The 72,089-nt window shown below is 40.2% G+C and overlaps 2 protein-coding genes across 3 annotated transcripts; one reads left to right on the top strand and one right to left on the bottom strand.

Annotated features, from left to right (window-relative positions):
• The first annotated feature begins 36,231 nt into the window (after nucleotides 1-36,231).
• On the top strand, nucleotides 36,232-40,682 carry LOC110941676 (serine/threonine protein phosphatase 2A 55 kDa regulatory subunit B beta isoform). 2 transcript variants are annotated; one of them, XM_022183346.2, is made up of 14 exons: nucleotides 36,232-36,558; nucleotides 37,001-37,104; nucleotides 37,232-37,288; nucleotides 37,386-37,505; nucleotides 37,729-37,893; nucleotides 38,000-38,094; nucleotides 38,182-38,300; nucleotides 38,393-38,516; nucleotides 39,213-39,336; nucleotides 39,434-39,502; nucleotides 39,591-39,682; nucleotides 39,977-40,054; nucleotides 40,160-40,236; nucleotides 40,325-40,682. In XM_022183346.2, exons 1-14 carry the CDS (start codon nucleotides 36,480-36,482, stop codon nucleotides 40,459-40,461), a joined length of 1,440 nt encoding a protein of 479 aa, XP_022039038.1. In that variant the 5' UTR covers nucleotides 36,232-36,479; the 3' UTR covers nucleotides 40,462-40,682. The 2 variants fall into 2 exon arrangements, 1 of the variants encoding a protein (XP_022039038.1); XR_002594280.2 differs by having other exon boundaries at nucleotides 36,284-36,558; nucleotides 39,941-40,054; nucleotides 40,325-40,651.
• Nucleotides 40,683-41,682: 1,000 nt separating this feature from the next.
• LOC110941675 lies at nucleotides 41,683-46,322 on the bottom strand. The gene is made up of 5 exons (XM_022183345.2): nucleotides 46,110-46,322; nucleotides 45,773-45,851; nucleotides 44,747-44,871; nucleotides 44,224-44,682; nucleotides 41,683-42,283 (listed from the first exon to the last, which is right to left on the bottom strand). Exons 2-5 carry the CDS (start codon nucleotides 45,800-45,802, stop codon nucleotides 41,893-41,895), a joined length of 1,005 nt encoding a protein of 334 aa, XP_022039037.1. The 5' UTR covers nucleotides 45,803-45,851; nucleotides 46,110-46,322; the 3' UTR covers nucleotides 41,683-41,892.
• Between the last annotated feature and the right edge of the window lie 25,767 nt (nucleotides 46,323-72,089).

The following is a 72,089-nucleotide window of genomic DNA, read 5'->3' as shown; positions in this document are numbered from 1 at the left end:
GTTGTATGAAAAGAAAAAGATCCGTCTTCAGAGAAAAACTGAGAAAGCTTCTCGGAAGTTCCAGCAGATTTCTGGCAAAGAATAGATCTCCTCTTGCATAATGCTTCAGCTTCAGCCAAGAGCTCATCAACCTCCAAATCTAAAGCATCACTTGATAAATCACCAGCATCAAGTGATTCCCCATCCATGCTTCCACTATAACCCGAACTATCTTCATCTTCTGAAGATTCACCAGCAGACACGGGTTCCACTACCTTCTCAACCACTTTAGCATAACATGCTGTTCCACCATTTCCTCCTTCTCCAAGCTGAAGATTCCAGTTGCATATTTCATCAGCTTGAACAACTAATCCTCTGTGGGGATTAGTGTTTGTGGAACCAGATGTATTTCCTCCAACGGGAACTATTGACCTGTCAGAATTGTTGTTCTGTTGTTGTTGTGGCTGTCTTTGATTCCTGAAGGGATTCTGATTGCCTTGCTTAGGTGGCTTCTGACACTCCCGCTTGAAATGACCCTTTTCACCACAATTGAAGCAAGTGACAGCATTCTTATCAAAACCATACTTGGTGTTGTTGTTGCTTTCCAAGTTGGTTCTCCCCGTCCTTTCCATAAACTCCTTTGCTCTTCGAATTGCACTAGCAAGAGCCCATTTGATATCCATCATCTCAAACTCTTCTTTATCCACTTGCTGATAATCTTCATTGGTTAGATTGATATTCCCAATCTGACCTGCAACTAATCCACAATAAGCACTAACCAAGGTATTCAAAATCTCCATATGCTCCTTGGCTATTTCGACAGTGACTTTGGAAAAGTTGGAAGTGTCTAATCTGACTGTGTTCGGATTGGAAGTGGCTTGAAAGTTTGAAGAGTTTCCATAAAACCCTTGCTGTTGCGGTTGTTGCTGCTGAGCTCTGCTTGGGTCTAAGAAAGGCGGTGGTGTAAATTGCTGAGCTGTTTGTTGTTGTTGAGAAGAAGAATCTGGTCTTGAATACATCATCGTGTATGCTGAAGGATCAAACTGATTTGTTGTGGAAGGCCCGGTGTTAGAGATGAAAGCAGTTTGAAGCTTCGCATGTTGAGAGGCTGGTTTTTCTCCACTAATACCACCTGCAATCCCATAGTACATCTCTGGATTCTGAGGAGTTATTGTTCTTTTTGCCTTTAGCTTTTCTTGTACATCTTTGTTCTCCAATTTTTGAATTAACTCATAAACGGTGATTGTGTCCAGAACACCATTTTCCTTGAGAATTTCAAGATAACCACTCCATTTTGCTGGTAAGCTATCAGCAAATCTCTTCACCATTTCTTGTGGAGTGGCAGTGACTCTAAAAGCAAACATTTCACTCAACAGATGATGGAACCTTGTAGACAACTCTGCCAAACCCTCGTTCTCCATACACGTGAAACCTTCAAACTCTTTCTTCAGCAATTCTTGCTTGATCTTCCTAGACTGAGCATTTCCTTCACATCGTAATGTGAGCATATCCCACAAGCTTTTAGTAGTCGTGCAGTAAACAAACTGGTGGTATATGTCTCTGTGAAGAGCTTGCGTGAGAATCATGAATGCTTTCTTTTCCAACTCAAATTTCTTCTTATCATCATCAGACATAGTGCTGTAAGTTTCTGGATTAGATCCTGCAACTTCCAACTCATTTTCAAATGGAGTGAAGAAACACATCCATAGATCTTGACCTTGCCCCTGAACATAAGTTCTCAGCCTTTCTTTCCACCATCCCCAATCATTGATGTGATTTAGTTTTGGCGGTTTTGTGCTTGTACCAGTTTCACTGTCGTTCTGCATCATGGCTTGAATGCTGCTGCTTTGATTTGTGACCAATGCCCATTGATTTGCAGTTATCATTGCAGCTTGAGGTGGGGCAATAGCCTGCATCCATGCAGTTTTGTTGAACTCTGACGCAGATTGCGTGGCTGATGATTGCGTAGCTGATGATTGTGGAGTCAAAGTTGTTGTAGTCCACGCAGATGGATCCCACTGACCGTTTGTTCCCATTTTATAAAAATTAATATATTAAGTGAAAATTGATTTAAAAATTTGAAAAACAAGTTTTTCCTATTTGAAAATTCAATGTTCACAAACTATGTTAATATGTTGAAAATGAACAAACAGCCGAAGGATACTGGATCGAAAGACCTGAAAATCACAACTGTTAACTTAAACAGATAAGAATCGAAAGATAACACCTGTTCGAAGGATCAACAGTGTTCGAAAGATCACTGTTGAATTTCGAACAATGACTTCGAAAGATTCTCCAAGACGAAGGATCCTTATCTTTCGAAAAGAAACAGTAGCTCGAACGATATATCCTTCGAAAAGATTCCTTGGCTCGAAAGATAACTCACAGACTTCGAAAGATGTTCGAAGGATGGGTATCTGTCGAACCTCCTTGATTGAAAGATGATCTTTCGACTTCGAAGGATATCTTTCGATGAGCTCTGACACACTGACACAGAGTTGCCAGGTTGGTGAAAAAGGTGATGGGTTGGTGCACAACTTTCGGCAGAAGGTATGTTCAGACCCAACTTTTCACCAACTCAGATTTGACTTTTGAAATATTGCCCAAAAAGGAAGCTTCTTATCCAGAAACCGGTACCGGAGTTAACCGGAATTTTGGCCGGAAATTACCAAACCTTTTTAGAACAAGATTTTAAGTTACCCAAACCTTCCCTTAACACACCCGGTTAGTTTAGAACACGTTTTTAAGGCTAAAAATGCAAGAAACACACTAAAAACGGGTGCTAAACCAAGTGAGTTTTGTCCAAACACTTCCAAAGTCTTGTACAAACCCGGTTTTTAACAAGGAAAAGAGCCACGGCTCTGATACCACTTGTAGGTCCCTCGGAGGTTGAGGTTAAACCTTATCCTTGTTATGTTTAACACTCTAGCAAGTGCGGAATCCAAGCTAGAATGCAAACCGATAGTTTAGATGAAAGCACAAGTTACAAAGAGAAAGAGTAGACACGCAATATATCAAAGTTTTCTCTTGTATTTCAGTGGACACGGTTACAGCCCTTGACCAAACTGAAATGCTCTCTACAAGACTTGGTTCACTCACATGCACTATCCAAAGACTAACTGTGAAGTGAAACCATACATGGGATATATATACCCATAACAGATTGCATGTGTCGAGGGATCAGAATGTCTGTCGAAGGATCATCTATCGACCAGAAACTCTCCGAAGGATTCCGAAGGATCCATACATACCTCGAAGGATGATATATCCTTCGAGGTCCATCTGTATCCATTGAAGGTTATCCTTCGAGGTCATCGAAGGATGTAAACTATCCTTCGATGACATCCTTCGAACACTAACAAACTTATACACTAAGTGTTGACTGTTTGGCCAAGTCAAACCAGGAGGATGGTTGACTTGGTCAAACTTACAGTCAAACACATATACAAACCAAACACAAGACGTAAACAAGACTAACAAAAGACATCGTTTTATAACATTACAAAATACAGACAAAGTACAGACACAAGTGCACCAACAGAAGTTATTGGCTTCAACATTCGGTGCATTGATAGCGGCGCCTAGGTTACCTACGGTAGGTCGTAGATAATCCATGAGGGTACGTCGGTCCGCCATTTGAGGTGGATTCCCCGAAACTTTCTCTTGATTTTTAGCTTTTAGTCTTTTTCTGAGAAAGCGTTCGGGTTCTTCTAGAGGTTCCTTTATGTCCTTATTAGAACTGGAGCTCATACACTATGTAAGATGGCGTCTGGTTCCAAGTCCTGCAATAAAAACAGAAAAGAATGCTGGTCAGAAGGTTCACCACGACCCCGTGCTCAGCGAACACGGCCCGTGGTCGGAGTTACAGTGATTGTTTTCCAGATCCCAGTTACTGGAAAGTTGGACACGACCCCGTGTTGCACCGACACGGCCCCGTGGTCAGCCTTCTGTAACTTGCAAAACTAAAAACTGCCAGTAACGATGCTGGGCACGGCCCGTGTCCGACCAGGCACGATCCGTGCTGAGCTCTGCAGAAGCTGAAAAACTAGAAAAATCTAAAAAAAATAAAAAGAAAGATAAAAATATGATTAGGCCGTTGATTCCTAACTTTCTTAAAATCCTTGTCTCCCCGGCAGCGGCGCCAAAAACTTGATGTGCGTGAAGTGTGTTATATTTTAGATGTATATTTAAGCCCTTTTTACACTTTTAGCCAAGTTTTAAATTTATAAAACACGATATTTACTAACACTAAACACACATATGGGCAAGTGCACCCATCGTGGACGTAGTATAGTGTTGGTAAGATACCGAGGTCGTCCAAGGACACAATAGCTTTTAGTACCGGTTTATCCTCAACGTCTAATCAAATCAAAAAGAAGTTATAAAAGATTTTTTTAAACTAAGAAAATAAAAACTAACTAAATGCTGAAAATTAAAATAAAAATAAAAAACAGATAGACAAGATGAATCACTTGGATCCGACTCGTGTATTAGTATAACCTTTTATTATTTTCGCACTTTTGCACTTGTTTAAGAGATTATCTTAGTTATTGTAGTAGGCCCCTCTTTTGAAGGCGACGTTACCCTCAACCCAGTAGTTTGAGTCAGCAAGGATACAATCCTAAAGGGTTGGATTATTGGAAGATAATGAATTAAGTTATTAATGCAAATTATGGTAGGCCCCGCTTTTGGCGGTGACGTTACCCTCGGCTAAGTAGTCTGAGTCAGCAGGGATACAGTCCTAAATAGCCGGATTATAGTATTAATAGTAGTTAACTTATGAGGGGGTCAAAGAGTTTGGATCCCCGCCATCCAATACCTATGGGCATTGAAGGAGATCCTACTAAATTTGACCCAGGTCCCTTGCAGGACCTCTAAACGCTGAACAAGGGCAAGACCCTTACCAAACCGTTCCCTTAACCCCCGACCAGGTAGCCAACATACATCCATATAGACCGTGGAGATATGAATGATGAAAATCTTTTATTTTATATAGACAGTAAAATAATACCAAGACACCACGGACAAACGATAAGGAAAGATCACCTTCAACATAAGTAACTAGTTATTAAAGTCATTAATACAAAACCAAATAAAAAGTGCAAAAGATTAAAAATAAAAAGTATTATACTAAACACTTGTCTTCACCAAGTGATGTAAGAGACTTAGGCAAACATGGCCTTGATTGTCAAGAACTCTTACGATCAATCTTGGATCCCGAGACGACTCACACACTCTATGATGGACAATGGATGATGGTGGTGGATGATGGTGTTGTGATGGTGGTGGGTGGTGGATGAAGTGTGAGAGAGGTGGTGTGCCAAGGGATGAGTTGAAATGAAACCAAGCACTCCTATTTATAGGCTGAACAGAAGGCTGGGCACAGCCCCGTGTCCGCTGGACACGCCCCCGTGCCTGTCTGACACTCTCTCTCTCTTCATTAATTGTAATTCGCAATTACAATTAATGCGCCTGCTGTACTTTCGCCACGCCCCCGTGCTCGCTGGACACGGCCCCATGGTGAGCAATAGAAGCTTCGATAGGTTTGTCTTTTCTGCTGCTTCTTGGGCACGGCCCCGTGCTGGCTGAGCACGGGGCGTGTTCAGTCTTCTACCTTCTCTATTTTGCTTGGGAAGATGCCGTTGAGGGGTCGGGCAATCCACTTTTGTTCCTTTTCTTGTATTTATGTTAGATTTAGCTGTCTTTTTGCTTCTTTTGTGAATTTGAGCTCATTTAATCCTGAAAATACAAAAGGAAGACAAAAACACTCTTTTTCCAACATTAGTACTTAAAAAGGGTTAGTTTTATGCCTCAATTGATGTAATTTATATGTTGCATTTTACACACATCAGTGTTACTTGTGCATGTTTACATTATGTTATGGGTGGTAATCAATCGAATCAATCGGAACTCGAATCGAAACTCGAAACTCAAAGCGAATGCAATCGAAATCGAATTGTGACGAATGGTAATGTAAGGATAGTGTGAATATAGATGATTGTATGTTAGATATAGTGATTGGGACTGAAAGTAATTTGAATAGGATACTCTATCGTACTCGTATCGTCTTCAATCGAAATCGAAATGTCGAAAATCGTCGCACCAAACACTCGAACCAGGCTGTGGATCGATCAGGCTGTCAGCCAATCGAACAGCACAGCCGATCGGACGGACGGTCCGATCGAGCAGGCTGTCCGATCGGGATGCCTGGCCGATCGGCCAGCCCTTTCCTCTTTTGGAGCCTATAAATAGGGCTGTCATTGTCATTCTTTCCACTTTTGGAAACTCTCTGACCGACCAGCTCGTGCTCCTCACCTTTTCTCAGATTCCTTCCGATTCCGGCTAACCCTACTCTCAAGCGCTCCCTTTAATCCATCAACCAATCGCTGTGAGTATACTCGAACCCTTTTTGCTTTAGCACTTTTGGGTGTTACATACGTTACTTATCTAAATCACTATCGAACACACTACTCAATTATTTAAACGCTAACCGTTCTGCATGTATTACGTGACTAAATGAATGCTTGTTGTTATGTTTACACGTGGAATGTTGTCTACCTGCCTTAACGACGTAGTACTATAGTTTGGACTGAGCACACGTTCGCACGGGGGTTGTTAAGGACAATTACTTGCATGGATTACGGTGGTAATCATGTATTGCGAACTGTCTCGGACAGTCAACCCGTAGTCATTGGTATCGATAGTTCCATGTCAATAATTAACATGCTTCGTTTTCCTCTGTGTACGTGCTGGTTATGCGTAAACTATTTCGAACTCTATATACTATATCAAACTTGTATGCTCACCTTTACATTATATGTATTGATTTTATTTTAACGTATGTGACAGATGCTTAAGATGTTTGCTTGCTAAGGAAAGCGAGGCTAGAATAAAGCTCTAGAGGCCCCCAACAAATAGTTGTCTATCAGGAACAAGTGTCTAAAGAATAGTTGTCTGTAGATCTTGTCCGACTGGGTCTTTAGGAGCATTTGAACAATATTTATTCGTTTTTAATTAAATCTGAGTTGTCGGAACAGAATTACTTGACTAGTTGTTATCTGTAATAATATATTGTATTATTTGGGATACGGTATGGGACGTATCATTTAACTGAATAGTATTAATAGATGTTGTGGAAACTTCTGGACAATCTGTTTCGCTCAGTGCCATGCCCCGATGATTCCGCCATCGGTTGGGGTGTGACACCTAAGGATGCTAACAAGACCGTTTTCAGTTTCAAACAGTTCTAGGCATGCGGACCAAAAGAGTTTACCAAAGAAAATGGCCCTACCGCCATGTTTCAATGGATTGATTCAGTTGAAGTCACTCTGCGCCAAAGCGGCTGTCATGAAAATCTCCGAACCCTAAACGCGACCGGTGTCTTCCAGTCCCGAGCTCTAGACTGGTGGACGGCCGAATGAAACAAACGCGGGAATGATGCAGCTTATGAGCTGACTTGGGAAGAGCTGAAGGCCATCATGATGGACGAATTTTGCCCTCCCCATGAACGCCAAAAGCTGGAGGAAGAGTTTTGGAACATCAAGCAGAAGGACGGAGACAACGCTGCTTTAACTGCTCGCTTCAAGCAGCTTAGCATTATATGTCCCGATCAAGTCAAGAGGCCAGACATGGCCATCAAGAAGTATATTCGAGCTCTACCTGATTGTGTTGCCGACTTTGTTCATGCCGCCAAGACATCATCAATTGAGGAGACTTACTTGCTTGCCGCCGAGATCAATGATAAGCGAGTAAAAGCTGGTTTCTGGGATAAGCCATCCAAGTCTCTGCATCAAGCTACAACTGCACCAACCGCCGACGCCTCCACTGCTCAACCATCCAAGTCATCACGCCGAAAGAAGAAGCACAACAACAGCAGCTCCAGCAACAAGAACTGTGTTGTCACAACAACTGCTGCCCCACTGCAAGCCGTACCGGCTCAGCAGTAGTCTCATCACCGACCAGCTCCAGTGACCAATGCACCGCCAGCAAAGCGTGCTTACACAGGTCCCCACCCGCTCTGCCCGACATACTCATATCATCATCCGGAGGGAATCGCCTGTCGTTTCTGCGCTCACTGCAATCTCAACGGTCATTTCACTGCGAACTGTCGCTATGGTCCCCGTAACACCGCAGTTCAAGCCGTCGCTCATCAAGCTCTACTCCCAGCCCCTCAAGGCCAACCCGCAGCTCCAGCACCCGCGGTCAATGCTCGAGTCTGCTTTGCATGTGGTGACCCTAACCACTTTGCAAACATGTGCCCGAACATGGTGGTGAAACAAGAGCCTCAGCAGCAGCAGCAGCAGCAGCAACAAGCAGCCCGTGCCAGAACCTTCAACATCAATGCTCGTCAGGCCCAGGCTGACACCAACGTGGTTAATGGTACGTTCCTTGTGAATGGTATTTATGCATCGTGTTTGTTTGATACTGGAGCCGATAACTACTTTGTGTCGTTTGAATTCGAGAAGCTCCTTAGTCGTAAGCGCTCTTATCTCCCCTCGTCATTCGAAGTCGAAGTTGCTACTTGAAGAACTGTCGCCGTTAATTCTGTTCTCTGTGATTGTACCCTCGAGCTCAACAATCACATCTTTCCAATCGACCTTATTCCGATGCAGCTCGGAAGCTTCGACATCATAGTAGGAATGGACTTTCTTTACGAAAACCATGCTGAAGTTGTGTGTTTTGATAAAATGATTCGATTCTCGCTCACGAATGGTGATCTATTATGTGGTAGTTGGAACAAATACCTACCGTTAGTCGAATTCTCGTACAACAACAGCTATCATGCCAGCATACAAATGGCACCATTCGAGGCTTTATATGGAAGAAGATGTCGTTCGCCTATTGTGTGGCACGAGATCGGTCACTAGAAATTAACCGGTCCCGAGTTACTACAAGAAACGACTGACAAAATCCTCCAGATTCGAGACAACTTGTTGAAAGCCAGGGACAGACAGAAAAGTTATGCCGATAGAAGACGCAAGCCCCTTGAATTTGACGTTGGCGACTACGTACTCCTAAAGGTGTCACCTTGGAAGGGTGTGGTCAGATTCGGCAAGAAAGGGAAACTAGCGCCTCGATATGTTGGACCTTTTAAGATTCTGGAAAGGATCAGAAAAGTCGCCTACAGACTCGAACTACCGGAGGAACTTAGTAACGTCCACCCAACTTTCCATGTGTCGAACCTCCGAAAGTGTCTAGCTGATCATGATCTGATTGTACCGCTCGACGACCTTCAAGTAAACGAAACGCTACACTTCGTGGAAAAGCCTGTCGAAATCATGGATCACCAAACCAAGCAACTCAGGCGCTCACGCATCCTTATCATGAAAGTCCGATGGGAAGGCAAACGAGGCGCAAAGTTCACTTGGGAACTCGAAAGCGACATGAAGGCCAAGTACCCGCAGTTGTTCAACTGAAGATCTGAAGCGAGAAGTTGGTAAAATCATTCACGGTGATGTGCAGCTTCGAGCCTAATTTCGGGACGAAATTCCCTAAACAAGGGGAGGCTATAACACCCCGTGTTTTCGAATGTCAAAGCCAAAGTCAAAGTCCAAGTCAACCTTGACTTCTTTGACTATAATTAGTCTATTTTATGTCTTATTTGTATTATGTGGAGTAAGTGTTGTTAATCAGAATTAATCGAAGTAAACAAATGTTTAATCGACGCAAACCAATTTACGACTGTGAATAGTAGGAAGTAACAATGCGATAACGTTAACTAATCAGTAATCAAACCGATCTAACCATCATCGAACTCGAATCTCGAATTACGCCAACTTTGGTTGTTGTTATACGTGTGTGTGTGTGCCTTATGTGTTACTTGTGCATGTTTACTTTATGTTATGGGTGGTAATCAATCGAATCAATCGAAACTCGAAACTCAAAGCGAATTCAATCGAAATCGAATTGTGACGAATGGTAATGTAAGGATAGTGTGAATATAGATGATTGTATGTTAGATATAGTGATTGGGATTGAAAGTAATTTGAATAGGAAACTCTATCGTACTCGTATCGTCTTCAATCGAAATTGAAATATTGAAAATCGTCGCACCAAACACGCGAACCAGGCTGTGGATCGATCAGGCTGTCAGCCGATCGAACAGCCCAGCCGATCGAACGGACGGTCCGATCGAGCAGGCTGTCCGATCGGGATGCCTAGCCGATCGGCCAGCCCTTTCCTCTTTTGGAGCCTATAAATAGGGCTGTCATTGTCATTCTTTCCACTTTTGGAAACTCTCTGACCGACCAGCTCGTGCTCCTCACCTTTTCTCAGATTCCTTCCGATTCCGGCTAACTCTACTCTCAAGCGCTCCCTTCCATCCATCAAATGGCACCATTCGAGGCTTTATATGGAAGAAGATGTCGTTTGCCTATTGTGTGGCACGAGATCGGTCACTTGCAATTAACCGGTCCCGAGTTACTACAAGAAACGACTGACAAAATCCTCCAGATTCGAGACAACTTGTTGAAAGCCAGGGATAGACAGAAAAGTTACGCCGATAGAAGACGCAAGCCCATTGAATTTGACGTTGGCGACTACGTACTCCTGAAGGTGTCACCTTGGAAGGGTGTGGTCAGATTCGGCAAGAAAGGGAAACTAGCGCCTCGATATGTTGGACCTTTTAAGATTCTGGAAAGGATCGGAAAAGTCACCTACAGACTCGAACTACCGGAGGAACTTAGTAACGTCCACCCAACTTTCCATGTGTCGAATCTCCGAAAGTGTCTAGCTGATCATGATCTGATTGTACCGCTCGACGACCTTCAAGTAAACGAAACGCTACACTTCGTGGAAAAGCCTGTCGAAATCATGGATCACCAAACCAAGCAACTCAGGCGCTCACGCATCCTTATCGTGAAAGTCCAATGGGAAGGCAAACGAGGCGCAGAGTTCACTTGGGAACTCGAAAGCGACATGAAGGCCAAGTACCCGCAGTTGTTCAACTGAAGATCTGAAGCGAGAAGTTGGTAAAATCATTCACGGTGATGTGCAGCTTCGAGCCTAATTTCGGGACGAAATTCCCTAAACAAGGGGAGGCTGTAACACCCCGTGTTTTCGAATGTCAAAGCCAAAGTCAAAGTCCAAGTCAACCTTGACTTCTTTGACTATAAGTAGTCTATTTTATGTCTTATTTGTATTATGTGGAGTAAGTGTTGTTAATCAGAATTAATCGAAGTAAACGAATGTTAAATCGACGCAAACCGATTTACGACTGTGAATAGTAGGAAGTAACAATGCGATAAAGTTAACTAATCAGTAATCAAACCGATCTAACCATCATCGAACTCGAATCTCGAATTACGCCAACTTTGGTTGTTGTTATACGTGTGTGTGTGTGTGTGTGCCTTATGTGTTACTTGTGCATGTTTACTTTATGTTATGGGTGGTAATCAATCGAATCAATCGAAACTCGAAACTCAAAGCGAATGCAATCGAAATCGAATTGTGACGAATGGTAATGTAAGGATAGTGTGAATATAGATGATTGTATGTTAGATATAGTGATTGGGACTGAAAGTAATTTGAATAGGAAACTCTATCGTACTCGTATCGTCTTCAATCGAAATTGAAATATCGAAAATCGTCGCACCAAACACTCGAACCAGGCTGTGGATCGATCAGGCTGTCAGCCGATCGAACAGCCCAGCCGATCGAACGGACGGTCCGATCGAGCAGGCTGTCCGATCGGGATGCCTAGCCGATCGGCCAGCCCTTTCCTCTTTTGGAGCCTATAAATAGGGCTGTCATTGTCATTCTTTCCACTTTTGGAAACTCTCTGACCGACCAGCTCGTGCTCCTCACCTTTTCTCAGATTCCTTCCGATTCCGGCTAACCCTACTCTCAAGCGCTCCCTTCAATCCATCAAATGGCACCATTCGAGGCTTTATATGGAAGAAGATGTCGTTCGCCTATTGTGTGGCACGAGATCGATCACTCGCAATTAACCGGTCCCGAGTTACTACAAGAAACGACTGACAAAATCCTCCAGATTCGAGACAACTTGTTGAAAGCCAGGGATAGACAGAAAAGTTACGCCGATAGAAGACGCAAGCCCCTTGAATTTGACGTTGGCGACTACGTACTCCTCAAGGTGTCACCTTGGAAGGGTGTGGTCAGATTCGGCAAGAAAGGGAAACTAGCGCCTCGATATGTTGGACCTTTTAAGATTCTGGAAAGGATCGGAAAAGTCGCCTACAGACTCGAACTACCGGAGGAACTTAGTAACGTCCACCCAACTTTCCATGTGTCGAACCTCCGAAAGTGTCTAGCTGATCATGATCTGATTGTACCGCTCGACGACCTTCAAGTAAACGAAACGCTACACTTCGTGGAAAAGCCTGTCAAAATCATGGATCACCAAACCAAGCAACTCAGGCGCTCACGCATCCTTATCGTGAAAGTCCGATGGGAAGGCAAACGAGGCGCAGAGTTCACTTGGGAACTCGAAAGCGACATGAAGGCCAAGTACCCGCAGTTGTTCAACTGAAGATCTGAAGCGAGAAGTTGGTAAAATCATTCACGGTGATGTGCAGCTTCGAGCCTAATTTCGGGACGAAATTCCCTAAACAAGGGGAGGCTGTAACACCCCGTGTTTTCGAATGTCAAAGCCAAAGTCAAAGTCCAAGTCAACCTTGACTTCTTTGACTATAATTAGTCTATTTTATGTCTTATTTGTATTATGTGGAGTAAGTGTTGTTAATCAGAATTAATCGAAGTAAACAAATGTTTAATCGACGCAAACCGATTTACGACTGTGAATAGTAGGAAGTAACAATGCGATAAAGTTAACTAATCAGTAATCAAACCGATCTAACCATCATCGAACTCGAATCTCGAATTACGCCAACTTTGGTTGTTGTTATACGTGTGTGTGTGTGCCTTATGTGTTACTTGTGCATGTTTACTTTATGTTATGGGTGGTAATCAATCGAATCAATCGAAACTCAAAGCGAATGCAATCGAAATCGAATTGTGACGAATGGTAATGTAAGGATAGTGTGAATATAGATGATTGTATGTTAGATATAGTGATTGGGACTGAAAGTAATTTGAATAGGAAACTCTATCGTACTCGTATCGTCTTCAATCGAAATCGAAATGTCGAAAATCGTCGCACCAAACACTCGAACCAGGCTGTGGATCGATCAGGCTGTCAGCCGATCGAACAGCCCAGCCGATCGAACGGACGGTCCGATCGAGCAGGCTGCCTGATCGGGATGCCTGGCCGATCGGCCAGCCCTTTCCTCTTTTGGAGCCTATAAATAGGGCTGTCATTGTCATTCTTTCCACTTTTGGAAACTCTCTGACCGACCAGCTCGTGCTCCTCACCTTTTCTCAGATTCCTTCCGATTCCGGCTAACCCTACTCTCAAGCACTCCCTTCAATCCATCAACCAATCGCTGTGAGTATATACTCGAACCCTTTTTGCTTTAGCACTTTTGGGTGTTACATACGTTACTTATCTAAATCACTATCGAACACACTACTCAATTATTTAAACGCTAACCGTTCTGCATGTATTACGTGAATTAATGAATGCTTGTTGTTATGTTTACACGTGGAATGCTGTCTACCTGCCTTAACGACGTAGTACTATAGTTTGGACTCAGCACCCGTTCGCACGGGGGTTGTTATGGATAATTACTTGCATGGATTACGGTGGTAATCATGTATTGCGAACTGTCTCGGACAGTCAACCCGTAGTCTTTGGTATCGATAGACCCTGTTGGAACATGAAGGTTTATACATGTAGGTTTACATAGTTTAAGGGTTGTTTATGTCTTTGTTTAGTTTACATGTATGGGCCGATGTGTATGGTTTGGGTTGGTTCATTATATGTCGCAATAGGGCCTAGGGTTTAGCCCAGTCATTATGTATTTAAACAAACCTCTACCTTATGGTTGAGGTTGTTCGTTAGTTTTGTGGTTGCGACACAAGGGAGCCGATTCCATCAAGAGTCTTGTATCAGTCATTGTTTAACTTTGAATGCATGATCTCTGGTTTGTGTTTTAGTCATATAATTGTTTACCTATTGTTATTTGTTCTTGAATCAACTTGTGATTGTTTTCCGCACCTTCACGAGTTAAGATCGATATCATTGAAGGATCCTAAACGGGTTTTACAATTGGTATCAGAGCCAAGAAACCATTCTTGGTTCGGTTTTGATATCAATCGGATTCAGGAACATTAGTTGCTACTAATTCGGTTTTGGTGTTTGTTTTGCAGTGAAAATTGTTAAACATTCAAACTGTTCTTCGTGTAAATCATTGAAAGATATTGCTGATTGTGGTTTGTGTGATTTCAGAATATTGTTAGCTGATTTCTCGGGAGTTGGTGATCAAAGGAAATTCAAAGATTGCGATATCTTTGAATTTTTTAAAAGTGCTGAAAGTCCGGGATTACGAGTCAACAGTGTTTATCTCATATCTGTTTTGTAGGTTTCGACTCGCAACCATCGGCAGTCTCGGCTTGTACTGTTCCAGTCTCGACTCGCAACCATCGTTGTCTCGGCTTGTACTGTTCCAGTCTCGACTCGCAACCATCGTTGTCTCGACTTGTCCTGCTCCAGTCTCGACTCGCAATCATCAACAGTCTCAATTTGTTTTTGCTCCGATCTCGACTCGCAACCATCGTCGTCTCGACTTGTGTGGATTTGGTCTCGACTCGCAACCAACTAGGTCTCGAGTTGTTTGATTCTTAGTCTCGACTCGCAATTGTGGTCTCGACTCGCAACGTTACTTGGACCTGGACTTTTGAACTATTTGGAGTTTTGAACCTAAAAATAATTAATTAATCACCTAATTAATTAATTACTTTTAAGAAAACATGTCTTCTGGTAATCAAGTTAATGACTTAGCTGTCACAAATGCTCAGCAAGAATTGGACTCCAAAATCGGAACTAGTTCTCGCATTCCAAGGTTGTTGGATGCAAATGATTTTCCAGAATGGAAGTGGCGTTTTGAGCAGCATGTGACGTTTAAGGAACCTAAACTTTGGAGGTGTATTGAAAGAGGCCCTAGGGAAATTATGTATGAGAAGGAAACAAAACCTGGAGTCAAAGTCAAGAAACCTCGTGCTGAATATACTGATGAAGACTATGCTATTGAAGAGGAAGATAATCGGGCAACATCATACTTGACCATGGGACTAGGGTCAGACATTGCTATGGGATTTCGCACTTGCAAATCAGCCAAAGAAATGTGGGAAGCACTGATTGATGTTTACGAAGGGAATGAAGACATGAGGGAAAGGAGAAGGAATTTGTTGAGGCAGAACTTTAATAATTTCAATTACATCTATGGAGAAACTATTGAGAATCAGATTCAGCGTTTCTAAAAAATTGTCACTCAAATGGATCTAGAAGAAATCCTTCCTTCTAAAGCTGCGCAGAATCGACAACTTCTAAATGCTTTGCCAAAGAGTTGGGATAATCACGTTGCAATGATTAAGCGGACCAAAGATCTTGCAAGATGTACCTTGACTGAAATGATTTCTCACATCAAGGCATGTGAGCTGGATGACAAGCAAAGAGAAAATAATCATAAGTCTAGTATGCTGGCAGCAGGTATTTCTGTATCTTCTACAAATTCGAGCAACGACAACGCTGCACTGATTTCTCAAAATGGATCGAAAAAGACCTCTTCTGGTTCTACAACAACTGTGCATTACTCTAGCTCAAGTCCTTTGTCGACTGCAACAAAAATTGCCACATCTCCTTCAGCAAAAGCCGAGCTGATTGCGTTCTTTACTCAGCAATCCAAAGAAAATCCGGAGATCGTCGCTTCCGTTGTCAATTGTTTAAATGCTTTTGTCGCAGGTAAAATACAACCCCCTAGCTGGTCGTTGAATGATCTATACCAGTATCATCCTGATGATGTGGAGGAGATGGATATCACATGGCAAATGGCAATGGCAGCGTTCAAAGCACAAAAATTTGCTAATAAGACTGGCAGAAATCGATGGGGTTCTCCTTATTCAAACTCTGCAACTGTTCCGCTTAAACTACGCTGCTACAATTGTCATGAACCAGGACATTTGGCACGGAACTGTACTAAGCCGAATAACAACAAAGATCAAACACCTGCGCAACCTGCTCCTCCAAATCCTGAAAGGGCTCTTGTAACTACAAATGATTCTTCAACTGTTGCTGGTGAAGGCACTCAGAGTTCAGCCCTTGTCGTTCAACAAAGTGCAGAGTTTAACTGGGATGATGAAATTCAACGCTTGAACATCTCTCCACCTAAAATTAAGAGTGTCACCGAAAACATAGCTTTCATGACTTCAGATAACAAAGATTCTTCGCCTGATGTTGAGCCTCCAGCTGAGAATTTGGCCTTTATGACCAAAATCTTGTCAGCTCCTGTTCATGGACTTACTTCTGAAGAGGTGCGTTCTATTTTCTGTACTACTGAATGCAGAGAAAGAGTTGAGGCTTATAGGGTACATAATGCTGAACTTATTCAAGATTACAAAGATATTAAAAATAAAAACTTCACTTTGGTCAAAAATGAAAAACTTTACAAAGAAAAAATTGAGGCCCAAAGAAAAGATATTGCTCAATTAAAAGAAGACCTCAGTGCCAAAAATTGTAATTTTTTAGATGCTCTAGCAACTATCAGTGATCTGACCAAAGAACTAGAAGATTTAAAGGTCAAATATCAGGTAAATGAAATAAACATTAAAAAATTTGATACTTCTAGTAATTTGGTCAGGAACATATGTGATATACAACTAGAGTACAAAGAAAAGAAAGGGGTTGGTTTGGGATACACAAAAGCTCCTCCTCCTTACAATCACAACTATACTTATTTGCATTTCACGGAGGAGGAGCTAATTAATGAGGGTAAAATGACTTATGGACCAAAAACTGATAAGTCATCTGTCAAAAATGGTTCTGCTGGCAATCAACAGTCAGCCCCGTCAATGAATTTTGTTTCTAAAGGAAATGTTGATCCTAACCAATCGTTTACATGTGCAGAAAAAGTTGACTTGAAATGTGAAGATACTCTTGGGGGAGAACAAGTTTTAAATTCTGATTTACAAAAACCTTGTTTTGATGAAAATAATCCTGATCTTGTTTTGGGACAAAATATTTTTAGCATGTTTCTTTCTTTAGCTTCTAATGGGCCTGATGTTTTGGGCAAGACTGATAATGGTTGTGTTGAATCTGTGAACATTAATTCTGGTGATGAATTTTCTTCAGTTAATAATTGTGAATGTGATGGATCTAATTTGTCGGATGATGATAGTGTTGCAGGTGAGGTCCCTCAGGATACATTCAGTGAAACCACTGAAACTACTTCTCAAGAAAATCAAGAATATCCTGATTCCTCTTCTGAATCGGTCTCAGTGGGAGTCCCTAATGTTGAATCTAGTGGGACCCCATTGGAAACCGTTGATACACATGTTGAAGAAACATGTGTTAGTGAAATTTCAACTTCTTCTGAAATTGAAACCGAATCAAAATCCATTGACAAAGAATCGAATGTTGAAATAAATATAAAGTCATCAACAGATGTTTTACCAAATAAAACTGAACTCAAATCATCAGCTTTTCAAAATAATGATGATCACGGTAAAAAGGCTAAGTCTCAAGCTCAACCTACATCACATGCTTGTACACATTCTAATCAGCTAAATCCAGGTTGCTCAAAACGAAAGCCAGCTAAATCTGCTAAACTCGTAAAGCAAATCAGGAACGATGTTAAGAAAACCCCGAGTCCCCAGACACTGAAACGACAAACATGTTTCAATTGTGGGATTGCAGGACACATCGCACGAAACTGTGTCCATCTCCCAAGAATGTCATCTGAGCATAAGAGTTTTAACAATCAGAAGGCTACGTCTAATCGAACATGTTGTTCAAAGCCAGTGAAAGTTACAAAGACTGAGGCAACGAAGAATAACAATCGTAAGACCAAGCCCTCTGATTTTGACTGGAATGCAGCCAAACAAAGAAACCAACAATATCACAGAAATTTTCAAAGACACCAACATAATGTTTTTGATAATTATAATTTCAAGTGGTCAAAACAACATTGGAAACCAAAAAATAAGGCTGCTCAGTCAAAGATGTGTGCGAACTCCTTTGTCAACAAAGACAATTCGAGATTTCTGAATAAAGACAATCTAATTTGGCAAAAAGTAACGTACATTGATGCACAAGGAAAACCCAGATCCACCATGGGCTGGGTTCCCAAATCTAACTAATCTCGCAAATCGTGCAGGAACAGCTATGGAGGACTACCGTGCGCCTCTGGTACATGGATAGTGGCTGTTCCAGGCATATGACGGGAGACTTGTCTCAGCTGGTCAATGTAAAAGAATTTGACGGGGGATATGTCTCTTTTGCGGGAGGAGAATCTGGAAGAATCACATTGAAGGGAACAGTGAAAAACGGCATTTTAAGCTTCGAAAATGTGAATTATGTTCCTGAACTGAAACACAATTTGTTGAGCATTTCACAAATTTGTGACCGAGGAAATTCAGTGCATTTTACAAAGAAAGGATGCTATGTATTGAAGCCAGGGATCGTCATTCCTGAAGATTGGTTTTTAATGACTGCTGAGAGACGAGGAAACGCCTATGTCATTGATATGAACAAGAAGCCATGTGAAGAGATTACTTGTCTATTTTCGAAGATATCCAAACATGATGGTCTATTGTGGCATCGTCGTCTTGGACATGTGAATATGAAAAATTTAAATCGTCTTGCCAAAGGTCAACTGGTCCGTGATCTGCCAATCAAAGACTTTATGTTGGTAGAAAAATGCATTGCTTGTGCTAAAGGAAAAGCTCATCGGAAGCCCCATAAATCCAAGCCTGCACCCTCAACCAAAGCTATGCTTGAATTACTTCATATGGATCTATTTGGTCCCGTGAATGTGTTAAGTATTGGCAAGAAGGCGTACTGTCTTGTGATAGTCGATGACTACTCACGTTATACCTGGGTGTACTTTCTAAGTCACAAGAGTGAGGCTGCAGGTTTGATCAAACAATTTATCACGTTGGTGGAAAATCAAGCTAGTACGAAAGTGAAGGCTATTCGATCAGATAATGGGACGGAGTTCAAAAATGTTACCATGAATACTTTCTGTGCAGAAAAGGGAATAGATCAACAGTACAGTGCACCACGAACTCCACAACAAAATGGAGTAGCTGAAAGGCGAAATCGTACTCTTATAGAGGCTGCGCGTACTATGCTGGCTGACTCAAGGCTTCCTAGTTTCTTCTGGGCTGAAGCTGTTAGCACGGCCTGTTATGTCCAGAATCATGCTTTAGTTAATAAACGTCATATGAAAACTCCTTATGAGATTCTGGAAGGACATAAACCTTCGGTTTCACACTTTCGTATCTTTGGTTGCCCATGTGTGTTACTGCTAATGGACACCAATGGAAAGTTTGAAGTCAAAGGAGACGACTGTTACTTTTTTGGATTGGATACGCTAAAGGCTCAGCGTATAGAGTATACAACAAAGTAACTAAAAAGGTCGTTGAGTCGTGCAACATTGAATGGCTAGAAGAAAATACTACTGATGCTAGAGTTGGACCAGATTGGTTATATGATTATGCCACATTGTTTAAATCATTTAACATGTTATCAAGTGTCCCTACAGTTACAGGTATGTCTACTCCACAACAACCGCTGTCATTTGGTTACTCTGATGAAGAGGAACAAGCTGAAGGAAGATCAAGAAGTCATACCATTGACCCCCCGGGAATGGTTTTCACTCTACATTCTTCGCCTCAGCAGATGTCCCATCGATCCCCTGAAGGTGCTTCAACTAGTGATGCTGCACCTAATGGTTCAGGATCTTCATTTTTTCCTGAATCCATTCCTGAGGATTGCACTGTCGTCACTCCATTCGTTCATCATACTGCAGCATCTAATGAGGGGGAGACTAGCAACACCATTGCTGATAATCAAGATGTTGCTCCTGAAGACGAGACTGTACCAGACATGGCAATACCTACAAGTGTCCAACGAAATCACCCTATAGAGAATGTGATTGGTCCTGTGAATGCAGGAATTTTGACCAGGAGTCAATCAGGAACCATCAATACTTGCTTGTATTCTTGCTATCTTTCTCAAATCGAACCTAAAACTATTGATATGGCTTTGCAGGAACCAGGCTGGGTAGATGCTATGCACGAAGAGCTAAACCAGTTTGAGAAGCTTGGAGTATGGAAACTTGTCAAGTTGCCAACGGGAAAGCGTAAACTTGGAACTAGATGGGTATTTCGAAACAAGCAAGATTCTGCAGGGGTTATTGTTCGAAATAAAGCGAGGCTGGTGGTTCAGGGATTTCGACAAATTGAAGGTCTGGATTATGATGAAATATATGCTCCGGTTGACCGACTTGAAGCCATCCGGATCTTCTTAGCTTATGCGTCGTACATGGGGTTCACTGTATATCAGATGGACGTCAAGACCGCGTTTCTATATGGAGATGTGAAGGAAGAAATCTTTGTTGAGCAGCCACCAGGATTTGTGCATCCAGACCATCCAGAATATGCCTACAAGCTAGACAAGGCATTGTATGGATTACACCAAGCTCCACGGGCTTGGTATGCCACATTAACTGAACATCTTTTGGCTCATGGGTACACACATGGCACGATAGACCAGACTCTGTTTATCAAGAAAGTGGGCAAGGATCAAATCTTAGTTCAGATCTATGTCGATGATATTATTTTCGGGTCTACAAGTGAGGATCTTTGCAAGGAGTTTGAGAGAGTTATGAAGAAGAAATTTGAAATGAGTGCTCTTGGGGAAATGACATTGTTTCTGGGTCTACAAGTCAAGCAGAATTCTCAGGGGATTCTTATCCATCAAGGGAAGTATGTGGATGACGTGCTAGCAAAATTCAAGTTTACGGACGCAAAGCCTGCTGAAACACCAATGGCAGAGAGACCGTTATTGACTGAAGATAAAGAAGGATCTTCTGTTGATCAACGTCAGTATAGGTCTATGATCGGGTCGTTGATGTATCTGACAGCTAGCCGTCCGGATATCATGTTTGCTGTCTGCAACTGTGCACGATATCAGGCTAATCCTAAAACTTCTCATCTTATTGCTGTTAAAAGAATCTTTCGGTACCTTAAAGGCCGACCTCGGTTTGGTCTGTGGTATCCGAGGGATTCCAATTTTGACTTGTTTGCATTCTCTGACAGCAACTTTGGAGGTACTGATAGTGACAGGAAATCTACATCTGCGGGATGTCAATTTTTGGGCGATAGGCTCATTTCTTGGCAATGCAAGAAACAACAAACGGTGGCGATCTCTACAGCAGAAGCAGAGTATGTTGCTGCTTCTGCATCTTGCTCTCAAGTGGTGTGGATGCAACATCAATTGCAGGACTATGGTTTGACTTATCTCAACACTACTATTTACTGCGATAATGATGCTGCAATTCAAATTGTTCGAAATCCTGTTTTTCACTCCAAAACCAAGCACATTGACATAAAAGTTCATTTCATTCGAGACTGCTTCGACAGAGGTCTTATTACCCTTAAACAAATCGACACAGATGCAAATGCTGCCGATTTGTTCACCAAACCTGTCAGCAACTCCAAATTCAAAGTGCTTGTAGATTTTCTGAAAATGATATGTTTCACTGACTAAGCATGTTTTTGTTCGTAGGTAAATTTGTTCATAAAGTTTTCTATTCTTAGGTAGTTTTTATTTATGCACAAATTTAGGGGGAGAAAAAAAATGTTTTGAAACATACAAAAACATTAAAAAAAATAGACAAATACAAAAAGAGGCGTTGCATGACTGGGAAATGAAATGAATCTTCACATTATGGTCAAGGGCTGACTCATGTAAGACCAGTATCGAAACAGTATGACTCTAGTATTGATGTGTTGGTAGGCTCTACTCTTTACTGGAAAACATTGGCTGTTTCTGTTTAGAACTTAAATAGTACATGACCCCAGGAAAGAAAATCACTTGGATTTAGCTCATGTCTATTTGAATGTCTGTATGTTGTCCCGATACACACAATTTTGATCTGACTCTGAAATCTTCTCTGAAAAAGTCGTGTACCTCCTCTGCTGCATCCAGATACATGCTGACCTGGAGGTGCTAGGCAACGACAGCTTCTGCTGCATCCAGATACATGCTGACCTAGCTGTACGTTGTCGCGCTGTAGATCTAATACACCCGAAAGAGGCCCTCTAGTGCCCAAAAGAAACCCCAAAGCAACCTATATCAAATTGAGAAAAACTCATTTGATCTGTATATTATATCATCTCTGCAAAAGATCTATTCTGTTCTCTTCTCAACCTACTCCCAGTTAAGCTTTCAGAGATCTGGATTGGACTTGTGAAATATGTGGTAGGGAAGCTACATACATGATAGAGTGTGTTGTTTATATTTCCGGGATTTGATTAGTATTTGCCTGGGTATTCATTGTTAAGAAATCAAAACATGATAAAATATGTTACAGACAGTTGTATGGAACAGGTCTGGGAAGATGAGTTTAGGTAAAAAAAATATACTGGCAATCGTCTAGATCATTCGGTAGTAGATCAGTGTTGATAGGTGAAGTCAAGCCCGAAACCTCGTGATTTGATCCCTGAGTAATCTCCGTTGTTTTCCTAATTTATTTTTGTAAATAATAATTTTTATTATTATTTATTTTTGTTTTTTAGGTTTTTGCAAATCATGCTCGGAAAGTCTAATGGGTTTTAATTGTTAACTGCTTGCTTAATGGATTTGATTAAAATTATTATAAAAGATTTTTCAAAGAAAATCCAACTCTTATAAGCCCAAACAGTGTCCGGCCCAAGCCCACTTGGTTGGGTTTAGGTATAAGTTCAGGGTCTCGAGTCGAGACCTCATTTTTCACTCGAGACCTTCAAGAAATTCTCTCAAAAATTCCGGCGAAAGTTCTGTTCTTCGTATTTCCGACTTATTTCGACTTAAATCTCCGGTTTCGAGTCATTGATCTTGGTGTTTCCGGTCTCGATTAACTATTGATTCAAGGTATGATGATGTTTGTGCTTGAAGTTTTGCAGATTGTTTGAAGGTTTGATGATGATTGGATGATGTTTTGAAGATGGCCAAGAACCCTAATTTCATATATTTTGGTCTTCAACTGGATCAGAGGATGTTTTAGGATTTTGATCCAAACAGTGAAAGGATTATGTTGTTTGTGGAAGTCTCGACTCAGATGTCATCAGGACTCGAGACCAGTGATTGCGAGTCGCAACCTCATGATTGTTACTCGAGATCTCTTGGTCTCGACCCAAGGTCTCGACTCGAGATATCAGTTGTGATTCCTGATTGCGACTCGAGAACCTATGGTCTCGACTCATGGTCTCGAGTCAAGCTTAGAAAATTCTGAGTTGTTGAAGTCAAAAATGTTGATTTTGAAATTAAATTCTTGTGAAAATATTAGTGTAAATGTTTGTAATGCACTTTTGTTTTATGCAGATCATGGATTTGAAGTTCATTGCAACACACAATCAGGCTGGATATTTAGCACCTCCTCCAGAGAAGCACAGAAGATTGTATACTTCATTAATGAAGGGTCTCAACAGCTGCCGCATTGTTCACGCATTACGAGATAATCCAGTTATCTATGAAAGTGTTATTCAAGAGTTCTGGAAGAATGCGAAAATTGAAGTAATTGAAGGAAAGGGAGTTATTGTCTCTGAAGTTCAAAAGAAGACGGTTACTGTGTCAGAGCAGATGATTCGAGAAGTGTTGCAGTTCAATGATCAAGAATCAGATTCGATAGAGGTTCCAGCTGGCACAGTTGAAGCTATATTGCCTAGACTGAGTTATGAAGGAAGATATCCACCTCTGGTTAAGAAATTTGTGCATCCTTATTGGAGACTTCTGCTGCACATGTTTCTCTTGTGTATATCCGAGAACAGAGGGGGTACAGATCAGCTGAACAGTACACAGGCTGCTGCTATGGTCTGTGTGATAACTAATGAACCGTTCAACTATTCGAAATACGTTTTGGAAGCTATGAAAAGGAATGTGCTAGGAGTCAGGAAAGACAAATTTCTCATGTATCCAAGGTTTTTACAAATGATTTTCAATGCGCGTTATCCAGAGTTGGTGAAATCTGGAAATACTTTGGAGTTGAAGCCGATGGGTCCTGCTTGTTTTGGTGCTCTTACTCCAAAGAAGGGTACTGAAAAGAAGTTTGAAGGATTAATTCCGTTGGAGAAGTTTGGTCAATTCTCAGAGACTGAAGATGTTGCTGCTGGTCCTGTGATAGCTCAACCTGTTCAAGAAAATGTTGGGCCTGCAAATGCTATTGTCGCTGAAGAACATGATATTCAGAGAGGTGTTGAAGATGAGCCTGAGACTGAGTTTGTGACAATTGACTCTGAAGATGAAGGCGTTGAAATTATGTGTGATTCTGATGAAGATGAAGAGCTTCCACCTGAAGCTGAAGTTGCTGCTGCTGTTACAACTGTTCCACCTGTGATTTCTGCTGATAGTTTGGCTCTGTTATTAAAGTCTGTAACTGAAAAGATGGGAAATCCTCCTTCTGTTCTTCCGGTTCCTAATGAAGAGTCCAGTGAGAACCCAAAGGATCCTGATTCCCTACCCTTGAAGCGGAAAAGGAGGGATCCTCGGCTCGGAATGTATATTAAGCAAAGCAAAGATCAACCCGTGATTACTGATGAAGACGATGAAGGTCTTTATGACTTTGATTTTGAAAAGAATGTCACTGATACCACCACCTCTACTGCAGACATCTTTGAGTTTGATGCTGATACTCAGAGAACTGATATGGATACCACCACTGTTGATGTTCAAGTTACAAGTGTTGTTACTGAGACTGTCGATGTTATGTCACTTGGTGCCTCTGACTCTGCAGGTCTATCTAACGTTGTTCATGACATGCCTAGCAGTTCAAGTGGTAAGAGGCCTGAAGAACCAGTGAGGATGCCCTTTGATGATGACTCAAGTGATGATGATGAGTTTGTTAGTATGAGAGAGATGAAGAAAAGACTAATTGTGGTTGAGCAAGATTCGATTTATAAAGAAGCCAAGATTATTCAACTTGAAGACATCATAGTGCAAAAGAATCAACAAATTGAACAACTTCAAGGAGATGTCAGTTTGCTGTTTTCTATGGTCTATGATTTACGTGGAAAGCTGGAAAAGAAATTCGGACAGGAATTTTCCGATCCGACTGATGTTGAGAACAGAAGGAAAGCTTTTGAAAGGGATGATGCTGAGAAAAATGCTGCAATGGAACAATACTTCAATAAAGTTACTGATCCAGTGGCAGACAGAGAAAAGGCTGAAAGAATCAAGAAGAAAAGAGAGTTGGTGATTTTGAAAAACAAGAATTTGAACCCAGATGATGATGATGCTCAGGCAACTCACCATTTGATGGATGTTGGTGAAACTCTATATGATCAAGTTGGTAATCGTTCTGGAGTGGTTAGCTGGGGTTTTGACCATGATCGAAAAAGGTGGTGGATTAAGAGGAAAGTAGGTCCTGTTGAATGGTATAAACAACCAGGTCAGTTTCAGTCTTTTACAAAGGTTGATCTGACAGAGTTGTCCAAGGCACCATATGTAGATGACAAACCTGGAGGTCCTGGACATGTGTTCTTCGAGAGATTGAAGAGGGAAGTTCTGCATAACTTTCCGTCGATGCGTACTGCAGAATCATTTGTTAAACCTGTTAAAGGAGTTAGGGATCCATTTACAAAGAAACGGATGAAGATAGTGCAATGGCATGTGACTGACAAGGAAAAGATAATTCCGTTGGTTAAAAAGATTCCAAAAGGTGCTTTGAAGTCTCTACATTTCTGGGCTTATGATGAGCGTCTTGGCCAGGCGGTGTTTGTTTGTGATGGTGATGTAAGCTTTCGCTTAGTGGATCAAGTGGATGTGCTCAATATTGCACTTGAGGATTTGGTAGTATTGGCTCAAAATCAGATTAGGGCTACTGAGAAATATGAAGAAATTGCCAAGGGATGGACTGCAGCTGTTGCTTCAGCCATTCATATTCGCAAAAAGGGCTTCGGTGGTCTGAAATATCGTTTGGGTGGTGATCGTGATAATTGAAGCATCAAGAACCTGCATGCATAAACCTAGGGGGGAGATTGTTGGAACATGAAGGTTTATACATGTAGGTTTACATAGTTTAAGGGTTGTTTATGTCTTTGTTTAGTTTACATGTATGGGCCGATGTGTATGGTTTGGGTTGGTTCATTATATGTCGCAATAGGGCCTAGGGTTTAGCCCAGTCATTAGTCATTATGTATTTAAACAAACCTCTACCTTATGGTTGAGGTTGTTCGTGAGTTTTGTGGTTGCGACACAAGGGAGCCGATTCCATCAAGAGTCTTGTATCAGTCATTGTTAACTTTGAATGCAAGATCTCTGGTTTGTGTTTTAGTCATATAATTGTTTACTTATTGTTATTTGTTCTTGAATCAACTTGTGATTGTTTTCCGCACCTTCACGAGTTAAGATCGATATCATTGAAGGATCCTAAACGGGTTTTACAGACCCATGTCGATAATTAACATGCTTCGTTTTCCTCTGTGTACGTGCTGGTTATGCGTAAACTATTTCGAACTCTATATACTATATCAAAATTGTATGCTCACCTTTACATTATATGTATTGATTTTATTTTAACGTATGTGACAGGTGCTTAAGAAGTTTGCTTGCTAGGAAAGCGAGGCTAAAATAAAGCTCTAGAGGCCCCCAACAAATAGTTGTCTGTCAGGAACAAGCGTCTAAAGAATAGTTGTCTGTAGATCTTGTCCGACTGGGTCTTTAGGAGCATTTGAACAATATTTATTCGTTTTTAATTAAATCTGAGTTGTCGGAACAGAATTACTTGACTAGTTGTTATCTGTAATAATATATTGTATTATTTGGGATACGGTATGGGACGTATCATTTAACTGAATAGTATTAATAGATGTTGTGGAAACTTCTGGACAATCTGTTTCGCTCAGTGCCATGCCCCGATGATTCCGCCATCGGTTGGGGTGTGACACCTAAGGACGCTAACAAGACCGTTTTCAGTTTCAAACAGTTCAAGGCATGCGGACCAAAAGAGTTTACCGGAGAAAATGGCCCTACCGCCATGTTTCAGTGGTTTGATTCGGTTGAAGTCACTCTGCGCCAAAGCGGCTGTCCTGAAAATCTCCGTACCCTAAATGCGACCGGTGTCTTCCAGTCCCGAGCTCTGGACTGGTGGACGGCCGAATGAAACAAACGCGGGAATGATGCAGCTTATGAGCTGACTTGGGAAGAGCTGAAGGCCATCATGATGGACGAATTCTGCCCTCCCCATGAACGGCAAAAGCTGGAGGAAGAGTTTTGGAACATCAAGCAGAAGGACGGAGACAACGCTGCTTTATCAGCTCGCTTCAAGCAGCTTAGCATTATCTATCCCGATCAAGTCAAGAGGCCAGACATGGCCATCAAGAAGTATATTCAAGCTCTACCTGATTGTGTTGCCGACTTTGTTCACGCCGCCAAGACATCATCAACTGAGGAGACTTACTTGCTTGCCGCCGAGATCAATGATAAGCGAGTAAAAGCTGGTTTCTAGGATAAGCCATCCAAGTCTCTGCATCAAGCTACAACTGCACCAACCGCCAACACCTCCACTGCTCAACCATCCAAGTCATCACGCCGAAAGAAGAAGCACAACAACAGCAGCTCTAGCAACAAGAACTGTGTTGTCACAACAACTGCTGCCCCACTGCAAGCCGTACCAGCTCAGCAGCAGTCTCATCATCGACCAGCTCCAGTGACCAATGCACCGCCAGCAAAGCGTGCTTACACAGGTCCCCACCCGCTCTGCCCGACATACTCATATCATCATCCGGTGGGAATCGCCTGTCGTTTCTGTGCTCACTGCAATCTCAACGGTCATTTCACGGCGAACTGTCGCTATGGTCCCCTTAACACCGCAGTTCAAGCCGCCGCTCATCAAGCTCTACTCCCAGCCCCTCAAGGCCAACCCGCAGCTCCAGCACCCGCGGTCAATGCTTGAGTCTGCTTTGCATGTGGTGACCTTAACCACTTTGCAAACATGTGCCTGAACAGGGTGGTGAAACAAGAGCCCCAGCACCAACAGCAGCAGCAGCAGCCTCAGCAGCAGCAACAAGCAGCCCGTGCCAGAACCTTCAACATCAATGCTCGTCAGGCCCAGGCTGACAACAACGTGGTTAATGGTATATTCCTTGTGAATGGTATTTATGCATCGTGTTTGTTTGATACTGGAGCCGATAACTGCTTTGTGTCGTTTGAATTCGAGAAGCTCCTTAGTCGTAAGCGCTCTTATCTCCCCTCGTCATTCGAAGTCGAAGTTGCTACTGGAAGAACTGTCACCGTTAATTCTATTCTCCGTGATTGTACCCTCGAGCTCAACAATCACATCTTTCCAATCGACCTTATTCCGATGCAGCTCGGAAGCTTCGACATCATAGTAGGCATGGACTTTCTTCGCGAAAACCATGCTGAAGTTGTGTGTTTTGATAAAATGATTCGATTCTCGCTCGCGAATGGTGATCTATTATGTGTGTACGGTGAAATAGCTTCGAAAGGTCTCAAGCTCATGTCATGCATCCAAGCTAGCAAGTATCTCCGCAAGGAGTACAGAGCTTTCTTGGCCAACATTGTAGTAGCGGAGAAGGAAAAGAAAAAGAAGGCCGAAGTCAAAGACGTACCAGTGGTCCGAGAATTTCCTCAGGTATTCCTTGATGATCTTCCTGGACTACCACCAAGTCATGATATCGACTTTCGTATCGACCTTATTCCTAGAGCTAACCCTGTTGCCAAAGCCCCTTATCGACTTGCGCCATCCGAAATGCGGGAACTTTCGAACCAACTCCAGGAGTTACTTGAAAAAGGCTTTATTCGCCCGAGCGCCTCTCCTTGGGGCGCCCCAGTCCTTTTCGTTAAAAAGAAGGATGGGTCGTTCAGGATGTGCATCGATTATCGGGAGTTGAATAAGTTAACCATCAAAAACCGTTATCCTCTGCCTCGAATCGATGACTTGTTTGATCAGTTGCAAGGTGCTAAGTGTTTCTCGAAGATCGATCTACGTTCAGGTTATCATCAATTGCGCATTCAAGAGGAAGACATCCCTAAAACCGCTTTTTGTACTCGATATGGCCACTATGAATTCGTCGTTATGCCTTTTGGTTTAACTAACGCGCCCGCGGTTTTCATGGATCCGATGAATCACGTGTGTAAGCCATTTCTAGACTGTTTCGTCATCGTGTTCATCGACGATGTCTTGATCTATTCCAAGTCGAAAGCCGAACACGCGCAACATCTACGTTTAGTTCTCGAGTTACTTCAGGGGAATCAACTCTATGCCAAGTTCTCCAAGTGCGAATTCTGGCTAGAGGAGGTTCAATTTCTGGGTCACATTGTTAATAGTCAAGGTATTCATGTCGATTCCGTGAAGATTGAAGCAGTTAAGAGCTGGATTACACCTAAGAACCCGTCCGAAGTTCGTTCTTTTCTCGGACTAGCGGGCTATTATCGACGATTTATCGAAGGATTCTCTAAGATCGCTGTGCCGCTTACCGCCCTTACTCATAAAGACAAGCCTTTTGTTTGGGGAACCGAACAAGAGTCTGCTTTTCAAACCCTCAAGCATATGCTTTGCAATGCTCCTGTTCTCACATTGCTCGACGGAAACAACGATTTCATTGTCTATTGTGATGCTTCCAACCATGGTCTTGGCTGTGTTCTCATGCAACGGGACAAGGTTATAGCTTACGCATCTCGTCAGCTCAAAATCCACGAGAAGAACTATACAACCCATGATCTCGAGCTAGGCGCAGTTGTTTTTGCATTGAAGATTTGGAGACACTACCTGTATGGTACCAAGTGTACGATCTTCACCGATCACAGGAGTTTACAACACATCTTCAACCAGAAAGAACTTAACATGCGTTAACGCCGATGGGTAGAACTTCTTAACGATTACGACTGTGAGATTCGTTATCACCCATGCAAAGAAAATATTGTTGCCGACGCGCTCAGCAGACGGAGTTATTTGCTCAGTATTCGCAATACCCAAGCCCAGCATGATCTCGAAACCCTCATCCGTGAAGCCCAACATGCTTGCTTTAATGAGTGCACTTTGAAGAAAGAGAGGATCTATCACGATGGAGCTCAGCTAGTAAGCAAAGCAAATGGGATTTTCTATTATCTGGACCGAATTTTGATCCCTAAGCGGACCAATTTGCGAAATATTTTAATGGACGAAGCTCACAAATCCCGATACTCTATTCATCCCGGTGCCGATAAAATGTACCAGGATCTTCGCTACAAGTACTGGTGGCCGGGCATGAAACGGGATATCGCTCTTTATGTTGGAAGTTGCTTGACTTGTGCGAGAGTTAAGGCTGAACATCAACGACCTTCTGGCTTACTCGAATAACCTCCAATCCCCATATAGAAGTGGGAGGGTATAGCTATGGATTTCATAACCAAACTTCCGTCCACGCCATCAGGTCACGACAGCATTTGGGTCATAGTTGACCGTCTGACCAAATTAGCCCACTTTTTGCCAATACGGGAAGACTACAAGGTAGAACGATTAGCCCGAATCTACACCGACGAGATCATTTGTAATCATGGTACGCCTCGTGACATCATTTCAGACCGTGATGCTCGGTTTACTTCGCGATTGTGGGAAACGTTTCAAGCAGCTCTTGGTACGACGCTTAACCTGAGTACCGCATTCCATCCTCAAACCGATGGGCAGACTGAAAGAACGATCCGTACTCTTGAAGACATGCTCCGTGCGTGTGTCATAGACTTCGGTGGTAGTTGGAACAAATACCTGTCGTTAGTCGAATTTTCGTACAACAACAGCTATCATGCCAGCATACAAATGGCACCATTCGAGGCTTTATATGGAAGAAGATGTCGATCACCTATTGTGTGGCACGAGATCGGTCATTCGCAACTAACCGGTCCCGAGCTACTACAAGAGACAACTAACAAAATCCTCCAGATTCGAGACAACTTGTCGAAAGCCCGGGATAGACAGAAAAGTTATGCCGATAGAAGACGCAAGCCCCTTGAGTTTGACGTTGGCGACTACGTGCTCCTAAAGGTATCACCTTGGAAGGGTGTGGTCAGATTCAGCAAGAAAGGGAAACTAGCGCCTCGATATGTTGGACCTTTTAAGATTCTGGAAAGGATCGGAAAAGTCGCCTACAGACTCGAACTACCAGAGGAACTTAGTAACGTCCACCCGACTTTCCATGTGTCAAACCTCCAAAAATGCCTAGCTGATCATGATCTGATTGTACCTCTCGACGACCTTCAAGTCAACGAAACGCTGCATTTCATAGAAAAGCCTGTCGAAATCATGGATCGCCAAACCAAGCAACTCAGACGCTCGCGCATCCCTATCGTGAAAATACGATGGGAAGGAAAACGAGGCGCGGAGTTTACTTGGAAACTCGAAAGCGACATGAAGGCTAAGTACCCGCAGTTGTTTAAATGAAGATCTGAAGCGAGAAATTGGTAAGACCATTCACGGTGTTGTGCAGCTTTCAGCCTACTTTCGAGACGAAATTCCCTAAACAAGGGGAGGCTGTAACACCCCGTGTTACCGAATGTCAAAGTCAAAGTCCAAGTCAAATTTGACTTCTTTGACTGTAATTAGTCTATTCTATGTTTTATTATTCGTATTATGTGGAGTAAGTGTTGTTAATCGAAGGATCGAGGTAATCGAATGTTAATCGACGCGAAACTCTTTACGACTGTGAAAAGTAGGAAGTAACAATGCGATAAAGTTAATCAATCAATAATCAAGCTAATCGAATCATCAATTGAACTCGAAACTCGAACTATGCGAATTTGGTGTTATATTACGTGTGTGTGTGCCTTACATGTTACCTGTGCGTGCTTACTTTATGTTATGTGTGGTGATCAATCGAATCGAAACTCGAAACTCAATCGAACTCAATCGAAATCGAATTATGATGAATGGTAACGAAAGGATAGTGTGTAGTTGGGACTAAAGTAATTTGAGTAGGAACTCTATCGTATTCGTATCGTCTTCAATCGAAATCAAAATATCGGAAATCGTCGCACCGAACACTCAAAGAAGGCTTTGGATCGATCAGGCTCCTAGCCGATCGGACGGACTGTCCGATCGAGCAGGCTGTCCGATCGGGATGCCTGGCCGATCGGCTAGCTCTTTCCCCTTTTGGAAGCCTATAAATAGGCCTGTTATTGTCATTCTTTCCACTTTTGGAAACCCTCTGACCGACCAGCTCGTGTTCTTCACTATTTCTCAGATTTCTCTCAATCCCGGTAAGATTTCATCCTAAATCTTGTACGTTTTTGATCTATGCACACTCCTACACCTTTCTATCTTTCAAATCTTGATTTCTAACCATGAAATCATCAAGATCTAAGTGTTCTAGGATGATGTCATCATGGTGTTCTTCAGAACTTCATGTTTTGGCCTCAATCCACCAAGAATCACTTGGATCTAGCCGATTTCCACATAAACAAACTAAGATCTATCACAGATCTGAACATTTACATGGTGTGAAGGATTGAAAGAAGGATTTCCAACTTTCTTTCAACTCTTTTACACTCAATGCCTTCAAACCGGTAGAAACGGAGCTTGAGCCAACTCACTAATCATTCTACTAGTTGTGTGGTTCAAGATTCGGATTCTATCTACGAGGTTCACCGATTTCGGGTTAAACGTTAAACTACCGTTCCGAAACGTTCACCGGCCGGACTTGGGTGATTCCTGTCCGAGCAGGGGAAACAAGTAAGAACGAAGGTGCCATGGTTCAGCTCGTTGTCGAAATACCTCGATATAACGTCAAACAATCAAAACAGCCAAGTGTTAGACGAACAGGCCGACCAGAACGAACAGCCCAACCGATCGGACATGTCAGCCGACCGACCAGGCCAGCCGATCGGCTAGCACATGGCCCCATACTTTAACAATTTCATGAAGTCTAGTATTGAACGAAGTGCTGTTTGATCGAACTACGAGTTGGGTTGAATTACTCTTCGGATCATGAGATACTATGCCTCAATACTTAATCGATTTTTAACTCGTTCGACGTATTGGAGTGCCACCCGATCGAACATGTTGTCCGATCAGGTGACATCCTGCTGAGGACTTACTACTGAAGTGTCTAACCGATCGGTTAAGCCGGCCGATCGAACGGCCTGTTCGATCGATCGACCTCAAAGGTAAGAACACTTCAATGTTCTCAAATACTACAACGAAAACCTCAAAAGGATAAGCCATCATACACAAACACATCCTACTCAAAGGAAGGAACAATCCACTCGAACAGTCCAACCGATCGAGCCTACAGGCCGATCGAACAGGCTGTCCTAACGGACTGTCTAACCGAACAAACAACCCGTTCGATCGAACCTACAGTTCGATCGACCAGGCTGTTCGACCCATCATCACTCGTTTCCATTTAACGCGTTATTCATCGTTATGCTATCGAACTATTCAGGCTAACCTTACTCTCAAGCGCTCCCTTCAATCCATCAATCAATCGCTGTGAGTATACTCGAACCCTTTTTGCTTTAGCACTTTTGGGTGTTACATACGTTACTTATCTAAAATCACAAATCGAACACACTACTCAATTATTTAAACGCTAACCGTTCTGCATGTATTACGTGACTAAATGAATGCTTGTTGTTATGTTTACACGTGGAATGTTGTCTACCTGCCTTAACGACGTAGTACTATAGTTTGGACTCAGCACCCATTCACACGGGGGTTGTTAAGGACAATTACTTGCATGGATTACGGTGGTAATCATGTATTGCGAACTGCCTCGGGCAGTCAACCCGCAGTCATTGGTATCGATAGGTCCATGTCGATAATTAACATGCTTCGTTTTCCTCTGTGTACGTGCTGGTTATGCGTAAACTATTTCGAACTCTATATGCTATTATCAAACTTGTATGCTCACCTTTACATTTTATGTATTGACTTTATTTTAACGTATGTGACAGGCAATTAGGATGCTTATCTGCTAGGAAGGCGAGCTTGGAATAAGCATCTAGAGCATAGTTGTCTGTAGATCTTGCAGATCGAGTCTCTAGAGGCATTTGAACAATTATATTATTTATATTTGAATCTGAGTTGTCGGAATAGAACAATGGACTAGTTGTTATCTGTAATAATTTGTTTTACTATTTGGGATACGGTATGGGACGTGTTAATTAAACTAAATAGTAATGATAGTTGTTGTGGAAACTTCTGGACAATCTGTTTCGTTCAGTGCCATGCCCTGATGATTCCGCCATCGGTTGGGGTGTGACACCCGTCGTTGTCAAGTATTAGTAGTTTGACCCCATCTCGTATTTTCACCCTTGATAAAACAACATACAATTGACCATGAGAGAAGACAGGTTGTTTCAAGTACAAACCAACTCTTGAAAGTGATTGGCCTTAACTTTTATTGAATGTCATTGCAAAACATATGACTAGTGGAAATTGCCTCCTTTAAAACTTAAAATAATTTGTAAAAACACATAAAGCATGTGTAATAATTTCATGATATAATAGAATTTCACAGTTACATTAGCAAAGTATAGTTATATATAACATTGCAAATAAAAAACCAAAAATATCTCTCTTCGATTTCTTTGTGTAAAGTAAAATGTTCTGAATATCCTTCGTATTGAAATAAAAGGATTATTAAATAGAGGACATCCAATGCTTCAATGTATGGACATCCCTTTTGCTTTTAAGCTCAAAAATGCACTCCGAATGTTTGGCGATCGATGTAAGAATTTCAAAAACAAAGGTTGTTGCCGAGAATTCACCATTGTACATTAGAGGCATCCTGCAAAAGTTGGCGTAAATTAAATATCCTCCTCTTGCATGTGTATAACATGTGTCTAATCATAACATAGTTGAACACAAATCATGCGAAAGTACCGGTACTGAAAGTACCAGTAAATCATTTTAACAGAAAAGATTCAATAGTGAAACTATATTACTACTGTAACAAAATATAGATTATAAAACTTCAAAAAATTGGGACAAAAAATGTTTCGGCTCAACCCGATTTGCTCGGACCCGCTTATGATAATGACTCGTCTTGACTCATTACGCAACCCACCCTACCCATGTCTAAATCTATAGTAATTGTATGGATGGATTAAACACATACCTCATTGTTATATGCAAATAAAAAACATACGGGGTAATAACTTTTTGTAATTGGTTGATTCATCTCAAGATCCAAGTAAGCTATATGTAGTCTCGAATCTGTAATAAAAATGTCACTTCAGTATATTAGTATATTTCTTGATATGTCTAATTCATTCAAATGTAACATCAGCAAAAACCATTTTTATCCAACTCATCAACTTCATCCAAAATTTTGAGTTAGATAAGGGGTATTGATGTCCTTTTATATATATATATTAATACAAAATAAAATACTAAAACTAAATATAATATAAAATAACATGTATAAATTAAACCCACCCATTTTTAGCCTCACCTGCTCTTTGACATTTTACTCCTGAACATCAGCCTCCACTTAGTTCGTTTATGCTTAGTTGTAATATTTTAACATGCTCCTCCACCTCCTTTTCCATCATTTCCTTATCTAACCAAGAATAAACAAAACAAAACCAAATTAAGATTCATGCAATTACATAGATAACTAAACTTTGATAAACAATCCTGAAAATAATACCTCTATTAAAGTTCTCAGTCCTTAGGGTAACCAAATAAGCTAGCCCATTACATTGAGAGGCACAATCCGCCAGGCCAACAACAAAGTGGACCAACCTATAACATTTTAATCAGTTCTTTTTCTACCAAAAGTACAAAGCTTGAATTGAATTTTCATTTTGATTACCTAATTTCCTCCAAAGATATTAAGGCACCATACTTCACCACCACTTGTAGTTGCATATTCCCTTTCTTGGTTTCTTCAACATTATCTTCAAGCCTATGATCAACTGTGAGTAGCGATACCACACCAGCCTGTTTGTCTAATATGCATCGTGAGCCCCCGACAGATGCAACAATTATAGTTCACTCATTAATCATAACGGCTGTAAATGTCATACCAGACGTCTCACTTGAATACTTTAGAAATAAATAAACGCTAGAAGTGATAGTCATTTGGCATTTGGCACATGGTCAGTGAACTCGCGAACGGAGTGAGGAGAGTATATTTTCATTAGCTTATATTCTTAAAGGTTATTTACGTTAAACACTCAAAGGTGTAGGGACTACTTCACAAAACTCGTACAACTGTTATCATGGCCCGCCTGCGCAACGTCATCAGCGGTACAATGCGCACAGATGGTGCACTTTAGCAACCTCAATATTCCAGTATCACAAGGAAGACGACAAATACGCATTCGTGGCCAACGAGAATCCAAACTGAATTTTCCAAAAATTCAACGAGATAAGACTAATTTCATCTACATCTTCACAAATTCTCCGCATAATTCCGTCGATTCTTCACCTCGTCACCGTTAGATGACGTCATCTTCACCTCTCCACTGGCAGTTTTCTCAGGTCTTCGGCGAACGTAGTCCCGACGAAGACGTTGAAAACAGTAAGAATTTGTAATTTGAAGTTGATCATAGTTATCTAGGGTTTGTGTTGTTAGAAACAGTACGAAATTGTGTTTTGAAGTTGATTATAGATTATCTAGGGTTTGTGTATGTAGAAAACAGTAAGAATTTGTGCTTTGAAGCTGATTATATATTATCCAGGGCTGGCAAAACATCTTGTTTATCACGCGATTAACACAAGTATCAAACATGAATGTGACTCGTTTAACTACTCTATACCTCATTTATATAACATTGTTATATGTTTTATGTACTGAGTCCTAATTTAAATTATTTTTTTAAAATGTATAAAATTACATGGTGTAGATTTTCATAAATAGTTGTGTTTCTTGAAATGTTTTGATTGATTGTAGCACATTTTGGTTTGAAGTTTTGTTAATTATATGTTGATGTGAAATTACTAACTTAGCCTTTGGTGTTTAGTTGATGTCATATCTGCTATTGAGTTTGATAAAACTGGTGATTATCTTGCTGTTGGTGATCGAGGAGGACGTGTTGTTATTTTCGAAAAGGATCCCGGTAAAGATGTAAGTTCTTAGGGATGTTTGGATGCGAGTTTTGAAATTGATTATCCAAACATCCAAACACTGTGTTATTGTGTTTAGGTTCTATTTAAATCATGCATTCACGCTGCTTGTGTGATTACGCTTATAGGTTGTGCAACGTCCTGAATATCGATACAAGACCGAATTCCAGAGTCATGAGCCCGAGGTGTGTTAATGTTTTTATTACATGTATGAAAATGAAATGCACAACTTACGTATTATGGATTTTGAAACTATTTACAGTACTGTTATTTGTTTGACAGTTTGATTATTTAAAAAGTGTTGATATTGAAGAGAAGATTAACAAGATGAAATGGTGCATGAACTTGAATGGGTCGCTCTTTATACTTTCAACGAACGACAAAACCATCAAACTTTGGAAGGTACAATCTTCTCAAGATTTAACCTTTATTGTTCGTATGCAAAAACGAGTGTGATTAAAAAGGGAAATAGTTTAAACGGATCAAAAAAAGTTGAGACAAAATGTGTTTTGGGTCAACCTGACTCGATGTGTTTCAACTCATACCAAAAATTACATGTTCTGACCCGTTACAATTTGAAACAGATATTGATGCTAATATACGTATTTACTGTTTCTAAAGCCAGGTTAAGGAACAAAAAGTCAAGAAAGTCAAAGAAATGGACCTCGGTCCATATGTTTCTTCAGAAAGTTCTCTTTTGTCAGAAAGCAGTTTTGTAAGATCGTCGGTTTCCAATGGTCATCAGCTAGAATGGATTGATAATAAGGGGACAAATATCGCACCTTCAAATGTAAGATACGTTAATATTAGAATAGAATAAACTGCTGTCATTTTATATGTATTTTCAACTTGAAACTGAATAGAAACTGATGCGTTATGAATCTCATTTTGTTTAGGGGCAAAATGTCGTCGGGGATGCTGCACTTGCAAGATGCCGGAAGATGTATGCACACGCTCATGATTATAATATCAACTCTATTTCTATAAATAGGTAAAACAATTCACTTGGTACCTTTGTCTATATCACTTCATTTTGTGACACTTAATTACTGATATGACTTCGGTGAACTTTTTATAGTGACGAGGAAACGTTTATTTCTGCGGATGACCTTAGGATAAACTTATGGAATCTTGAGGTTAGTGACCAATGTTTTAATATCATCGACATGAAGCCGTCAAATATGGAGGATCTTACAGGTGATTAATATGTTAATCTAGCTTCCTGCTTCACGTATTTAACAATCTTTCGATGATTAAACCTTAATTTGTTATATTTATTTTACACACAGAGGTGATAACATCGGCTGAGTTCCATCTCCTGCATTGTAATCTGCTTGCTTATAGTAGTTCAAGGGGTTTTATTCGGCTAGTAGACATGAGACAATCTGCATTATGTGACCGTAGTGCTATAATGTAAGTTTATTGTGATATTTATTTATATAATATGTATGTAATATATAAGAAAGAGTAAAATGTCATTTTCGTCCCTGAGGTTTGGCCAGTTTTGCAACTTTCGTCCAAAATTGTTTTTCCGCATCTGGATCCAAAAGGTTTGAAATCTTGCCATTTTCATCCGGCTCGTTAACTCCATCCATTTTCTCCGTTAAGTCAGGGGTATCTCCGTCTTTTTTGTTAACTTAAAGGGCAATTTTGTCTTTTTCACTTTATGTTCTAGCATTTAGCATAGTGTACAAGTATTCAAAATACCCATAACAGAGAAAAAAAGACAACAATACCCCTGACGTAACGGAGAAAATGGATGAAGTTAATGAGCCGGATGAAAATGATAAGATTTCAAACCTTATGGATCCACATGCGGAAAACAAACCTTTGGGCAAAAGTCACAAAACTGGCCAAACCTCAGGGGCGAAAATGACATTTTCCTCTATAAGAAATATATAGTTAATAAACCAGCCTGGCTCGAGCTTGCAAAATTACTCACGAGCTAAGCTCGAGCTTTAGACATAGAGCTTAAAACGAGCCGGACTTCAGCTTGAGAGTTAAACAAGTGGAGCTATGTCACTTTTGGTCATCTTATTGATTGGTTTATTTAATAATCACAACTTATCAAACAGTTAAACATCTGATTATGTGGTCATTACAACTCAGGTTGCAGGATGCTGATCCCCGAGGGCCGAAAACTTTCTTTACAGAAATCGTAGCATCAATTTCTAATATAAAGTTTTCAACAGATGGAAGATACATCTTAAGTCGTGACTACATGAATTTAAAGGTTTTTTGTTTTAATTATTTGTACTTTCCTTTTAAACTTGTATTATATGTATGTTTTATAATTTGTTATGATTCTAATCATGGATGCCTTTTTTAAGCTGTGGGATATGCGGATGTCAACCTCACCCGTTGTCACGTATAAGATTCATGAGCATCTTTACCCAAAGGTCAAAAGTTCATTCATGGAAAATAATAGGCATGAAAATATTTTTTTTATTTTTAATTAAATATTTTTATTTCTGTATTCTTGTACAGTTATGTGACTTGTATAATAATGACGCCATATTTGATAAGTTTGATTGTTGCATTAGCGGAGACGGGAGTCACTTTGCAACCGGATCATATAGGTAGGTCCCACTATTAAAAGGGTTCTTCTAGAGGTGGCATATTCGACCCATTTACTTATTGGTGGATCGATTCGGGTTATGTTATCTCTAACGGGTCAAACCGGTAAAATAGAAAGAAGTTAGCTAAAGGAAATGGGTCAAACAATCTCATAAATCATTTTATTATAGAAAACTGGATTGTTATTGTAATGTTAGTTTTCTTAAAAGGGTTAATCTTCCACATCTTCTTCTTGCATTTTGACCGGTCAACTTATGCAGCTCTATGCACTTGCGATTTTCTCTTATTTGAATTAGCAATAATATGAGAATATTCCGTAATGGCGTTGGAAGCGAAGAAGGAACTACAGTGGAAGCTAGAAGAAACCCTTACCGGTATCTTATACTTTGATTACCCAAAAAACCTGTAACGGGTCAAACCCGACCTGTTTGGCCCAAACCCATTTTGATCCGATTTGTCTTTACTGGCATTGACTACAGAAAGCAACCGCAACAGGCAGCTTCAAGACCTCGGAGATCATCGTTGAGCAACCTGGCACGTGGATTATACCGACAAGGTTCTCATTTCTTTCTAATTGTTCATCGTATTATTTGAATTTTACTAATATGTTTTAAGTTTCGGTCTTGGTCTCCTTTGTTCTTCAGGTACTGATATTTCGGACACGGGAATTAACGAATTTTCATGCGATGTGAAGTCAAAGTTACTGCATTTAGCATGGCACCCGAAGGCCAATCTGATAGCATGCTCTACCGGAAACAGTCTGTACATGTACTATGCATAAGATCGAAAAAAAGAGGAGTAAATTGCGATAACGTCAACTAAATACCGAGAAATATTTTGTTTCACATTTTTGAGTCAAATGAGTATGATCATGAAAATTATGCTTACAGAATTGTGATTTTGTAACCATGATATTAGACGAAATACTGGAATAATATTAGAGTTCAGAAAAAATCTTTTGCTTTTGGATATTACAATAATCTCCATTGATTTGTGATTAAAGTGATAATCAGCGCAAATTTGGTGGTCAAGTGTTTTGACTTCTGTCCTTTTTGTCAACAGTGATTTTTTTGTGTGAAGTGTAGAAAGTGAAATGGAGTTTGGAAGGCTAATACCGATACAGGTATCAATTATGAAAAAGTACCGGTATCAATACCGCTTTTACCAAATACCGAAATCAAGAAATCCTAATACCAATACCGGTACTAATTATGGGTGTAGTATGGTATCAGTCGTCAGGAAAAAAGATCTCCCTGTTATCCATGGGGTGACACCTCGACCTACGGGCGAGGACCAACTGGCCTGTGACCCCCCAACTCAGGCAGAGGTGACTCGGGATATGAGGCATTTTAAGCATCTATATCCCTTTTTTGACCTGGCAATATTCAGGTTGAGGGTTCGAGTCCCACAATGAGCAATAATATTTACCAAGACGAATGGATGCATTCGATACCCCCCCCCCCTCTTCTCATACTCAATTCTCGTGCCGGATTCCGGTCACAATGGAAACCTCCGGTCTCATGGCAAGGCTAGTGATTGATCCTACACCACGCTTGCAACGCCCATGTTCCACCTGATATTATCAGAGCTCGTTCTCTCATCACACAAATTTTGGTAACAAAAAATAACATCCATAAACTAGACATTGTACTCATTTCAAATGAAGTGTATTAGATTTACTATGTTACTACGTTTTCAAATTCATTAAATCTCAAACTAGGGAACCCAAACCGAATTCAACTCAAACTAATGAAGCTAAATGAATATGAACTCAATTCTCAGTTCAAATTGATTCAAACCGAAACTGTTACGACTAGGTTCTCAGTTTAAACCCAACTCAAACCAAGGAACCCAATGAACACCCTTAGTTTGCCCCTCACTTAGATTCGACGCTCATTTCTACGTCATACTAAGTGAACCATTCTAACCCGAACTCGGATCAACGTTTTGATCAGATATAGGTCGATCAAAATCGGCCCATCGTGAGATAATCAACAAAATCTGTGTAAAAAATGGTTAAATCTCAAGAGAATCAAATACAATGTATTACAAGATACAAAATCCACCTTTTTTTTGCTTGTCATCCTCAAGACTGAGATGAACTCCAATTCAAAATCGGGTTTCCTACCTCTTGCCTCAAATCTGCCCTATTCGAAAACATTAAAAAAGAGGATTCAAACGAAAATAAAATCCAGCCTCGCCTTCCAAACCACTAGATGAAATTGGCCCTCTTCAGAAACCTTATCAACTTGCAATAATGAGGCCATATCGATTCAATGTAGTCCAAATACTTGTCGATTATCCATTCTTGAACACGTTTCCATATTTCTTTGTAGCCTAAGTTCCTAAAATCCACCACCGGCTGCCATAAACGATTGTGTATGGCTTCTTTGAGCTTTCCATCAATCACATATTTGTAATAAGCGGGCAGGTTTTTGACCACTTTGACCGTTTGCTTGAAGCTATAAACGTAGAGCAAGCATAACCCTTGTACGATTTTGATGTAAAGTGCAACTAGCAGGGGCCCGAATATCCATAGAGGAGTCAGTTCCTTTGCAACTTCGGGTCCGTATTTCATGTTGACCGCTAGATAGAGGGGTATGCTGCAAGTTAAGTTGCACAACGAAAATAAAATGATGAGATGTGGGTCAACTTCATATTAAGTACATGAATACGTGAAATATGAAAGACGATTTCAAGATTTTATAAGACGGAAATAATTAAAAGAGTAAAATGCTCGCATAGTCCCTGTGGTTTGGTGAAATTTCACATTTAGTCCCCAACTTTTGGAAATTACACCCGTGCTCCCCGTGGTTTGTCAAGTTGTTACTCGGATAGTCCCTAGAGTGGATGGCCGTTACTTTTTGCCGTTAAGTCCATGTAAAATTACTAAATTACCCCTTCCTATTAGGAAAACCAAATTACCCTTTAAGTGGGCCCCACTCACTTAATTAAAAGATAAACCCCCTTCTTCTCCACTGGTCTGGTGTCTCCCCCTTCTTCCAACTTTTACCGGAAAATTTGTTTCTTGAAAAGTCCAATACCACGAGATCATATAAGAACCCTAGACCAGCCGGAATCCTTCCGGTGAGTTGGTTCCTACTGAGATTTAAAGTTCGCAGTGACCTCCATGAAATTATAGTTTCCGGTAATCCATCGGTGAATTGGTTCCCATCTAGCAACAACGTTTGTAAATTTTGTAGTGCTGTTAAATCTTTTGGAATTGCACCATCGAGGAGATTATAACGTGCTTTGAAAACCCTCAGATTTGTCCAAGATGATATGGCTGTTGGAATTTGACCGGAAAATTTGTTGTTACTGATATCAAGAATCCACAGTTCTGGCCCCAACTCGTGTGCTAACTCACCGGAAAATTTGCAGGACGGTACTTCAGGCGTGAACCTACAACTTTTTTTCCAACAAGTTGCAGGTCGGTACTTCAGTTGAGTTGAAACTTCAAATCAAAAAATTGAAAATTCGAAAAGAGCTTACTGAGTTCAGATGGGGTTTTGTCTTTTGTGTCATCACTGGCAGTTGAAGAATATTAATTGCTTATGCAGAAAATTAAGCCGAAGCAGGTTGGTCGGAGAAACGAGATTCGCCGGAGATAAAGGTAAAGGGGGGAGGAGATGATTAGCGATGTCGGTGGAGGGTGTTGATGGAGGTTGAAGATGAAGTAGGTGGTTGAGGGTGGAGGTTGATAAGTAGGTGGTGGGTGGATCCCACAAATAAATAAAAAGATTATTGTTTTTTCTTGAGTAAGGGCATTTTAGTAATTTTACATGGACTTAACGGCAAAAACTAACGGCCATCCACTCTAGGGACTATCTAAGTAACAACTTGACAAACCACGGGGAGCACGGGTGTAATTTCCAAAAGTTGGGGACTAAAGGTGAAATTTCACTAAACCACAGGGACTATGCGGGCATTTTACTCTAATTAAAATATAGTCAACCATATTGGTAATTATGAATCATTTAAACGGGTCGTGTTCGCGGGTTAAACCCAATCCAAACCTGAAATTTTTTTACGAACCCGAGCACGACCCGAACCCGAAAATTGTGTCATACATATGAACCCGAACACGACCCGTTCAACCCGATTTTTTTTATTTTTTAATTTGTTTCACCAAATTAACATACTTAAATTAAAATTTACTAAAAAACGCACAAATGTATATAATAAAATTACATTTAAATTATACAATCATATGCCAATTTCTCTTTTTAAATTATAATTATGGCATAAAACACACACCCAATTTAATTTATGACATAAAACATACTATAAAAAATATAATATAATATAAATGGGTCAACCTGCCAACCTGACCGGGTTGACCCGAACCCGACCCGTTTAGCTAAACGGGTTCGCAGGTTCAACCTGAAACTGGTCTGACCCCGTTTAGACTAAATCCAAACCCGCGAACTACGTGTTACGTTTGTGTCGTGTCAGAAATTCACACCCTTAATTATGATCGCAATTCATTAGTCACAAAAGATGCTGAAGTTGGTAGTGCAATAGTAAGTGTACTCTGACTTACAATATCATTGCGGGTATCTTTATTGCAGGATCCAGACCCATGAAACTAGCCCACGCGGCTTTCAAAATCACGCTTCTGCCACTGTTTTGAATCTTACAGTCCGTTTCCACCATTTCGTTTGAAGACATGCCCTCATCCAACGTTCCATCTGATATTTCACTTTGTGAATACGGTGTGCGTAACAAAGTCAACCAGCTTTTAAATAGTTGTATGGCTTGAGACCCTGCAGTAGTTTCAGCCATATTAGAAGCGGGGATGGAGATCGGAGTAGCATGATTGTTCTTCATTTTTGGTGATTCAGCAAAGGTTTCGTTTCGGTCTTTTGGCACGTAGGAAAGTCTGACCGCGTTCTTTGTTGACTTTGACCCTTTCTCTCGGCCTCCTGATTCATCGTTCTGGATGTTACCTTTAAAAGATGATATTTTAAATGATATCCTCTTTGATAGAGGTGCCTTTACACTGTTTTTAAAATAAGTATGTTAGTATACATTGAATAAACAGTTAAAATTTTACAAGGACTTACCATAAACAAGATCTATGCTTCAATAAAATAATATCTGTTCTCTTAACAGTTGGAAATGTTACTAAAAATTTCTTAGATTCGATACCCTTCTTCAAAGATAAAGGTCTTGGAACAGCATATGAACCCTTCAAAAGCATATATAAAAATTCATTAGAGAAAATATATCATGCCCGTCGCACAAGATTGATCGTCTATCCATAAACGGTTCACGTTAACAAAAACAGGCGATAAGAACTCAACTGTCAACATGCTAATATTATTTGCAAGTGCATTAATATACACCCAATGATGACTCTCTAAGCAACAAAGGAATTCAATTTTCCAGGAAATGATGCCTTTTGAAAGTTGCACTTTCTACTAGTCGATGACAACAAAATAACACAAAAAAACAAACTTGCTAAACAGTAGAACAGGAACATAATGATAGATTACAATACAAAAACTCAATAAAAAATATGGCGTAAACTATTGTGCGACAAAAATAGCGTTTATGATTCATCTTGTCCAAAAATAAGAACATCAGGATATATCATTATGAACACTCGATACAAAAATATGGCGTAAGCTATTGTGCGACAATAATAGCTTTCATGATTCATCCTGTCCAAATATAAGAACATCATCAGGACTTGGACTTGGGACTTTAATATACTTATCAGTCAACATTTCAGGTTTCAGATATTTAATCACTCGTTCCTTGTCATTATACAACCCCCATAAAGATAAGAATTCGAGTAAATTCCCAACCATCTGACGCAGTAACAACATGGGTTACGTGGTGCTCCAGTAGTAGTAAGGCATTCAAGAGAGTTAGAACATAACACAGAATGACGTTACAAAAGCTATGAAAACAAAATTTGACTAAAATGTCAATGTTTTCATTTACTCTTAGCAAAAACATTCCAAAAAGGTTAATACAAGTAACTCAACATACTCTCAAAAGGTCTATTATTTATCAATAAACCCACTCATACATTAACTCCTGATCTTAATAAATGCATGCAATAGAACAAAGCTATCTTTTACCTGAACCTGGTGGGTTACTAATGCCATCATACCCTTGTAAAGCACCCTACCATTTATGCAGCAACATCATACATAGCCCCTGGAAATACACCAAGTTAAAGAACTAAAACACTATATTCTTCTATCAAACAAAACTCTACTTGCCCAAAATCCAAACTTTATCCCAAAAAATACACCAAATATGGAGCCTTTTAAGTCCTTGACATAATCCCCAAATAATTCCCAAATATTTATCTAAAAATTTGATCATACACGGTCAATTACAAAGCCATAAGTTAACAAATTGCGTTTAAAACCTAAAACTCTTAGCGAATTGAAAACATTATGAGAAGAATACCTGTAATTATCGAGAACATAAGGAAATATAAGTAGAATTAGGGAGTTATTGATGATTAGGGTTTGCTTGTGTGGGAAGAAATTAAGGAGAATTGGTACATGAAGGAAGGATAGAGAATGGGAAGGTTTATCTGTTTGTTATCTTCGAATGGAGTTCTGGAATGAAAGATTAGGATAAAGACAGGATAGTGAAAATTTGGGGTCAAAATTAGGGTTTTATTTGATGGATAAAACTGGTTATAAAGGCGGTCGTTAATTATCAACTTGTTTCTTTCTACTTCTGCCACTTGACTTTAATAGTACTTCGGTTTTTACTCTTTTAGTTTACGGATTTTTTTTTTTTTAAAGGTGAACTTCTAATGGTGACCATTGTCACATATCCTCTAGTTGAGGACCCTCACTAAGATCTGTGTCCAGATAGCAGGGTCAGCGCTTGGGCTATTAGATTTGGGTCGAGGCTTTCCCCCGGAAACCGTTTTGCCTCTAAACGAGAAGCCTCGCTGGAGTAACAGCCGGATGAAAACCGGGGTGACGCTCAGGATCCAGTGGCGGATTCAAGATTTTTTCTACCGGGTTCCTTTTGGTAGATTTTCATTAACTCTCACTATTTTTTTCTAAATCATATAAGGTTTCCACTAATTTTTTTCATTTCTTTCCAAACCAAGGGGGTTCCTGGGAACCCCCAAAACCCCCTAGATCCGCCACTGTCAGGATCAAACCCCCCTCGGTAGGTTTTTCACCATCATAGCGCACAAGTGTCTTACCCGCGCCACAACCAAGGATCGAACCGGCGCCTCCATAGGAGACAACCAGCCAATCACCCAGCTGAGCTGGGATCACGAACAGTTTACAAGTTAAGTTAGAAGAGTATTTGTGAAATTGTCCCTGAGATTTGGGCATGTTTGACATTTTAATCTAAAACGATTTTTTTATGTTATACTATCCTTTACTTTTGGCATTTCTTTGTCATTTTCATCCAAACTTTTAACGGTGTTTGTTTTTTCTATTAAGATGAGAGACACTTTTGTCTTTTAGCTAACGTATAACAAATTAAAACTTAGTACAGGTTGTTAATGCACACACACAATTACCACACCACCATGGTGTCACGACCCCCGACCCCACCCTGACCGGAATCGGGAGCCACGAGCAGTCAAGTGGTACCGGTGATTATTTTGAAAAAACATTGCAGCGGAAATTTCATCAGGACCGTGAGTTAGGAAAAATATCAGAGTTTAGAAACACCGGATTTTATTTAAATAATGGAATAAATTCCAGGTTTTACAAAGGTAGCTTTTAATACGGGATAAACCCCAAAAACAATATTTTTTAAGTTGATTTAATTAATAAAATAAGCCACTTCTTGAAGTCCTTTCAGTGTTGGATCCAATCCTTACTCCAATATACTGTAATTACCTGAAACGCGTTTTAAAAAGGTTTTGTCAGCGGGAAATACTGAGTGAATCATTCTATTTATTTAAAATGACTCGTTTATTATAATTTACAGTATTAAGAGTTTTTACATATGTTTCTGATATCTACCAACTACCCACAGTATTTGTCACTCGACCGGATCTGTGACTATGGTCATATCACCATTGGCTGCCCCAATGAATGACGTATATCACTTAATTTTAGGTTCGCCCACCTAAAGTGATAAAAAACAGTAGTAATGTGCACAATACCCTACATACTGCTGTAATTTGGTGATTACATAAACTTAATCACTGTAATTATAATTCTGAAAATAATTTGGAGTATTGTAAAACAGTTGATAAAAAGAGAATGGCTCACTTTATGTAAGATTGAGTTATCAAGCTTCTTGATTCTACTTCTTCCGATAATTAAGCATGCACTTTATTATTCTGGATCTTCTGATGATTTAATAGTTTGTTTGATTGTGAGTGTGTGGTTGGGAGTATTATGGTAGTTAAACATATAGTTTAACAGAATGGAATACGTATTTGTGTAAAACCCAAATCAAACCTTAACGGTAGTCACGAGATTCGAACCTTAACGAATTTCACAAAGTACAGTCTTATTCAGACAGTACTTTGGTATCCATTTAATGAACTCACAAAGTACAGTACTTTGGATTCCGTTTAACGAAATTCACAAAGCACAACACTTCGGCATTAATTAGATGGTTCCTGAATCGATCGGACAGAACATCGCATCGGTGATTATTGGTTAGAACACCAACGTATAGAGAGAAGAAAAAGAGAAATGAGCAAAGAAGAATGAAATCATAGGCTCCTATTTATAGGTAAGAAGTATGTCTTTCTTAGCTAGGAAGATTTCTTAGTCATTAAGGTTCCTTTTATTTATTTAGTTTTTCTTAACTATTAAGTTTGCTTAACTATTAAGTTTTACTTAACCATTAAGTTTACTTTAACCATTAAGTTTCCTTAAACATTAAGTTTCCTTAACTATTAAGTTTACTTAACCATTTAACTAAATAACTTATTTAGCTTAATAAATTTTGCTTAGCTTAAATTAGCTTAATTAATCTTGATTAGCTTAATTAATCTTGATTAACTGGTTAATTAATCTTACTAAACTTAATTAACAAATTAATTAATCTACTCAACTAACTTAACTGCTAAGTTTATTTAACTTATTAAGTTTTACTTAGCTTTTAAGTATTCTAGCAGCTCCCTGCTTACGAGTTCTAATTTCTAGATACAAGGGAACCCGTATTAGTGTATTAACTCAATTCAACTTTAACGATAATCACGAGATAAAAACCCTCACAACGATTTACAAGTGCAATACTTAAAAATTCAGCGGATTCACAACGAATGACAGAGTATAGCCCGAGTTCGGACAGCACTCAAACATTCAAGTCGAAATCACGATGAATAACAAAGTATAACTCAATTTGAGCAGCACTCAGCCAATCGTTGGATAGTTATAATCGATCGGATAAAGTATCGTACCAGTGATTAGAGTTATTACCCTAATAACGGGCAGAGTTTAGGGATTTAGAGGGTAAAATCCCGAGCTATTATTTACAAAAATAAAAGCTGACGGAAAGAAAAGAATTGAACGGCGATCGAGTTAATACCCGGCATCGTAGCAGCACTTCGTGAATCGTGTGTGTTAATTGTGGTAAACAGAACAGAATTCAGTGTGTATAACGAATTCCTTCGTCGTTTTGTGCCCAGAATCAAGTGCCAATGTCTGCTATTTATACCCGAAATTGGACATGCTTACGGACCGTAAGCCTTATCCCTTACGGTCCGTAAGGGGTACGAACCGACTATAGGGTAGCCACGTGTGGGACTAGGCTTGCTGAGTCACTGAATTCGAGAAATTCTTAACTGACAACGAGAATTAAAGATAATAGTCCACTAGGGTTTACCCCCCTGGGTTTTAGGGGCCCTGAACCAGATTCCGATTGTTCTGAAATTTTTAGAGTTTGTGCAGAATTACTTGGGTGTCTCAATTAGGGTTTCCTTATTGGATAATTATCATACTAAATATTATTTTTAGTGAGAGTTGTTACACATGGCATCCTCAGCACCACCATCACGACACCCTCACCACCACGCCATACCCCACAACCATTCAGTTACCACCACGGGTACCACCTGCACCACCACCGTCACCGCGAGTCACCATCACAACCACCACTACACGTCGTCACCTCACTCGCTATTCTCTTCTAGACGTACGGGGGGTCTGACCTGAGCTTGATACCTCCTCCCGCGGTGAATAACCAATGTCGCCGTTGCTGTTTTCCACCTTGCGCCGCCGCCAGTCACTATCACAACCACCACCACACACCGTCACCACCTACACTCAAGCCGCAAACCACCACCCGCCTCCTTTCCACCACCTATTGTGTGACAATTGTCAAAATTTCAGGTATCCGTACAACCATTAAACCATGATTAGTGCTTAATGACTGTGCTGAATTGCAATTAACTGCTTACTGATTATTGCCATATACATACATGTGCACCACATATTGCTTAATGTCATATCATTATTGCATGAAAGCTTATTTGACTCAAATGATGCACGAAACATAGTTAGCACAGTTATCTGATAAATCAGGAAAATGCTAACAGAACTCAGCACATAGACAGACAGTGCATTGAGACACAGAATGAGCCAGAAACTAAATACCACACTAGTATAGTGTGTATGAAAGTAAGGATCACAAAACTGCCTTTCTAGTGATAGTTTAAGTGCCGGAAAGTGCCTAAAACTCACAAAAGGTGCTGAATTCAGCAAAATTCAGCAATAATCAGCATTTTAACAACATAATTTTATGCAGAAATATGGTTAAATGGTCCTCAATGCTTTCCTAAGTGTTGGGAATCAAAAGTGTCACAAAAGGTAACATAAAGCACACTAAACTGCATAGTTTAGCACTTTAACGAACCAGTAACCAACCGAACAACCGGACACTACCCGAAACATCAAATTTACACTAGAAGCACTGTTTTAACATTCGAAGCTAGTTATGGTCCCCGATCATCATAACACATCATAAATATCTAGTAACTAGAATAACTAACTAGATACTTGATATTTAACCTTAAACTAACTTAGTTCAAGCCTATGCTACTACCCCCCCCCCACCTAGTAATCGGCCATATATGGCCTCCACCTCAAGATTTTATTACAATTAAAAATTAGATCTTGTCTTGCTTTAAGTGGCATATTATACAAGAGATAAAATGTTGAAATGGATTATAAATGTATCTAAGTGATCATAACCATCATTCTACACACACTTGAAACACACACTCATCCTTCCTTCCCCCTTGGAGCTCTCGGCCAAACTCAACCCCACACACACCCACCTTCAATCATCCATTCTCATATATTCCAAGTATATACAAAGGTGTTATAGGTCATACAAAGAATCTAGGAGCTTACGGAAGTGCTAGGACCTTCTCTATTTGCTTTTACCCACTTGATTTCTTCACTTGATCATCCCTAGCCTCGTGCTAGTGGTAAAAACCTTAATCTTGCTAGTTTACTTCTATTTTAAGTGGTTAAAAGAACAATCATAGTCATAATCTTGAAGAACACTAAGAATCACAATATGTAAACTTGAACAGAAGCATGAATAATGAAGAAATCTTGATGAATATGAGTTGTTATGCTTGATGATTGTTGATTTGTTTGCGAAAATGATGTTGATCATCATATGAACTTGCTAGACCATGATTAAAAACATAATCTAGCAAGATGAGAGAATGAACATGTTAGAAGTTAATGGATCATCCTCATGAGAATCATGAACTTGAAAGAATGAAGTTGTTTCTTGAAAAATAATGATCAAAGTGAGTAGTAATACTTGTGGATCTAAAGATTTATGGATGATTTCTAAAGAAACCAAGTTAAAAATATAAGTTTTACTAAATCTTGGTTCTTACATAAACAAACCTTATTTTTGGTGGTTAAACAAGTGTCGCGACCTCCGACCCACCCTGGACGGAGTCGGGGTCCGCGAGCAGATTTCAGTGTGGTACCCGTGGTATCTAATGGCAGCGGAAGTCTTTTATTACAGGATCTTTTAACCGTAAAAATATGCTCGTTTTAATATATTACACAAAGTTTTTAGGGATAAAATCCCATCATTTACAATCAGTTGATTTCACACAGAAATCATTATTTTCCAAAACATGTTTTATTTATTTATTCACAATGAGCCACTTCTCTGAGCTTGTAGTGCTTTACTGCACTTTTCCTGGATCACATAGATCACCTGAAACATGTTTGAAAAAGGTTTTGTCAACGGGGAAATACTGAGTGAATCATTCTGTTTTCTAAAACGACCCGTTAGTTATAAATCACGGTATTAAGAGCGATTACAATGTTTCTATCAACCAATTATCAAGAATGGGTATTTGTCACTCGACCGGATCTGTGACTGTGGTCATACCACTATTGGGTCCCGTTGCCCCAATAATGACGGTTTACTCACACAGAGTAATAATTACACACATAGAGTAATATTCACTCACATAGAGTGATAAAAATAGTAATGTGCACAATACCCCACATACCAGCTGTAATTTGGTGATTACAAAGACTTAATCCCTGTAATTATAACTTTTGAAAATAATTTGAGGTATTGTAATACTTACTCACAAACTGTGAGAAAATAGTTTAAAAAGAAAAATGACTCACATTGCAGATTAACGAGCAAATAGATAATGCCTACTGATTAGCCTTGATTAAACCTAATTTAACATAATGCACACACACAGGTTAGTAACTAATACAGCAATTACGTCAATTCACGAGATTAAACCTTCACAACGATTAATCAGTGCAATACTCGATAATTCAATCGGATTCACAACGAATAACAGAGCATAGTCCGAATTCGAACAACACTCTAATATTCAAGTCGAAATCACGACGAATAATCAAAGTACAAGCTCAATTGAGCAGCACCTGGACTATCGTTGGATAGTTATAATCGATCGGATGTTGAATCGTAATAGCGATCGAGTTATTACCCTGATTGCGGCAGCGATTCGAGATCTGTGTGTGTTTGTGTAGTATATAGCTGATAACTCAGCTTGTATTTTGACGTTTTACGTCGTTTCAACTCTCAAATTCAAGTCCCAGACACCCCTATTTATATACGAAATTTGACCCCCGTCGCGTAGCGCGAGGGGTACCCCCATGGGCGTCGTGCTACGCGAGGGGTCACCCTACTTCATAGGGTAGCCCTTCGTGCATGTAGGCTGGATGAGTCGACAGTTTCTTAAAATTCGATTTTGACAGATAGTTATTAAGATAATCGTTGGCTAGGGTTTATCCCCCCCTGAGTTTTAGGGGCCCTGATCCTGATTCTGATTGTTTTTGAAATTTTAGGGTTAGTGCAGAATTACTTGGGTTTCTTAATTAGGGTTTCCTTAATAGCTAATTACCATCCTAATTATGGATTTTAGTGACAGTTGTTTGATGTGTGTAAAATGCAACATATAAAACACATCAATTAAGGCATAAAACTAACCCTTTTTAAGTACTAATGTTGGAAAAAGAGTGTTTTTGTCTTCCTTTTGTATTTTCAGGATGAAATGAGCTCAAAATCACAAAAGAAGCAAAAAGACCACTAATTCTACCATAAATACAAGAAAAGGAACAAGAGTGGACTGCCCGGACCCTCAACGGCACCTCCCAAGACAAAGAGAAGGAAACAGAGTCTGAACACGCCCCGTGTCCAGCGAACACGGGGGCGTGCCCAGGAAGCAGCAGAAAAGACAAACCAGTAGAAGCTTCCATTGCTCACCACGGGGCCGTGTCCAGCGAGCACGGGGGCGTGGTGAAAGTACAGCAGGCGCATTAATTGTAATTCGCAATTACAATTAATGAAGAGAGAGAATGTCAGACGGGCACGGGGCCGTGTCCAGCGGACACGGGGCCGTGTCCAGCGTTCTGTTCAGCCTATAAATAGAGGAGCTTGGTTCCATTCTCTCTCATCCCTTGGCACACCACCTCTCTCACACTTCATCCACCACCCACCACCACCATAACACCATCATCCACCACCATCATCCATTGTCCATCGTAGAGTGTGTGAGTCGTCTCGGGATCCAAGATTGATCGTAAGAGTTCTTGACAATCAAGGCCATGTTTGCCTAAGTCTCTTACATCACTTGGTGAAGACAAGTGTTTAGTATAATACTTTTTATTTTTAATCTTTTGCACTTTTTATTTGGTTTTGTATTAATGACTTTAATAACTAGTTACTTATGTTGAAGGTGATCTTTCCTTATCGTTTGTCCGTGGTGTCTTGGCATTATTTTACTGTCTATATAAAATAAAAGATTTTCACCATTCATATCTCCACGGTCTATATGGAGGTATGTTGGCTACCTGGTCGGGGGTTAAGGGAACGGTTTGGTAAGGGTCTTGCCCTTGTTCAGCGTTTAGAGGTCCTGCTTGGGACCTGGGTCAAATTTAGTAGGATCTCCTTCAATACCCATAGGTATTGGATGGCGGGGATCCAAACTCTTTGACCCCCTCATAAGTTAACTACTATTAATACTATAACCCGGCTATTTAGGACTGTATCCCTGCTGACTCAGACTACTTAGCCGAGGGTAACGTCACCGCCAAAAGCGGGGCCTACCACAATTTGCATTAATAACTTAATTCGTTATCTTTCAATAATCCGACCCTTTAGGATTGTATCCTTGCTGACTCAAACTACTGGGTTGAGGGTAACGTCGCCTTCAAAAGAGGGGCCTACTACAATAACTAAGATAATCTCTTAAACAAGTGCAAAACTGCGAAAATAATCAAAGATTATACTAATACACGTGTCGGATCCAAGTGATTCATCTTGTCTATCTGTTTTTATTTTATTTTATTTTTCAGCATTTAGTTAGTTTTTATTTTTCTTAGTTTAACACATTTTTCTCACTTTTTGATTTGATCAGACGTTGAGGATAAACCGGTATTAAAAGCTCTTGTGTCCTTGGACGACCTCGGTATCTTACCAACACTATACTACGTCCACGATGGGTGCACTTGCCCATATGTGTGTTTAGTGTTAGTAAATATCGTGTTTTATAAATTTAAAACTTGGCTAAAAGTGTAAAAAAGGGCTTAATTATATATTAAAAACATATACACACTGACACGCATCAAGTTTTTGGCGCCGCTGCCGGGGACACAAGGATTTTAAGAAAGCTTAAAATCAACGGCCTAATCAGTTTTTCAAAACCTTTTCAAAACGCGCGCATTTTTCTGCATTTTAGTTTAGTTTTGCATTTACAGTAGCCTGAACACGGGGTCGTGCTCGCTGAACACGCCCCCGTGCTGCATATTTTTAGAGTAGATACCCAGATACAGAGTCTGAACACGGGGCCGTGCTCACTGAACACGCCCCCGTGCTCAACGAGACCAGTAAATTTAATTAAAACGCCCAGATACAGTCCCTGAACACGGGGCCGTGTTCACTCAACACGGGGCCGTGTCCAGCTTCTGTTTCCATCTTATTTTTGTTTTCTGGTCCCGAGACTCAGTTGTGGTCTGTTGAGTGATTCTTATGGATCAATACTCAAGAGGTTACAACTACACCTATGATGAGGATGATTATAGAGGTAATTATTGCACTAATTGTCGTAATGCACGCTCGGTTCAATATGATACTTCATATCAACCATCCAATTCATACAACCATTATGAGGAGCCCAGGTACGAGCCATCAACTTCATACACATCCTATGAAGACCAAAGGTATGAACCTCCTCCCTCATACTCATATTTTGATGAACCAAGGTATGAGCCTTCATACTCATACTTTGAAGATTCAACATATGAGCCACCACCTTCATATTCTTATTATGAGGAACCATGGCGTGAACAACCCACCTCATATGAGTACTATGAAGAACAAAGTTTCGACCCTTATCCATCATATACTTACAATGAAGAACAATGGTGTGAACCATCTACTTCATATGAGTATTATGAGGAACCAAGGATCGAACAACCGGATTCAAGCTTTGAGGATCCGAATTCTTTCAATCTCACCGAAGTAACTAATAGGATAATAGAACAACTTAAAACTATCGAACGTTGCATAAAAGAATCTCGCGCAAGGGAAGAGGAATCCCGCGCAAGAGAAGAGTTAAAAGACGATAATAACGTAGAGATAGTTGAAAGTGTAAAAATGGAAGAACAAGAAAGTGAAAAACCGATACATGAGTTAAACAATGAAAATGGTGAGTCCGTTAATGTTAAAATTCAAGAAGAGTCTAATTTTGAAGAAATTAACCTCTTGTCACCTACTTTCGAAAATCATTGTTTAATAACCCCTCATGCCAAGTTTTTAAAAGAGTTAAATACTAATGCTAAAATCAAAGACTTGGTAAGTGTTAAGTTAACTAACGATCAAACCTCGCTAATAAAAGAAGATCCTTTTGAAATTAACATTACACCGGTTCCGTGTTTCTTTCAAAATTCGTTTATTAGTAATATCACTATTGATAAAGATCTTTGTGTTAACATAATGCCTAACTACATTTTTGAAAAGTTAAGTATTAGTGATTTTACTCCACTTCAAATACCCATTTTTTTATCCGACCGAAAAGTAATAAAATCAATCGGTGTAGTTGAAGATGTTTTGGTTCAAACAAATCAAATGGTAATCCCAACCGACTTCGTCATCTTAGATGATGCCCCCTAGTCTTGGGAAAACCTTTTGTACAAACTCACAAAGCTTTGAAAAACCGGAAATTCAACAATCTACCTCTTCAATTAGGGGCATTCAAAAGGAGCATAGATCTTGAGCGCTCAATGAAATATCCTTTTGGCAACAATGACCCCCTAATTGAAGATGAAGCTGAACCACCCGATACAACCAACGAAGAAGACCACTTTGTCGAGGAAGAGATAGCCATAGAACAAACCTTTAAGATTCTTGATCTAGATGAGCCACAAAATAAGGTGTCTCCTAAAGACCCACCCATTGAGCTCAAGGAACTTCCTAAAGGTTTGGAATATGCTTTTCTAGGCAAAGATGGTAGTTTACCTGTAATTATTTCGTCTAAATTAAGTAGTCTAGAAAAAGAGAAATTAGTTAATCTACTTAAAAAACACAAAAATGCAATCGCTTGGAAGCTTGTAGATATTAAAGGAATAAGCCCTTCCATGTGCACGCACAAAATTTTAATGAATGATGACTACAAAACGGTAATTCAACCACAACGAAGAGTGAACCCCAATGTTCAAGAAGTGGTTAAGAATGAAGTCATCAAACTACTCGACGCCGGACTAATCTACCCTATCTCCGATAGCCCGTGGGTAAGTCCCGTCCAAGTAGTCCCAAAGAAAGGAGGTATGACGGTGGTAACTAACGAGAAAAATGAATTAATACCAACAAGAACCGTCACAGGATGGAGAGTCTGTATAGATTATAGGAGATTAAATGAAGCAACTAGGAAAGACCACTTTCCTTTACCCTTCATTGATCAAATGTTAGAAAGATTATCCGGTCATAAATTTTATTGTTTCTTAGATGGTTTTTCAGGTTACTTTCAAATACCGATAGCACCGGAAGACCAAGAGAAAACAACTTTCACATGTCCCTACGGAACTTTTGCATATCGACGCATGCCATTCGGTCTATGTAATGCGCCTGCAACATTCCAACGTTGTATGGTCGCCATTTTCCATGATATGATCGAAAAGACAATGGAAGTCTTCATGGATGACTTTTCCATCTTTGGAGACTCATATGACCAATGCCTCGATAATCTTGAACGAATGCTATCCCGATGTGAGGAAACTAACCTCGCCCTTAACTGGGAAAAATGCCATTTCATGGTAACAGAGGGAATAGTACTCGGTCACAAGATCTCAAGCGAAGGAATGGAAGTTGATCGAGCAAAAATAGAGACTATTTCTCGATTACCTCCTCCATCCTCCGTGCGAGCAATCAGAAGTTTCCTAGGGCATGCCGGATTCTATAGAAGGTTTATCAAGGACTTTTCAAAAATTTCAAGACCTCTAACAAAATTGCTTGAAAAAGATGCACCCTTCATCTTTGACAAGGAATGCAATCAAGCATTTCTAACCCTAAAGGAAATGCTAGTCAATGCACCTATCATGATAGCGCCAGATTGGAAATTTCCTTTCGAAATCATGTGCGATGCAAGCGACTTTGCTGTTGGAGCAGTCTTGGGACAAAGAAAAGAAAAACATTTCCACCCAATTTATTATGCTAGTAAAACTCTTAATGATGCACAAGAAAATTATACAACTACAGAAAAAGAATTACTAGCGGTGGTATTTGCTTTTGATAAATTTCGTTCTTATCTTGTTCTTTCTAAAACAGTAGTTTATACAGACCATGCAGCCATCAGGTACCTCTTCAAGAAGCAAGACGCAAAACCCCGTTTGATAAGGTGGATTCTACTCCTCCAAGAATTCGACATTGAAATCAAGGACAAAAGAGGAGCAGAAAACACTGCTGCAGATCATCTCTCACGCTTAGAAGACCCAGCTTTGGAGACAACCAGGGACGAGCAAATCAACGAAAAATTTCCCACGGAATCCCTGTAAATGATGGAAAGCAGACAAGAACCATGGTATGCCGACTACGCTAATTTCTTAGCTAGCGGTATAGTCACCAAAGGATGGCCACATCATCAAAGAAAAAAATTCTTTGCTGATGTAAAGCATTACTTTTGGGAAGACCCCTATCTTTTCAAAATGTGTGCCGACCAGCTCATCCGAAGGTGTGTCCATGGTAATGAAGCGCGAAGAATACTCCGTCATTGTCATGAAGGTCCATACGGAGGACATCATGGTGCAGCAAGCACCGCGTGAAAGGTATTTGATTCAGGATTTTACTGGCCAACCATTTACAAGGATGCACAAAACCTTGTAAAGACATGTGATGCCTGCCAGAGATCAGGTAATATTTCTTCCAAAAACGAAATGCCTCAAAATGGCATTCTCGTCTGTGAAATCTTTGATGTGTGGGGGCTCGATTTCATGGGACCTTTCCCACCTTCAAAGGGAAACAAATATATACTTGTGGCGGTCGATTACTTGTCTAAATGGGCAGAGGCCGAGGCTCTTCCAACAAATGATGGAAGAGTAGTGGTAAAATTTCTGAAAAAGTTGTTCTCTCGTTTCGGGACACCAAAGGCTTTAATAAGTGATAGAGGTACCCATTTTTGCAATCATCAACTCGAAAAAATATTAACAAGGTATGGGGTCTATCACCGGGTCTCAACAGTATATCATCCTCAAACAAATGGGCAAGCCGAAGTGACTAATCGAGGGTTAAAACGAATACTTGAGAAAACCGTAGGAATAAATAAAAAAGAATGGGCCGACAAATTAGACGACGCTTTATGGGCTTTTCGAACTGCTTATAAAACCACTATAGGCACAACCCCATATAAACTCGTCTATGGAAAAAGTTGCCACTTGCCAGTAGAAATCGCTCACAAAGCCTACTGGGCAATAAAAAACGTAAACTTAGATTTAGAAGTTGCCGGTAAAAATCGATTTTGTCAAATAAACGAATTAGAAGAACTTAGGAATTATGCATATTCTAACTCCGAAATTTATAAAGAAAGAATGAAAAATCTGCATGATAAATATATTAAGTCTAATGAATTTCGGGTTGGAGACCAAGTTCTATTGTTTAAATTCACGACTTCGATTATTTCCTGGTAAGTTAAAATCTAGGTGGTCAGGACCTTTTTCCGTCACCCATGTTTTTCCACACGGTGCAGTAGAAATTAAAACTCGAAATGGGGCACCATTTAAAGTCAATGGCCAACGGCTGAAACTCTACAGAGGATCCATTGAGGATGAGGAAGAGGAAATCGCACTTCAAACGGTCAACGAATAAACTCATACCCGACATGTTACAGGTAAGTGTACGTTAAAAACCAGTAAAATCATCTAACTATTTTTCGGAAATAAGGGGCATGCACACGAACACATAAAAAAAAATTTCAAAAACTTCGCCCGGCACGGGGCCGTGTCCGCTGGACACGGGGCCGTGTCGAGGCGACTGTCGGGATAAATCCCTCTTTTCCTATCAGTTACACCATTCCACACGCCCCGTTTCGCCGAAAACTCTCTGGTTAGAAGCGATTTTCTGCAGATTTCGAACGTCACCACCGAATCTAACAACGTCAAGGTATGATTCTATCCTTCTTAGTAGTTAGATTAGTTACTTGCATGTAGTTAAAACATCAAAAATTGGGGGAAAATCTAGGGTTCTTCATGTTCATCCGAATCGAACTCAAAATTTTTGATGAAAATTGTTAGTAGTAGTTTAGAATAGAGTAGTAGGAAGTAAATAGACATGTATTGTTGATAGATTCGTCCGATTTCCAACTAAAAACCCAAACCCTTGTTCTTGAACCGAAAAACACGAAATTGAAAGGGTAAATGGTTTGTTTTTGGAAAAATGACACTTAGGGTTTCATTTTCGGGGGAAACCGCTGCTATTAGGCTAAAAATTTTCAGGATTTCGAAACCGGGACGAAAAATGAAAATTTTGAGTTACAGACGCCTGGACACGGGGCCGTGTCCACTCAACACGGGGCCGTGTCCAGCCCACTGTTTGCAGTTTTCAATCCGATTTTCCTTGTTTCGTACTAACTTTTGCTGTATTCTTTTCAGATGTCTAAATTCACACGGTTTAATGCAAACGAACTTGACGCTAGGGCACGCTACGAGGTCCTACAAACAAGACCCGAAGAGTATCCAAGGCGGGCATGTACTGATTTGCTGACCATGGTGAACCAACTGGACCGCTTCAACAACATTGTGACGGGTCCGCTGCACGTCGCATTGACTGCCCGACTTCGGTCGGTCCATCAATGTACGATGGAGTTCTATAGCACCTTCATATTCAATTCGAGATTGGAGCCGTTTGATCACGAGGCGGTCGAATTTCGATGTGGAGGGACCACCTATAGAACCTCCATGGCACAGTTTGGATCCATCATTGGGCTGTACAAAGATGAAGAAGCGGGGAATGAAGAGAATACCGGGGGATTAAGAGACTTGGATGCAACTGAACGCCAAGCCGCATGGGCTCAAATCGGTGATGGAATCTACAACCCAAGCAGCACAAAGAGCACCAAACTGAGGGACCCGTTATACCGCTACATCCACAGGCTCCTCACGTACTCGCTGAACCAACGCCATGACAGCAGTGGCGTTGTTGGGTTAAAAGATTTGGTTGTCCTTCACTGCATCCACAACCAGAAGCCTCTCGATGTTCCTTACCTCCTACTGCGGAACATGCACTTAAACCGCCTTGCCTCTGCTCCTACACCAATCTTCTTCGGGGGATGGGTGTACCGTCTTTTCAAGCACTTCACGAATATCCCAAGGTCCTTCGAAAGGAGTCCATGGTCGGGACGGGTTGATTATCATATCTGCCGAGCCATGAACTTGCTCTATGAAGCGGAGGACGGGACGGTGAGCTTTCAGAGGACGCAAGGCTACGCATGGAACCCGCAGGAGGCTCTAGTTCTTCATGCACCACCTCCACATTTTCAATACCCTCCCCAAGGCGATCCGGGTCAATCCTCCTCTCAAGGAGGCGGTTTTCCTAACTTCCAAAGTTTACATGATCTTTTGCAGGAAAACCTCATGTGCACTAGGAACACCTACAACCTCGCCAACAACACACACCTCCGGGTTGGAGCTATCGAACGCAGCGTCAACGATATACAAGATGATATCGGTAGCATCCGGGAGTACATGGCGAGGCAGGGAGGCGGAGGTGAGGATAGTGATGAAGACATGGAGTAGGAGGCTGGGAGGAACAAGGGGCTGGCTGGTGATGAGCCCACAGGTTTGATTGTCCTTCTTATCCATCAAACAATTCATGGCCTGCGTGCCATTTGTCAAACAATTTACTTTCCTTAACTACTTTTTATCTTTATTTTGTTTTTATTTTATGTTTGGATAATATTTGACAATGGTAAGTTAGGATGGTTTGTGCTTGGTTGGATGGTATTGAATGATTAAACAGGTGCAATGCGAGGGTTAGAGTGCTAAACATTAGCACTTGCAGCCCTAGGATGAAGAAACCGGGAGAAAAACCTATTTTTCTGGCTAACAGACTGTCCACACGGGGACGTGTCCAGCCGACACGCCCCCGTGTCCATCTCCCAGTTCTGCTGTTTGGCTACTGACCTGCAGATTTTTGCCAGACACGTGGCCGTGTTCACCCAACACGCCCCCGTGTCCACTTTCTGTAAGTTTTTCGTTACTGGCAGTTCACCACGGGGCCGTGTCCAATGGACACGGGGCCGTGTCCAGAGTGCCAGTAACACAAATCTTTGTTTTTAAACACACTTTTACACATTCTAATCAACCAAAAACTTTATTTTTGGACACATTGAGGACAATGTGTAATTTAAGTGTGGGGGGATGCTAAAACCTTGAAATTTTGCAAAATCCTAAACACAAGCCTTACACAAAACTCTAGTGGAACCGCTAAACACCCCAAATTTTTTCAAAAACTTTTTCATTTTTTTTTATTTACTTGTCTTAGTTTAAGTTGGGAATAACAAGTTCTAAAAAGGTTATATTTTTACAAGTTTACAACCGATAGCGTCGTGATAAAAAGAACTAACATAAGAAAATTATGAAACGGTATAACAAGTCTAGTTAAGAATTCGATTATATATGCTTGGTCACATTAAAAACCCATTCCCACAAAAGTGAGTTTTGAGCCTTTATTGAGCATAAAAATACACATATTTAGATTAAATGCTCATTTTTCGTTTCTTGTGTGAATAGCCGCTCGGTCTTTACAGATCTAGAACTTGCCACGACGATACATTCCCGGTCCTTACCAACTTAAACCCAAGTAAGTAAATGATAGAGGCATTAGGACTAACTATTTTTCTTTCAAAACCATTATTTTTCATTTCTTTTACCTACCCAAAAATCCCCCTAGAAAACCCCTTTGAGCCTAAACCTTTCATTTCATTACCCCCAAAACAAATTTTTTTTTTTACCCACAAAAAACCTTTTTCATTTTTCACCTTTATTTTAGTAACAAGCTCGGTTTTTCATAAACGTACCCTTTTATGTGACTTAAAAAAAAAAAAATTGAAATAATGAAGTCAAAAACAAACAAAAGCTACAAAAGCTTGTTTGGAGAAATACTTCAAAGAAATAATAAGTCACTAAAAACAAGGTATTTTACGAAAACCGACACTTGTTACGATTTTCGCCCTTTTTACTAACCACTAACCAACCACCCACCTTTAAACCCAAGCCTTCACCCCAAAAGTCCTCTTGATATTTACAAAGGTAAAAAGTTAAAAAGGAGGAGGATTGATTGCTTGGCAAGCCTATGGAAGACGTAAGTTCCGTGCCGCTCTCGCGTGATTCACTTAAATATACACCTTCGGCCGAGTGTTGAGTGATCTCCCGTGAGGTATGTGAACTTGTATATAAATGGAATTTTAATAAGGCATGTTATGCCCAAATAAGTAGTTTATCTTATGAAAAGTTCAAAATAAATCATAACGAATAGGATTGTAAATAAATAAAAATAAAACCTATAAAAACCTTGGATTCCCGACACTCTAGGACAAGCTAAAAAACTTCTCTTCTACCTATTCCATTTGGGAGTGTAAGCCACATTTAAAGAGTTTTGCTTGAGGACAAGCAAAAGTTCAAGTGTGGGGGTATTTGATGTGTGTAAAATGCAACATATAAAACACATCAATTAAGGCATAAAACTAACCCTTTTTAAGTACTAATGTTGGAAAAAGAGTGTTTTTGTCTTCCTTTTGTATTTTCAGGATGAAATGAGCTCAAAATCACAAAAGAAGCAAAAAGACCACTAATTCTACCATAAATACAAGAAAAGGAACAAGAGTGGACTGCCCGGACCCTCAACGGCACCTCCCAAGACAAAGAGAAGGAAACAGAGTCTGAACACGCCCCGTGTCCAGCGAACACGGGGGCGTGCCCAGGAAGCAGCAGAAAAGACAAACCAGTAGAAGCTTCCATTGCTCACCACGGGGCCGTGTCCAGCGAGCACGGGGGCGTGGTGAAAGTACAGCAGGCGCATTAATTGTAATTCGCAATTACAATTAATGAAGAGAGAGAATGTCAGACGGGCACGGGGCCGTGTCCAGCGTTCTGTTCAGCCTATAAATAGAGGAGCTTGGTTCCATTCTCTCTCATCCCTTGGCACACCACCTCTCTCACACTTCATCCACCACCCACCACCACCATAACACCATCATCCACCACCATCATCCATTGTCCATCGTAGAGTGTGTGAGTCGTCTCGGGATCCAAGATTGATCGTAAGAGTTCTTGACAATCAAGGCCATGTTTGCCTAAGTCTCTTACATCACTTGGTGAAGACAAGTGTTTAGTATAATACTTTTTATTTTTAATCTTTTGCACTTTTTATTTGGTTTTGTATTAATGACTTTAATAACTAGTTACTTATGTTGAAGGTGATCTTTCCTTATCGTTTGTCCATGGTGTCTTGGCATTATTTTACTGTCTATATAAAATAAAAGATTTTCACCATTCATATCTCCACGGTCTATATGGAGGTATGTTGGCTACCTGGTCGGGGGTTAAGGGAACGGTTTGGTAAGGGTCTTGCCCTTGTTCAGCGTTTAGAGGTCCTGCTTGGGACCTGGGTCAAATTTAGTAGGATCTCCTTCAATACCCATAGGTATTGGATGGCGGGGATCCAAACTCTTTGACCCCCTCATAAGTTAACTACTATTAATACTATAACCCGGCTATTTAGGACTGTATCCCTGCTGACTCAGACTACTTAGCCGAGGGTAACGTCACCGCCAAAAGCGGGGCCTACCACAATTTGCATTAATAACTTAATTCATTATCTTTCAATAATCCGACCCTTTAGGATTGTATCCTTGCTGACTCAAACTACTGGGTTGAGGGTAACGTCGCCTTCAAAAGAGGGGCCTACTACAATAACTAAGATAATCTCTTAAACAAGTGCAAAAGTGCGAAAATAATCAAAGGTTATACTAATACACGTGTCGGATCCAAGTGATTCATCTTGTCTATCTGTTTTTATTTTATTTTATTTTATTTTTCAGCATTTAGTTAGTTTTTATTTTTCTTAGTTTAACACATTTTTCTCACTTTTTGATTTGATCAGACGTTGAGGATAAACCGGTATTAAAAGCTCTTGTGTCCTTGGACGACCTCGGTATCTTACCAACACTATACTACGTCCACGATGGGTGCACTTGCCCATATGTGTGTTTAGTGTTAGTAAATATCGTGTTTTATAAATTTAAAACTTGGCTAAAAGTGTAAAAAAGGGCTTAATTATATATTAAAAACATATACACACTGACACGCATCAAGTTTTTGGCGCCGCTGCCGGGGACACAAGGATTTTAAGAAAGCTTAAAATCAACGGCCTAATCAGTTTTTCAAAACCTTTTCAAAACGCGCGCATTTTTCTGCATTTTAGTTTAGTTTTGCATTTACAGTAGCCTGAACACGGGGTCGTGCTCGCTGAACACGCCCCCGTGCCGCATATTTTTAGAGTAGATACCCAGATACAGAGTCTGAACACGGGGCCGTGCTCACTGAACACGCCCCCGTGCTCAACGAGACCAGTAAATTTAATTAAAACGCCCAGATACAGTCCCTGAACACGGGACCGTGTTCACTCAACACGGGGCCGTGTCCAGCTTCTGTTTCCATCTTATTTTTGTTTTCTGGTCCCGAGACTCAGTTGTGGTCTGTTGAGTGATTCTTATGGATCAATACTCAAGAGGTTACAACTACACCTATGATGAGGATGATTATAGAGGTAATTATTGCACTAATTGTCGTAATGCACGCTCGGTTCAATATGATACTTCATATCAACCATCCAATTCATACAACCATTATGAGGAGCCCAGGTACGAGCCATCAACTTCATACACATCCTATGAAGACCAAAGGTATGAACCTCCTCCCTCATACTCATATTTTGATGAACCAAGGTATGAGCCTTCATACTCATACTTTGAAGATTCAACATATGAGCCACCACCTTCATATTCTTATTATGAGGAACCATGGCGTGAACAACCCACCTCATATGAGTACTATGAAGAACAAAGTTTCGACCCTTATCCATCATATACTTACAATGAAGAACAATGGTGTGAACCATCTACTTCATATGAGTATTATGAGGAACCAAGGATCGAACAACCGGATTCAAGCTTTGAGGATCCGAATTCTTTCAATCTCACCGAAGTAACTAATAGGATAATAGAACAACTTAAAACTATCGAACGTTGCATAAAAGAATCTCGCGCAAGGGAAGAGGAATCCCGCGCAAGAGAAGAGTTAAAAGACGATAATAACGTAGAGATAGTTGAAAGTGTAAAAATGGAAGAACAAGAAAGTGAAAAACCGATACATGAGTTAAACAATGAAAATGGTGAGTCCGTTAATGTTAAAATTCAAGAAGAGTCTAATTTTGAAGAAATTAACCTCTTGTCACCTACTTTCGAAAATCATTGTTTAATAACCCCTCATGCCAAGTTTTTAAAAGAGTTAAATACTAATGCTAAAATCAAAGACTTGGTAAGTGTTAAGTTAACTAACGATCAAACCTCGCTAATAAAAGAAGATCCTTTTGAAATTAACATTACACCGGTTCCGTGTTTCTTTCAAAGTGTATTTGCGCTTCATTTCTGATTCCAGCTCCCAAGTGTATTCTGGTCCTCTTCTTGAATTCCATTTGACTTTGACCAACACCAGTCGTTTGTGTTTGAGAAACTTGACTTTTCTATCTTCGATCTGTAGTGGTTTCTCTATAAACTTTAATTTTTCGTTCACCTCTACATCTTGAAGAGGTACTACCAGGGATTCGTCTGATAGACATTTCTTGAGATTGGATACATGAAATACATCATGTACTCCAGCTAGTTCTTCTGGTAGTTGTAAGCGGTAAGCAACAGGTCCTATTCGTTGGCTTATTGGAAATGGTCCTACGTATCTGGGACTCAACTTACCTTTCTTACTGAATCGTACTACTCCTTTCCAAGGAGAAACTTTTAAAAGTACCTTATCTCCTACTTGGAATTCAAGCGGCTTGCGACGATTGTCTGCATAGCTTTTCTGACGATCTCGAGCTGTTTTCAGTCTTTCCTTGATCTGAGTTATCTTGTCAGTAGTTTCTTGTACAATCTCAGGACCTGATAATTGACTTTCTCCGATTTCTGCCCAACATACTGGAGTTCTGCACTTACGTCCGTACAGTGCTTCGAATGGTGCAACTTCGATACTTGAATGATAACTATTGTTATAGGAGAATTCAATTAATGGCAAATGGCTATCCCAATTACCACAAAAGTCAATTACACATGCTCGGAGCATGTCTTCTAGCGTTTGTATTGTCCTTTCACTCTGTCCGTCTGTTTGTGGATGATAAGCAGTACTTAGATTTAGTCGAGTTCCCATTGCTTTCTGAAAACTTGTCCAGAAATGAGATGTAAAACGACTATTTTTATCCGATACAATGGAGAGCGGGACTCCATGTAGGGATACTACCTCGTCCACGTAGAGTTGTGCTAACCTTTCCATGCTAAAGGTTTCTTTCATTGGTAGGAAATGAGCTGACTTGGTTAATCGGTCTACGATTACCCAAATCGCATCATTACCTCTTTTGGTTTTGGGTAACTTTGTAACAAAGTCCATTGTTATGAGTTCCCATTTCCATACAGGCATTTCTAACTGTTGTAGTAGTCCTGAAGGTTTCTGGTGTTCAGCTTTAACTTGTGAACAAGTTAAGCACTTGGATACGTATTCGGCTATATCCTTTTTCATTCCTATCCACCAGAAATTATTCCTTAAATCTTGGTACATCTTATTGTTTCCTGGATGCATAGTATACCTAGATTTATGAGCTTCTTCTAAAATCTTATTTCTTAACTCTCCTTGCTTAGGTACCCAAATTTGTTTCTTATGGAATTTCCAAATTCCATCATTTCCTTGTTCTAATTCTTTTAGGTAACCTTTCATTTCTTCAGCATCGTCTTGGATTGCTGTTTTCTGAACTTCTTTAATTTGTGCCATTAAATCTACTTGTAGATTTAACCTCAGAGCACGGACTTGTTTCTGTTTCTCATGGTACTTACGACTTAAGGCATCTGCAACTACATTTGCCTTTCCTTCGTGATATTGGATATCACAGTCGTAATCACTTAGCATCTCCATCCATCTTCTTTGCCTCATGTTTAATTCTTTTTGCCCAAATATATATCTTAAACTTTTATGATCTGTATAAACAGTAAACTTATTTCCATACAGATAATGTCTCCATATCTTAAGGGCAAAAATTATGGCTCCTAATTCTAGATCATGAGTCGTATAATTTTCTTCGTGCTTTTTCAATTGTCTAGAAGCATACGCAATTACCTTCTTGCGTTGCATTAACACACATCCATAGCCTAATTTTGAAGCATCACAATATACTTCAAAATCTTCTGTTCCTTCGGGTAAAGCTAAGATTGGTGCATTCGTCAACTTATGCTTTAAAATCTTAAAGGCTTCTTCTTGTCTAGGTCCCCATTCAAACTTAGCAGCTTTACAGGTTAACTTAGTTAATGGTACGGCTATCTTAGAAAAATCTTTGATAAATCGTCTATAGTATCCAGCTAAGCCTAGAAAACTTCTTATCTCCATTGCTGTTTATGGGACTTTCCATTTTGTAATTGCTTCTATCTTAGCAGGATCTACATGGACACCTTTGTGATTTACCACATGACCTAAGAATTGTACTTCTTGTAGCCAAAATTCACATTTTGAGAATTTGGCATAAAGCCTTTCTTTTCTTAACAAAGTTAAGAGTGCATGTAAGTGTTCACAATGTTCTTTTTGGCTTTTGGAATAAATAAGTATATCGTCGATGAAAACGATCACAAATTTATCCAAGTATGGTTTACAGATTCGATTCATCATGTCCATGAATGCTGCTGGGGCATTTGTTAATCCAAAGGGCATGACTGTAAACTCATAATGACCATACCTAGTTCTGAAGGCAGTTTTAGGTATGTCTTCTTCTTGTACCTTCAACTGGTGATATCCAGATCTTAAATCTATCTTAGAGAAATACCTAGCTCCTTGCAATTGATCAAAAAGATCATCAATCCTAGGTAGTGGGTATCGATTCTTAATTGTAACCTTATTCAATTCTCTATAATCGATACACATTCTCATCGATCCATCTTTCTTCTTCACAAACAGTACCGGTGCACCCCAAGGGGATGAACTCGGTTGTATGAATCCTTTGCTTAATAATTCATCTAATTGCTTTTTCAATTCTAGCATTTCGGTAGGTGCTAATCTATATGGTGCTTTGGCTATTGGTGCAGTACCTGGAATTAAATGAATTCTAAATTCTACTTCTCTATCAGGTGGTAATCCAGGTAATTCTTCTGGAAAAACGTCTGGGTATTCTGAGACTACGGGAATGTCCTGGAGTTTCTTATCTTTAGTGTTAATGATTGCGGAAATCATATACACCATTTCCTGTTTTCTCGAATAACTAGCCAATTTCATTACTGATATGAATTTCAATGGCTTTCGAGGTTTATTTCCAGTAATTAAAATTACTTCTCCTGTAGGGGTTTGAATTTCTACTGCATTTTTATCACATAGGATTCGTGCATGGTTGGCTACTAACCAATCCATTCCTAATACTACATCGAATCCGGCTAAATTCATTGGTAACAGATTTGCAGAAAACTTATGGCCTAATAGTTCTACTTTTCCTCCTTGCCAGATTTTATCTATGTTCACAGAATTTCCTTCTGCGGTTTCAACTGTGAAAATTTGCCTAAGAGTGGTTAAAGGTAACTTAAGATCTTGACAAAATGAAGTATTAATAAAACTTTGGTTCACACCAGAGTCAAATAATACTTTTGCAAATACGTCATGTACTAGGAACGTACCAGCTATCACATCTGGAATGAGTTCGGCCTCTTGAGTGGTTAGCTGGAATGCACGCGCATTTCTCTTGGTTGCTCCTTCAGCTGGTTTGGTTTGGTTGGCTACAGGTTTAGCTAACTTAGGACATTCAAATTGAAAGTGTCCCCTTTCTCTGCAATTATAACAAACTCTTGTTTTCTTTCTGCAGTCTTCTTCCCGATGTCCTTTCATTTTGCAAAAATTGCAAACCATGTTGCATTGTCCATAATGCTTCTTTTTGCAATTTCTGCAGAAAGGAGGTGATGAGAATTGCCCTGTTGGGTAATCTTCTGAGCTATTTCCTTCTTACGATCTTCCTCTCTTGTGCGTACCAACTCATCCGTCAGGGTATTAGCTAATTCTACCGCATCGTCAATAGTACGAGGTCTCGCAGCTTTAACGATGTTTCGGATTTCACTAATTAACCCCCAGATGTAACGAGAAATAAGTACCGGTTCTGGCGAAGCCAGTGATGGCACTACCCTTGCGTATTCAAAGAATGTCGAAGTATAGCCCCGACAATCTACTCCTGTCATACGATGACTAAGGAATTTGTTTGCCATCTGTTCCTTCTCGTATTCGGGACAGAATTTTCTTTCTACCAAACTCTTAAATTCTTCCCAACCTATGGCGTAGGCTATCCTTCTTCCTTTTGCCTGGAGGACCGTGTTCCACCATTCGAGTGCCCCTTCTTTGAACAGGTTTGATGCATACATCACCTGGTCTCCTTCGGCACATTTGCTTATTGCAATTACTGCTTCGGTTTTCTCTAACCAACGCAGTGTTGCAGTTGCCCCTTCGTTACCTGCAAATTCAGCGGGTTTGCAAGCAAGAAATTCTTTGTAAGTGCAACCAGGCGTTGCAGCTTTCATTCTTTTAGGGAGTGGGGCCTGCTGCGGATCATGATCGTCATGATTGCCGCCTCCATTTATGCTATTACTGCCGTTATCGTCTGAAATACGTTTACTAGGAATTAATTGTGGTTCGGCAGGTTTTTGAACAGCAGCTACAATTTCTGGAATAGCATGAGCTATCCCTTGGGCGATAAAGTGCTCGATATCTTGTCGAGTTATATATTGATCTTCTTGTTCTTGCTCAGATTGATTTACTTCATTAATTGGTTCATTGTTAGCGTTTTCCATCTGCTAATTTAGTAGGAATTTATTAGTGTCTAGCTTATCAATAAAAAATTTCACATAGATAAACACATAGATTATCACAATATACAAGTATAACCAAAATTGTCGATTTCTCGACTTTTACTTTGTTGGTATATTGTATATGCATCCATACACACCGTATTTTACAGAGTTTTATTGCCCATTTTACAGAATTTGAAGTTACTATCATACAATACGGCTTTCTGTGGTTTAACTGACGGTTCTAGTAACGATGCTCCCTCTCATCGTACTTCCAAGTTAGATGCTCTCCCATTTCCCTGATCCTATTACCTGTACCTATCAGTTCTTCACCGAACTGACGGAGTTCAGCTAGGTTTTCATTACTCATGGGAGGATTTGGGAGTGGTTCTGGGTCAAATTGTGGAAGAAAACTATAAGGACTATTGACTATGTTTTGGAATTGCCAGTCGTTTGTCCACCATTCTTCCAGTTCCCCTAGTGGTTGGGTATGGATTAAAGGTTCGGGAATAGCCGGTGTTATGTTTAAAGGAAATTGGACTGTAGCCGGGTAAGGATACAAATTAGTGCGGATTGGGCTTATGACCTCACAATTTCCTAATAGACGGTCTATTTCGTCTTGAAACGTAAGTTCTTCTGGCTGTTCAGAACTTTCGCCAACCTCTATTCCCTTTTGTTTCAGATCTATTCCTATTTCCTTTTCGGGTGGTTTCGAACTTTCTCCAGTTTCTATTTCCTTTCCCTTGATCATACTCACAGGATTTTCTATTTTAAGGAGTCTCCTAGTGGCAGGTTTCCTACGGCGTACTTTCCTCCACCCTACGTATCTTCTCTTCTTTTTCGGTTTAGCTTTTTCCAACGGTGGAGTTTGGAATTCCACAGGTTCTTCTATGTTAGCAATGTAACCAGTAAAGTCGTGAGAGACTTCGATAGGCACTGGATATAAGTTGAGATTTTGGAATGCTTCCGACATCTCATTCATGCTGCATAGCATATATGCAAAATGCAATGTTAAAACTTTGGAACAAAGTTTAACAAATAAACACTGAAGTTTTATTGCATACCAATTTATACAAAGGATAACAGAAATAAACACACTAGGACTTTATTTATTTACTGGATTGTGATTTCTCTTACTAGGCCCAACTTATCAGATATTTAGAGATTTGTGTTTTCTGCTATAGTAGCTAACATATAGAGATTTGCCCATTTCTTGTCTATTTTATCTTCCCAAGGTGCACTATTACCCAATTCTTGAACTTCTGGGTTAAACCTAACTCTCTTGGTTCGGGGTTTCTTTTTCTCCTGACTCTTTTAAGTATCGAATCCCTTTTCTCTGGGGAAAGAGGATTCTCATAATTTGCCTTGCG

The sequence above is a fragment of the Helianthus annuus genome, chromosome 5 (genome assembly GCF_002127325.2).
Source record: "Helianthus annuus cultivar XRQ/B chromosome 5, HanXRQr2.0-SUNRISE, whole genome shotgun sequence".
Classification (NCBI taxonomy): domain Eukaryota; kingdom Viridiplantae; phylum Streptophyta; class Magnoliopsida; order Asterales; family Asteraceae; genus Helianthus; species Helianthus annuus.
This window is presented reverse-complemented; position numbering and strand designations above follow the sequence as displayed.

Coding starts and splice junctions, on each gene's coding strand:
- LOC110941675 (XM_022183345.2), bottom strand. CDS start 45,802: ATGATGGCATTAGTAACCCACCAGGTTCAG. Junction 44,872..45,772: donor TAGTAACCCACCAGGTTCAG/GTAAAAGATAGC, acceptor ATGCTTTTGAAG/GGTTCATATGCTGTTCCAAG. Junction 42,284..44,223: donor AAGATACCCGCAATGATATT/GTAAGTCAGAGT, acceptor CTTAACTTGCAG/CATACCCCTCTATCTAGCGG.
- LOC110941676 (XM_022183346.2), top strand. CDS start 36,480: ATGACGTCATCTTCACCTCTCCACTGGCAGTTTTCTCAGGTCTTCGGC. Junction 38,095..38,181: donor AACTCTATTTCTATAAATAG/GTAAAACAATTC, acceptor AACTTTTTATAG/TGACGAGGAAACGTTTATTT. Junction 39,683..39,976: donor TTTGCAACCGGATCATATAG/GTAGGTCCCACT, acceptor TATTTGAATTAG/CAATAATATGAGAATATTCC.